Here is a 71123-nt window from a genome sequence, read left to right as displayed (position 1 = left end):
CAGATTAGAGAATTTCCTCTCTGCTAACAGCACAGGTGTATTTCATTTTGTTTTCAACAATGAATCCAGTTTTCTAACTTCATTAATATAACAGGGTTTTGAGCATAAAAAGTAGAGGAAGGTCTGGAATAACCAGAGAAGAAACCTTCCCTATCCCAGGCCTTACCTTTGCAGGTGCCAAGGGTGGGGTCGTATCCTAGCAGTCCCTCCTCCTGGAAAACCCGTTTTAAATTAATCCTGAGCCCTCCTTCGTTCTCCTCCTCCTCCTCTGCAGCCTTTCTACCTCCTCCTCCGCTGGTCCTCCTGCCTCTTTCCGTTCCGCTCTCTCTGTAAGGAGAGCTCTCTAGCGCTTTCTGGATCTTCTCCTCTCGCTCATCATTTGTCCAGTTAGCTTGAGCTGTGGGCCAATCAATGCCAAGAGCATGGAGGAAGCTGGCCACATCGCTGTCTTCGGGAAGAGTTGGGCAGAAGTAAACTTCAAATCTAAGGCGAGGAAGAACATTTAAATCATGAATTAATTAAATAAATATCAAGACAGTTAGAATATGGTTGCAAACACCCCTTTACTCCACTCACTTTTTATCTAATCCTATCTCATACTCACCCTTGTCTCCTGAGCAGCGCCCCCATGTGGTCAGCCTGCAGAACCGTTCTCAGCTGGCCCAGACTCAGAGTGTCCGGAGTGGGTGTGTTGGGTTTAGGGTGCAGCGCGGGACAGTTAAGCACCACGCATCCCTTCCTCTGATTCAAGGGCTTCAGATACTCGCTGATTCCCCCTGCAAGGACAGACCTGAAGGCTGCGACCCGGTCCACTCGCAGCCTCAGGCCCTCACCCATCACCTCCCCACCTGCCACAGGGAGAACCCCACTGCCACGGAGCGACAGGACTCGGGCCATCACAGCTGGGGGAACCTAATGGAGACACAAATAAAACATTTTTTGTAATCCCAATGTTTCTTTTCTTTAATTAGAAATGTTTTCTACATTAGTTTAACTGTCTTCATTGCACAAATACTGATGTCCTCCAAAACCAGAGTGAGCTAAGACTTAATATAGTGCATTTTGTTGCATGTTGCATTTGACTGAAAAAGAGAAACTCATTATTTTTTTTCTGAATTAATGTGATAAGTTTGTAAATATAAATTAAAAACTTTTTTTTTCTCTAAATTAACAATATTAAGTAACATAAACAAATTAATAAAAATGTTTAGTTTTGCTGAATTAACAGGATCGTTTTTATACAAAATAAATAAAAGATCCTGTTTTTCTGAATTAAGGAGACATTTTTATAAAATAATATATATAAGAAAGCCCTGTTTTACTGCATGAATGAGATTTTTTTAATAAAAAAATACATTAAAAAGCAGTGTTTTTGAGAATTAATGGGATAATTTTACAAAAAACTATACATATAAGGCCCTGTTTCTCTGATTAATGAGATTAATGAGAAAAAACTGTGACTTAGTGGCCAACACGCAGCTGTCCTTGAAAGGGCGACAAACTAATATTGATCTAATAAATCTAAATAACTAAGAGACAAGATAATTACAGGTATCTTGATCCCAAAAGGGAAAGTAAAAATGAATTAAACTCAACAAAGATACAAAGATAAGCTTCTTTAAAGGAAAGTAAATGAACATCCACTATGAAATCACAGCAGAATTATCTCATAAATTCATAAAAACAGAGCATTTTGATTGATGTTTGTAAAAAATTACCTTGTTAATTCAGGAAAACAGAAACATTTTGTTTATTCATTTGATTAAATTATGGCTTTAATTCAGACAAAAAGACCAGTTTCTTTTTTCTAAGTGACTGCAATATGCTTTTGTCTCCATTTTAATGACAATGTTAAATAAACAAGCCAATATTTTAGTACATACAAACAAAGAGCTAAGACTGCAGAATTGTACACTAATATCTACATTTTTTTTGCAGTGAAAAGCAGGAATCATTCTGGCTGCTGCAATAACAGTAGAATCAGTAAAGTCCTAGTTATTATATCATCACATTTATTGTATTTTCTGCTCATAAGAAACAGACTTAGGCAGAAAGTTTTTACAGAAATATAGAATAAAAACATAAAATTTACAAGTATTTGTAAATTTAATGTATTGTATTCAGTCATCTATTTTTGATACACCAAACCATACAGCTTTTTTTTTTTTTTTTTAGCATTCAGCAACAGGTGGGGAAGGGGCATAGTAATGCTTGTCTATGCCCCATATATTCAGAGGAAACAGGCTAGGGGCCTTGGCATAGGGGGTTTTTGCAGCACCTAAGTGGGAGTTTCAGAAACCTGCTTCTTGCTACTTGGCCCATGTCTGTTCCAACTACTCCAAAAGATTAAAAAAATAATATTACAGTTTCTTCTAAGGTAAAAATCTAAAATAATAAATAGTTGAAAGGGGTGAGGAAATAAAGGCTGCCTCATATGACCACAGTCTGTGCTCTGAAATGGAGGCTGCATTTCTGCACAGCCAGTTGACCCACATTAGATTTGCCACTCAGGGGTAAATAATCCCAGCTGCAGGCTGCCCATGTCTGCCTGAACACAATGGATGGACATCAACGGCTTCATATCGATATATTTAAATCAATACTGGAACTGTTCCAGTTTATGCTCTATCTGAAAGCATGGATAATTTTATGTCTACTTTTTAAAGGGAGATAGCTCCATCCTCTTGTCTAATTGGTTGACTTTTAAACAGAACACCTATAGAGGTCAGCATCGATTAATGAACAGAGGAACTATGTTCCTCAGCGGAGAAATAAATTGAGGAGTTTTGGCGTAGGAGCTATTTACGTGTTAATTAATGTGACGTCAGAGCGTGAAGTTAGGGTCCCGAATTTAGTTAGATTTTTTTTTCAGTCTGTCTGTGCAACAGGCGATTTATTGTAATGGGTACTATATTTTTATTAAATGACAATTAAAAATATTTTTATCCGAATGAGTGTAAGACGATTGACAAACCTGTCCGTCCGCATACAGCGTGTTGAGCATCGTGCTCGGCGACAAGAAGTCCCTGGTCCGTAGGTTTTTGGCGCTGCTCTCCTTGAACCAGAGCTTCTCCGGTTCGGGACACAAGCTCTCTCCCTTTCCATTGCTTGGGCCGTGGACGTGTTCGCGCTTCCCTCGCAGTGCAGAACTGAGGGCTCGCACTGTGGAGGTGATCCGCAGTGGCGAGAGCTCCTCGATGTCCTCCATCATCACCGCAGCGCTGACAGGTGAGCTGAGCTGGCTATCTACTCATTCAGTCTCCTTTAATAACCGTTTCGGAACCGCTGAAGTGTTTGCTGAGCCGGTGAAGCAGCAGCGAATATGTGAGCTGTTCTGGTCCGGTAGCTGCTGGTCGATGTCAGATACTGGCTGTGCAGGGGGGAACAACATTGGTTGTTTACTGTCAGCGGAACTCTATAAAAATTCTGTTTCTACCCGAGATACATATTTTGGTTGTACCGGTTTGGCGCCATCTAGTGGATTGAAGGACGTATTGCTAAGCTAGTGTATTTAATGTTTGACATAACATTGGATAAAAATAAATTGCTTGTGTTTATAATCTGTTTTAAGTGTTATAATACGCAACCATATAAATATTTGTAGATATTACTGTCTCTGCTGTTGCCAACGCTGATAATATTATGAAAAGATTCACCTCTTTCTCTTAATCTTAGTGATTTACAACACAACTAAAGAGTTAAATTGACTCGTAGTTTGTTTTGTATTTTATTTATCTCAGTGTTTTCACACACTTTCACTCCATATTCCCAATTTCTCACACTAAAAAATTACAGACATTAAAACTCAGCTCTGTTCCACTTATTTATGTATAAAGTACCACGGTGATCAAAATCTGTATCAGTGCCAGTAATCCAGTAATTATTAGCTAATTATTAGCTTATTAGTTCCATATTGTTTAATTTATTTGAACTGCATAGAATAATTCATAAACACAGTTGTGAAATTCTTAGTTTAAAGTATATTTAAGATACAAGTATTTTAGTAGGGCCCATTGTGCTTTACTTCAATTCTCTAAAAAAAACCACCAGAATGTAGATAATAATTGATATTGTGAGAAAAATTTTCCACATAACTACATATCACTTATTGTTACTCAGATACATTTGCTGTGCTATAAAAAAGTTCCAAAATTTGCCACTTTGTTTCAGTTAAACCTAGAGCTTTAAATAATAATCGTTTTGTATTGATACGTCGATCCAACAGGCGGAGTTCCGATGCATCGACACGATTATTGATTCATGGTTTCATTTTTTATCCATTTGCTCCTGGAACAACTTTGCTACTTCTGTTATTTGCTGTTGTTTCTAAAATAAAATGCATAACAATATTATAGCTTTAATTGATGTATTTAAAACTTTGAAACATTGTCTTGCCTGTAAGGTAAAAAAACTATGGAATTGTATCGTGGAGTATTCTTGAGTATCGAAAATAATTGAATCGTTCGGTGATACTGAATCGAATTGCCATGATGGTTGTGATTTACACCCCATGTTAAATCCTCTGAAAACCCCTAAACTATAGCTGCACCCATCCTCATCTAACCCTGACAGGGTTTCCTGTCCAAACTATTTCAAAATCTCACCCTAAGGTTTGGTGAAAAGTTGGCAGCCCTTATAAGGTCAGTTTTAAAAATCCGATTTCCCACTATCCTTAAAGCCCACATTAACTGCCATTACGTTATTAATTTGCTGTTAAAATATGAATGTAATGCTATAATCAATATGTTGTATAACTACTCAGTCCTGTAAACCAGGAATCAGATAACAAATGTTTTTAAAACTAGTAAAGTTTTAGAAGGGATTGGTTTGAGATTCTTGAATTTTGAATTGTAACCCAGCAATAACTCTGTAAGGTAAAAGCAGTATTCAAGTTAAACATAATTTTATCTTATCAAAGTAGAAAGTTATAATACAAGTTATAAAACTTCAATTTTTATAAAGGAGATGCAGTACCGTTAAACAGACAGATTTACTTAAAATCTTTAAGTGGTTATGATATTTTTCCGGTATTTATGGTAATTTAGACAATTATGAATGTCATCCAATAAAAACTAAATTAATTTTTCAGAAGGTTTAAAGGCACCGGTATAGAGGACAATCTTTTATTTCGGGATGTAAATAAAAGGGCTTTCATGAGGAGAAATGGGCTCATGCATGCTCTTACACACACATTTTTTTAAGTGGAGAGGGCGGGGCTTTTAAAAAATCCTTCACAATTCCTTTAATTACTTACCACTCAAAAAAAGAAGTGGTCATTGCGTGCTACTGAAATGTGGCATCATGTACTTTACAGTATACGCACACAGTAATTGTCCAGGACTTAATTCTTTAATTAGTGAATCAATACAGTCCAATATAAAGACTATCAGCCTGCTGCTGTGCTGATTTAAAGAAAGTTGTTTTAGTAGCAGTCTTTAGCATGTTTAGATTGTTACTTTTGATATCCTCTGTGGGGTTTAGGTTAGATGTGCTTCCTGGTTAAACCCCAGCGGGAGCAGGCGATAAGTTCTCCAGGATATTTGAATTTAGCATCTTTCTACAGGACAGAAAACAACTTTGATTCTGTGGCTGCACGAGAAGCACTTTAGAAAGCTGAGCAAAATCCACACTTATGTCTTCTTCTGTGAGAAAAGGCACTTCTTGTGAGGTCCGTTCGGGGTTGCGTGCCATAAGGAGTAAGGCAATTGTAGCCCATGATATTGATACGCCTGTATTGTTGCTTTTGAAAGCATGAATAATTAAATCCACCTCTATCATGAAAACAGCCTTTTTGTTTCACAATGCTTTCTTTGCTCCCATTTGTACAGCAGTTTCTCCTTCCACTTAACTTAATTTTGATTGGATAAAGTACAGTAGGAATATAAGCTTCTATCAATACCCTGCTCATTTTGCTGTGGGCTTGTAACATACTGTGAAAATCACACCAGTAAATTACTTTTAAAGTTTGTTAATAATATAAATCACAATTAATATGGTTAATTGCTTCAGCCCAAATTTTAACAGGATGTTTTCTTTTTTCTGTTTTACCAAAAATCTTTATAATAGAGTCACAAACTTTGGGGGGGGGAAGTATTCCATGGTAGTTCCTATGAATGCATCTCCCACAGTTTAGAAAAAATACATTAATAGGTTGTTGTTGTTTTTTAAAGCAAAGTTGCTCTAAATTTAATGTTAGCTGCATATAGAAAAGTATATCTAAAACAGAGCTGTGTTGCTTATAAGTTCATCAATATATTTGTTTAAAATGTGTCTCATGAAAGCTGCATCAGGGTTTAAGAGTTCCAACTCTTCAACTGAATTTAAACAATCATCAGATAAATAATGAATCATTCATCAAAATTTGCATGGAGAAAACTCAAGCTTTGCATTTTCGAATGGATTCATTTAAATAAAGCCGTAATGAAAATGCTTTGTTTCTCAAATCCGCTACTTTTAGATTTATACTGTGGTCGGTGTATATTTAGGTGATAATCCCTATTTAAACCGTGATTTTAAATAAACACTAAAATAATAAACATAAACACTAAAGGATATATTTAAAAAAAAAGTTTTCAATGAAAATAGATCCAAGTTTTATCTTAGAAATTCCTCTTCAGGCCTCCTGCAGTTATGGCTGCTGTTCAGCGTCTCTTCAAAAGCTCCAAGATGGCAGATCAGGATGAATAGAGGAATATGAAAAATTAATGAAATCAGCAGCCGCTGCTCTGGTGTCTGAAAAGAGCTGCTTTCAGAACGACAGAGCGTCACTTTGCTCCATCATGATCTGCTCCTTCTGCAAACAAACAGAACGCTACAGAAAACACTCTCTCAATAACAAGCTGTTAAAAATAACCCACTGCAAACCCGTCCTCCTCCATAGGTTTGAAGTTTCACAGAATTTAAACTTTTTATCCAAAGGTTATGAAATTGAATTCAGGATGAAAAATGAAGCAAACCTCTCAGTTGTTTTTGTGAAATACATTTATTACTGTTAAAGTCTGTATAATACTTACAGGTAGAGAAACTCCTCAGTGGTTTAGCATTTAATGTAAAGCTAAACATAGAAACTTTCACTGCTCTATTACAAACTCAAAGCATATAAGGAAAAAGCTTCATTCTGTAGAGGCGCTGGCCGTCTCCAAACGCTGAGGCAGGTGTCATTCTTGGCTGACACGAAATTCCCGGTTGCAATCAGGCTTACCAGCAATCCGGGAGAAAACGTGTCATTGAGGAACAACCCCATCGATGGACCATGAAACCATTTTATCTGCAAGCATCCCGGACTGCTTTTAGTTTCACTTTAATGGCTCGTCCCTTAAATGAAACGGAGCAGCTGATGGACTTCGTTTTCTCTGAATGTCTTGCTCTGTCAACAAGCACCTGGTTACACCTGATGTTTGGATATTGTTCAGTGTCCCACATTCTTTTTTTATTCACTATTAAACAATAACTATTTGCAATAAAGCATGTGACTTTACGCCCTCTTCCTCTTGCTGTAGAAGCGCTCCTCATAGATGTCTCAGCTCGGGGTGTATTGTGCTCTGTGGGATGGAAACGGACCCCATAACCAGCTGGGCCTCAGAATCACAGCTGCATTATGGGTTCCGTTACAATCCCACCCACAAAAAAATTAAAAAATAAGTTTTCAGGATGGACTCTGGTCAGCACAGCTAAAAAGACAAAACAGAGTTATAAACAGGAGGGAAAAAAAACATTTTCTTCTTTAAATGTGTAGAAACTGGTGTAAAAATAGGAACCGACTCTTCTGTCCACCCTGTGAAATAAAAGTTGTGGCAGTAAAGCTAAAGTAACTTCCGCTGACCGGTTTAATGCTGTTTCTCTGCAGATGTGACTCACAATGCACGTGATCTGGAAAGAGTCGTATCGTCTTATTACAGTAATTTGAGCTGAACTTCTTGCTGCATCATAAAGTTTTTTTACCTGCTGTAAAATTTGGTTTTTGAGAACTTTTTATTGGCACCTTGAAGTTGTTGGGTTTTTTTTGCTGAAACTTCATTTTCTGTGTATATTAGATTACAGAGCTGTCTTTTATTTCACAGAATCACTCAAATCACAATAATTCAACTTAAAATGAAAGATTTCAATAACATGTTAAAATTTAACCAGAGTGGATTCCTTTGGACTGAAGATTTAAATTCCTTCTTGTAAACCTGCTGCAATATGGTCTCATTTTCTTTCTGATAAAAAAAGGCAAATATCTTTGTCTTTTTTGCAAAAAAAGTTTCATATATCTTTCAGATTCTTGTGGTTTGGACAAGTTCCCATTTTTATTTCCAAGACACGACCTGCATTTTAGCCAAAAGATTAGATCGATCTAAAGAAAATACCAAAGCAGTGACTCCTCCTGGAAGTGTGCGTTCTGCACGCAAAGGAGCGGCTCCTCTGATACATCTGTCGCAGCCTGACAGGAGTCAAAGAATGAAAAACCATTTTTATCTCTCAGGTGAAAGAAAAAAAAAAAAACTGCATACTTAAAATCTGTCTGGAAATCCAGCAGGGAAGTTCTTGTTTTCTGTTTAATTTCATGCGACACAATGGAGTGCCGGCTTATCTCTTATGGTATTACTCTGCTGTTATTATGAGCTCTATCTTGAAAAACCTGTTGTGCATTATCTTTTCTAAGACAAATGAAAAAAAAAGAAAACAGGGGAAGAGGTTGGACAAGAGGTCAGTCTGACAAGGAAGAGCTGATTTGTTGATAAACGAGATTAGCTGAACAAAAACCCTTTAAGGTGGAGATTTAAACCCAAAAAATCTGTTTCAGTCTGACTTAAATAGGTTTAAGTTTCTAAAAGCTTTAATAGCTTAAAGGAAGTGAAAAACTAACAGAAAAAGACCTAAATATACACAACAGAACAACACTAAGATACTTTCAGTTTGACAACTGTGCAGCAAACCTAAAACATTTTCACTTAGTGGCTGTCAAACGATTATCCTAACCTGCGCTTAAAGCAAGAAGACTGAGCTAATGTTAGAAAAGTGAAGTAAGATTTGAGAAGATTGACCAATAGAATGAGAAAGAGAACAGACTTCATTAGACAACCAAGTGAATGAAATCAAAGTGAAAACACAAAGGCAGCAGCCTTATAGACAGACTTTATGTCCAAATAAGCAGTGGATGTGTGAAGAATAGAAAATGTTGATCAACTCACCATCGTCTGAGAACAGCAGGTCGTCCTCTGCTGTCCTGCCTGCCAACAGCTCTGTTAGTCCAAACTTCCTCTTTAAATACTCTAGAGATTCATTTCACTTTCACTTCTCCAGAGCCGATTAAACTCCTCCTTTCCTTCCTTTGTCCACTACCTCCCTGCCTCCTGTTTTTTTTTTTTTTGCCTGAGGGCAGTTTTTGTTCTGTTTTGTTTTTTTTAACATAATATCTATTTTTATTTTTGTTTTTTTATAAAGAAGCTTAATATAATGTGATTTATGTATTTTTTTTTTTTTTGCATGAAGGATGTACTGTTGCCTTTTATTTCTAGATAATAGTGTTAGAAATGAGCAAACAGTCATTCATGTTTTCATATAATTATGTGTTTTGAATTTGAACTGGTCCCGTTCCGATGCTGTACCTGACATGATGTTCAACCTGCTTAAACTTTTTCTTCTTGTCATGTCAAATCACAGACTTCACTGAACTGCACTTGGATTTTATACTGTAGATGACTTAAAAAAGTTACTGGATTATAAAAGGGAATGAAGACGGAGACGAAGAAGAGTGCGGCATGTATAGGTCCTTCTCAAAATATTAGCATATTGTGATAAAGTTCATTATTTTCCATAATATAATAATAAAACTGGAACATTCGTATATTTTAGATTCATTGCACACTAACTGAAATATTTCAGGTCTTTTATAATCTTATTAAGGATGATTTTGACATACAGTTCATGAAAACCCAGAATTCCTATCTCACAAAATTAGCATATCATGAAAAAGGTCTCTAAACGAGCTATGCACCTAAGTACTTCTACACTTGGATACCTCTAAATATAATCCAGTGCAAACAACTGTCTTCTAAATTTTTGATTGATTTATCATAGCTACCAATCCAGCCTCTTTCTTTGAAGGCCATGGATGTTTCATGGGGTTCATTGCAGAAAAAATGGCATTATGAAGCCCGAGGAATGCATCATTATTAACTTTTAACATATAACACCACCTTAAACTGTAAAGATGGCACAACTGAAAACCTACAGAGGTCTGGCCTTCCATTAGAAGCCCACAGTGCACATCAGGCCCCACACAGTCTGTGGTGAAACATAGTGGGGACGGTATCATGCTGTGGGAATGATTTCCTTTAAGGACAGAGAGGCTGGGTTAGGGTATAAGTTGGAATTAATAGTCCAGTCAAAACCCAGGTAGGTTCTGATGCTCTTCATCCATCCCAGATTCTAGACTGAGGCTTTAGGGATTAGAATCTCCAGAATTAATCCAAACGGCTTGCTCAGTAATCAGATTTGTTATGTAGTTAAATTTCGATTGTAAAAATCAGCTCAACTGTGACTGTCTGCTTCTTGCTGTTATTACACTTTTCTTTTTTTAGTTTAGCTTTTTTTTAACCTTAACGGTATCAAACTTTCCTTTAAAAATATGTTCAGTTCCTTTTTTTTAATCTTTGAGGCACAGTTATCTGGTTTTGGTTGTAAAAGGACGAATAGATAAGCTGATGTCCAATAAAGCGTCTGTTCTCCTCAGATTGACTCATATTAGAAACTAAGATTTGTAAATTCTGCAAAAAAGATGGTTTTGGTGTATTTAATTTAACTGCAAAGAAAAGTTATTTGGATAGAAAAATTAGTGAACACCTTTTATAATCTACAGTTTTTTAGATTTTCTTATAGATAGCAATAATAAATCCATTTAAAAGTGGTGGTGACGGTAAAGACAGGTGACTATCGTTACATCTGGCGTCCGGCTGTGGTAAACGGTTTTATTTCTCTGGGGAAACGCTCCCGTCTGCCCAGATAATCCTGAGAGGTCGGCTATTCTTCCTCCCTGTTAATTAGAAACGATTTGAGCGCCTAGTGATGGATGATGAGAGACAGGTGTGACCAACAGAGCATGACGGGACAACTCCCATCAGGTCCGTCTGGGTTTCAGCCTGGAAAGTCCGGAGGATTCCGAGGAGGACCTGATTCTCTCTGGAGACCTCAAGGAGGAAGATGAAGGTGAGATGGGAGGAGATGGGCTGTTTGCTCGCTCTTTGTTTCATTCATTAATGCTGTACTTTGGACTGAAAGCTTAGTTTAGCTCCAAAGAAACATGTTTTTAAACAAATAAGACTTTTATATTTCAAAGCACAACTATAAAAAAAAAAATGGATCCATCTAGATGTCATTCACTTTAGTTTTTTTTTATGAAAGACCAACACAAACTGGCAAATAATCAGGAAGTGAGCATAAAGGGAAGGGAAGAAAAGTTTCTCATTATTAATAAAAAAAAATCTGTTCTGGTTAGTTTTAAATCAGCCAACACCAAGCCATAGTTTTTGACACCACATTTTAGTGCATTAGAGCTTTCCACTTGTTCTGATTTTTTTTTAGTTCTGGTCTTAAAATGGGCCAGCGCAATAAAACACAGCTCTGGTTGAATAATCAGGGTTCCTTTACCCCAATCTGTAGCACCTAGCAGGTTTTCTTCTAGAAATATCCTGTATTTAGGTCCAGATATCCTACTTCTGACCAGCTTCACTGTCTCTGCTGGAGAAAGGCACCCCCACAGCGTAATGCTGCCACCACCATTCCACATGGTGAGGATTGCATATCCAGGATAGTTAGTGTTACCTTTCTGTGAGTAAACACAAACCAGCATGGCATAGTCCTGTTTTATCTGGACATGGTAAAAAACAAAATATATACACATAGTATAAAGGTAACTAAATACTAATAAATGCCAATATTTTTGCAGCAATGTGCATCTACCGTTGGTTCACTCCCTGTAGATTGTGTGGAATCAAAATCCCTCCAGGTTTCCTCTAATTTTTTTTTTTTTAAGGAAAACCTGAATCCAACACTTTTTAGATAGATTTAAGTATCATGTGTAAATTAATGCAATTTCTTATTTTAAATGCATAACAGCATCAATATTTAATACGTTTCTTCCCTACGTGGAATATCTTTAACCTCCCACCATTTTCAACAGTTGTGTGTTAAGTACCCAAAAAGTATAATTTCCTCCAAAGTAGGTTAAAAAGGCTACGAGGATGAGTAACGCATAACATCTGATTTATAATGTAATAAGACTAAAATATACATTTCTGTGCAAAGTTTGCTACTTTGAAAGACTTATAGTCAAGCTGAAGACTTTTCATAGATTTTTATGAAAATAAAGTACCTCCAGTGACAATATCCTGTTTACTGTATATTAACTTCACCTCCAACAGTCCAAGGAGACCCAGCAGGTAGATGGTAAGCTTAAAGATAATTTGAGCAACTATTTCGCTCTGGAATATGTTTTGTTTAAAACAAAAGCTTGTTTTTCATGCATTTAAATGTATTTCCAGTGTTTAGTGTAGCAATACATCATGAAGTAAAAGCATGGTGCAGCAAAACTAAAAAAAGTTACTCATAAATTTAACTTGCTATTCCTTGTCTGGTTTTTACCTTTTATCTAAGGAGTTTTAGTGTCTCTTCCCCCCAGCCTATCAGTTCCCTACCTGCCCCCCCCCAGCTTCACTTTCTGCCTCCCACTGCAAGCTACAGCAAGTCCTTCAGGGGATCCGAGGTAAAGTGATCCTCGCAGCCCTAACCTGCTGATAAACTGCCCTTTCACCCTTAGAAACGGCACAGGTTTATCATGTTCTTAGAAGCATTTTGCTTTGACACTATAGACTGACCAGTATATTATTTACTGTAAATGATGGAAAAACCTGTTTAGGCACAAAGTATTTTTAAAACACTCCAAACAATTGTGTAAAAACACAGGCCTTTAATTAGTTTCTTTTTTTGCTTTAAAATGGACAAACATGGAGACATTTTATTACAAGAGCGAACTTCCCTTATTCAACTCAATCATACATGCACTGATTGATAAATGCTCATTTCTCAACCTCCTCAGTTTCACACATACACACCTCCACCAAACTCTATGCATAGATAACACTGGAAGGAAGACGGGTGGATCTCTGGAAGATAACAGATTTTTTTTTAGTCTGATCTGAATCCGAAGTCCGCTCCATGGACAATAGGATCCTAAGCAGTTCTTGCGGGTTGTGTAGTGTCATCTGCTGCTCTGATCCGCCACCAAATGCTCCCCTTTTCTCAAAAGAGTCGTTTTTCGTAACTGTGGGAAAGACAAAAAGACGGAAAGAGAGATCACACGACCTGCTGGAGCTCCACAACAGAGGCACTAAGAGGAAGTCTAACTGGCGGCTTGTGTGATTGTGGTAAAGACATGAAACTAACAGATAATCAAGACAATGGAATATGAAACCAAGTAAATCCATGTTGAAAGCAGAGTGGAAAACACCAGTCTGGGTTCTGAGTTTATGTACCTGTGTAGACTGTGGACTCCACCCTCCATCTGAGCTGATGTGGTTCTCTTTTCAAATTTCAGATCTCCACAGTACATCAGCGCTCTGAAAGGACAAAAAGAAGCTGGTTTACAAGATGTTGGCGGTTCAACAGAAACTCCATGAACACCGAGCCTCCATCTTTGTCTCAGCTCGTCACCTTTCGTAACGCTGTATTTTAAGGTTGGGGTATCTGTACCTGAGCTGGGTGAGGCTTTTGGCCCCGATGTCTTGACAGGAGTGCTGAATACCAGCCAGCAGGTAGGGGACGAACTTGTGGATGGAGCCTTTATCCTGCACGGCTCCAGAGACGCCTTGAGCAACTTTAATCTTGTCACTTTCACTGTAAAGAAAGATGGAAAAATCAAGTTAGGCGAGTTCTGCTGGGTCAGAACTGTCCTACTATTGATATACCAGTGATGTTTATTCAAAACCTGCTTCGTTTGCCTCGTCTGCTGAGTGCTCAGACGTGCAGGGATCATTTAATTCTAGATTGTTTGTAGAATGATATTTTTTTTAACTTGCATGATATGAATAAAAAGAAATGATCTCTAAAATGAGACGTCCTCATCATCCTTCCTAGACTAACGGGCAGCACCAGCTGCTTCTTTAAAAACGTTACTTCATGTGACTCTGAGTTATTTTTCACACAGTTTAGTAAAGTTAAGATCTTAAAACTAAGTGTATAGACCTGTAATTGAAAGAGGATGTTCTTTATTTAACCATAACTGTATTGAGGTGAATTGTAAATCCTAGCAGAACTACTTTTTGCAGCAAACTCCAGTTTTTACACAAGGTTCCTGTGAATAAAGTTGCACCAACTTCATCCCTGTAATAATAAGTTGCTGGTTTGGACCAAATTCTATTAAAAAGGGCACTTTATAAAATGTGTGCCACTCTTGTAAAGCAGGCTCATCAGTCTTTGCCACAAGACTGACGTCTGACAGACCACTGAAAATGAAATGAGGAAGGGAGGGGGAAAAAAGTTTTTAAAGCAGGATACACTGAAAGTGGAACGGTTTTGGATATCTGGCTGGTATACCTGAAATATCGGGTTTGAGAGCCCAGGTTTTTGTCCATGGCGTCCAGGGAGCCCATGCCGCGGTATTTCTTTAGCCGGATCCCATCAGAAAAGAAATATTCACCAGGAGCTTCGCTGGTGGCAGCCAGCAATGACCCCATCATTACTGCAGACCAAAAGGAAAACTAAACGTATTAATATTTATTTTCAAACAGTTTCTGATGCCAGTTTATTTAAAACATTCAATGTTTCAACCATCCTGGTTGCATAATTTGGAATTTCGACTGATCTAAACTGAACTACATCTTCTAGATCTACTGCTTCATGTAAATTCCCATGCAAAGTAGAGCCGGATTGACTAGATGCCTCACCTGTTGAAGCTCCCAGAGCCAGAGCTTTGGCGATGTGCCCAACGGTCTGGATCCCACCATCGGCTATGACGGGTACGCCGAAACGCCTGGCGTACTCAGAGACTTTATAAACAGCCGTGGCCTGAGGTCTGCCGCATGCCAGTACTGAGAATACAGAGAAGGGCGCAGCAGGAGTCAATGACTGGTTTTAAAGCTGCAACTTTCACATTATCTGTTCATGTCTAGCAGCTTTTCCAGCTGTACCAAAGTAAAACCAGGAACTCATCCAAGATAACCTGATTTGTTTGGAGAGAATTCAAAATATGTCCAGAATTAAAAACTACAGGAAGTGATTAAAAAGTAAAGGAATGCATTCAGTGCAGGACAAACACGAGCTGGTGTCTTCCTTCGTGTTAGATGTCAGAATGAGGAAGTTAAACTTGCAACATCAGCACAGAAATATTGAACCATTTCCCAAATCAAATCTGCCAGCGTTTGGCTTGATGCAGAAAGCCCATAGAATCGAGAAATACTGGAAACTTCAGCCGGTTTATCAATATCAGAAAGAGGAACATGATTTTAGGGATATTAGCAGGTACAACATTACTCGGAGTTTCTAATCAAACTCTAGTTTGTTTAACAGAAGTAAGCAAAAAGCCTAAAAAATAATTAATAAATATTATATATGGTATAAGCATTCACATTATTGATCATCAAGAATTGCTGCTTAAATAGTTCTGTTTAGAAAAACATCAGGAATAAAATAACAGATTTAGAGACTCAGACATAAAACAAGAAGCAATGACTAAGTGACAAGTTTCCCTACAGAAAACCCAATGTGAGGACGATCAGTTACAAGAACCAGGGATTCCATTATAGCCGAGTTTAAAGGCCGCTGCATCCGCTCACCTTTTAGCTTCTACTACATCCACGAAAACACCAAACCAGAGGTCAGATGAAAACACTCTGGGTGGTTAATAGATTAATGAGGAGACAAGGAGCAAGCAACCCCCAAAACCCCAGCCATCAACACCTGCAACCAAGCCTACACCTACAGATGCAAAGCAGTCACCAGAGATGCACCAATCGGGGAATCTGGGGCCAATTTCCCACAGAACTGATTTCTCTTTACTTACTGGAAAATGTTGGTTTGTTTTTCTGGGTAAAAGTATTATATTGTAATAAATCTATCGCTCCTAAAACATCTTCTTTAAACAGCTGCCTTTATTCTGGACATCGAGGAATCTAATCTCTCAGATGGAGGTTTCCATGTCATGTTAAACTGTTATATATTATACAATAACCATAGAGGAGCCTTGAGGCGCTCAGGATCAATCACTTATGTTCTGCTTCAAACGCTGCGTGAAAGTATATTACACGATTTAAAAAGTTCACCAATATTAGGAAACAGTAAAATGACATTTACATCTCTAACTCCCTTTATCGTCAACTAATGAAATGATAAAAACTAGAATTAAAAAATACTGCCATTAACTGAATTTAAAATAAAAACTGGACCATGCACAAAAAAGAAAAAAATGAAAATATAGGTTTAAAAACTAATTCAAACTATCAGAGAGAATGTGCTTCATTTATCACTATGCATTAATATAGGTTTGCATTTTTCACTGTAGTGCGTTAAGCCGGGCATACACTGGACGATTATTTTTGCTTTTTTCAGCCCGATTCTCCAGTCGTGCGAGAATTTTTTGATCGGGCCAACTTTCAGCCTGATGGTGCGTCGTGTGGTGTACAGGGGGTAATGAGGGGCGATCAGCCTCTTACGACCCCTCCTGATCAGGAATCGTGAGGTCGAGAAAAAAAAAAAAATCAAACAGAGCGTCGAAACCACACGTGTGAACATACATCGTGAGCTGTGACCTTTTAAACCCTGCGGTTTCATCTTACAGTTTGAGATGTAGCTGCGTACAACGATTGAAAATATCGCACAGTGTATGCCCGACTTTACACCAGCAGACGACACGTACAGCAGTGTTTTGCTGCAGCAGTCCGTCCTTATCTGAGATTGTATTTCTATTTATTATCTATAGTTGATTTTGTATGCATCACATAAAAGATTGACACAGACCAAAATTGATAACTGGAAGTTGTGTTCATAGTTAGAAATAACTGGATTCCCTTTTAAAAATGTATTCCTATCACAACTGACATTAAAATAATAGTTTTTTACTTTGTCATTAGTTTTTTTTCTTAAAGCGTCTCACGTTTTAAACATATTCCCTAATAGCAAAAATAGATCATATAAAATCTTTCCATAGTTGAAGTCTGTTTTTTTTTTTTTTTAAGTTATTAGAAAGAAAAAGAAAAAACAGTTTTCCGTTCATCTAAAGCAGGTAAGGGGGAAATAGATCTTCCAATGTCCCTCTTCAGCCAATTGCTCAGTGCATCTCTAGATGTTACCCAATCGGTGCAGCAAGGCTGTGAGGTGCGAGGGGCACTTAATAGTGGAACCAACAAGGCCCAGCACAAGTCAGCAGGGGAAACTTACTGGAGTATCCCGTAATAGAGGTTGGGGTTTTGGGGCTGTGGAGCTTTATAGCTGGTGGTACACTGAGGGGAGCTGGACATGGACACAAATACCCACAATAGCACATGGATGATAGCAGGGATGGAAGGAGCAGAGAGATACAGAAGGACGGAGGAGGAGGAGGAGGTAGGAAGACGAGAAGATCACAGTCAAATCTCCCAAAAAGTATGATGAAAAACAAAAAACAGGTCGTGTTCAAAGAAATCTCAGCTAACGGTAAAGAAACAAGCACAAACAAAAAAATATCTTAATCTTTTCATCTATTTTTAAATGAATTAGAAATTAACTACAAAAGAACGTCGCCATTAAAAACTTTGGAAAAAATAACACCAGCTACCAGTTTAAAGACACGGTTTCCCTGCAATTCAGCATTATTTCAGAAGTAAACAAAGAGCAGATTATTTTCTACAGAACAAAATCCTGTTGGTGATCTTTTCTAAAGTCACTCAAGGTTTGGCACTGCAAGAGAATTTTCAAATCAAACTGATCTCCAAATGGCTGCAGCTTTTCTTCGGTTCAGCCCCTCTATGAACAGAAACAACTAGGACAACTGCTCCAGAAAAATTAAAAAGGTTAAACAAAAAATGCATTCAGCTTGGATGTAGGATCAATTCGTTTAATTATCCTCCTTTCCAGCAAACGGAACCATGAAAAAAACAGGAGAGCAGGTTTGTGTTTCCTGAGTTTGGTTGTCATTTCCTCACCTTCCTGTGTGATGCAGATGGAGCCGCTGCCCATCCCAACCCTCAGCGCATCCACGCCTGCATCTATCAGGTTCTTGGCCTGAGCTGCAGTCACCACTGCCACAGACAGGGGGCGACAAAGGACTGTTAGAACTCAAAACTTATTTGAACAATTTCGAGAACTTCAAGGTTTTTCACTAATAAGTTTTTGATGGTTTTCTTGTCAAATCTAACAGCATTTCAGAACATTAAATGGTAGAGATGAATGAAATTTGTTTTTTCAGTTTAAGCCACACTTGTTCATTTAAATTGTGTGTAGTTACCGTTGCCTCCAATAACTTGTAAGCTGGGATATCTCTCTTTAATGTATTTGATCATGTTGATCTGGAAGATGGAGTTGCCCTGAGACGAGTCCTGTTGAGGGAAATGCACATCATCACTGTAAGTTTATTGGAGATATCGGTATGTAAAGATGGCAGGATGAATTCATTTTAGGACACAAAAGGTAGGAAGGAAAAGTTTCTGGGACATAATAGGAGAATGGGGGAATGACAAGATATAAGGAAAAAGTAAAGAATTAACAGGCAATATAAAGCAGATAGGGTAAGATGAAGGGAGGACAGGTAGAGTAATGAGCTATGAATGAAGGTACAACACAAAATGACAAAAAGAAAAAGTCCATCAGGAAACCAGTATGTTATTTCTGTAAACAGTAAGTCATAGCGCTCACCAGTACGACCACATCCACCCCACTCTGAACCAGCAGGTCCAGTCTGTACTTGTCGTCGTTGTGAGTACCGATGGCGGCGCCACACAGCAGCTGTTTCCTAGAGTCTTTGGAGGCCAAAGGGAAGTCCCGATTTTTCTTCAAGTCTGTACGTGCGATGATGGCCACCAGGGAGCCCTCCTCATTGACTATGGGAAGTTTACCTAGAGGGGGAATCAGAGAGGACAAAAAAAACAAACATGCACAATGAGCTTGAATATTTCTAATTTGCCTAAAGTCAAATGAAGCAACTTGTGCAGAAAATTGTTTTCTTAATCACCTTTCTTGCTCCTCTGCAGGATTTCATTTGCTTCTTTCAGAGTCACTCCAGCAGGAGCAACCACTAGATCCTCTCGCTTGGTCATCACCTGTCACAGAGGGAACGACAGGTTATCCATCCTGTTTATTCAGGGTCATGCAGGTCGATATTCATTTAGTCTTGAACAATAGATATTTCTTCTGTTTCAGAAGATGTTTTTAGAGCTATATGGCTTAAAATGTTCATCAGGGTTTATACAGCTCTTAATAACTCTAATATAATGCTATATATATATATATATATATATATATATATATATATATATATATATATATGAAGATAAATAAATAAACACGGCCAAATCCTTCATTATCTTTTTCTGTGCCTCGAGCTTCTGTTCCAAACATATGGCTTTAGGATCAACCAGGAGTTCATCCCAAACATTCTGATATATTTGACTATTTTTTTTTTCTGAAGCATTTTTAATGCCATGATGATCACATTTAATGAATTTTAATGCCAATTAAGGCCTTAATTTAAAAAATAATAATTTAATGAAATAATAATTTTAATCCTCAAAATGACCCGCACAAACCCTATTCATCCTGGGTAATTTTGAGGATCAGTCATCACTCATGCATCAGCTATTCAGATCAAATGGGAGTCATTAACCAAAAACCTAGAGAGAAGATAGTAATGTTTTTGTGTCAGATCTATAAATGAAGGGATGTGTCAATCTGAAACAACAGATGCTGGTTTAAGAAAGTGGATGTCATGACTACAGATGTTTTCATTATTTGAATGTGGATTACGGTATTTTCACGACCATAAGGCGCACCGTACTAAAAGGCGCACTCTCAGTTATGTGTCCCATTTCTGTATTTAACACACACATAAGGCGCACCGGACTATAGGGCGCGTTTTTTATATACAGGTACATGTCCTCTACTACCTTTAAATACCTCTACTGCATATTTAAAAATACAGCGGGGGCAAAACTGAGTATGACTGTGCTTTATTCAGGTATTTATTACAAAGTATTAATCAAACCTGGCAGCTGGCCGTGAGACAGACACATCGCAGATGACACAGCGCTGTGATCACTCCTAAATTAACTTAAAATCCTGAAACCTGCCGACAGAATATGTTCGCTTTTATTACCGGTATCCTGGTGCCTGCAGTTTAAATTATTTAGATGAAAAACACCTGCCAGCCGCCGCGGTGAACGAAAGGATTTCTGCTGTCGGCGCACCGCTGGTATGTGGGGGTCTGAGCGCCTCCGACAGAAATAGATAATCTGGATGAACTGACTGCAATTATGAAGTTTTCAGGTGGACTTTCTCACTTAAAAACATATTAAAACTACTTTATTCTCACTGATCACAGCAAATATAGCTGCAAGATTTAGATTATTTAGATGAAAAAACACCTGCCAGCCGCCGCGGTGAAGAGGAGGAGACGCGCCCAGAAGCTGCTGTTGAATTAAGTTTTCAGGTAGAAAAATAGAGCGGGAGCAAAACTGAGTATGATTGTGCTTTATTCATGTAGGCTATTTATTACAAAGTATTAATCAAACCCATCGAAGTCATCATCCTCTGTTTCTGAATAAAACAGCTGCGCTAAATCAGACATGCCAATTTCCCCTTCTTCGCTGTCAGTCACTTTCCGTGCAGCGCGGCTCCTCAGAAATAATGCTGGCTTTTGCAAAAGCTTGAAGAACAGAGCCAGCAGACACGTTAGCCCAAGCATCTACAATCCATCCGCAAACGGTGGCGTAACTTGCCCAGGCGCTGCCTTCCACTTATCCTGAAACTGTGGTCTCTGTCGGTCATCCATCGTTCCCACGCCGCTCGCAGCCTTACTTTGAACGGGCGCTTCACACCGATGTTGGGCGGTTGAAGTTCCTTTGTCAGACCCCCCGGGATAACGGCGAGCACAGCGTTCATTGATTCACCTTTTTTTTTCACATCGGCTGTGAGATGGGCACGCAGCGATGGTGATGCGTGGAAAAAAACACCTGGTCTCCTCACATAGGCTACACCTCCCTCAGCCACGCTTTCATCATCTCCTCATCCATCCAGCCTTTTTCATTTAATATCATATGTCATCAGAGCGCTGTGTCTGTCTCGCTGTCAGCTCCCAGATCAGCTTCTCTGATTGGTTGATGCGGCGCGTCCAGCAGCAAAACTTCAATTTTTCCATCTCGAGCAGCAGCAGCGCGTTGGCGGTGCGTCAGATGCTTAAACGCTCCCCGACGTGCTGCACCTGCGGCTCAAAACGCGCTGCAGGACCTTTTGCTGCACCTATACGCGCGTCAACCATTGACTTTGCATGTAAACTCGCTGCTTCTGCTGCACCTGCTGGGTCCGGTTCACACCGATGTCGAGCGGTTGAACAGCGAGCACAGCGTTAATTTGTTTCCCCATGTTTTTCACATCAGCTGTGAGATGGGCACGCATGGAGTTACACATTAATGGTGATGAGTGGAAAAAAAACACCTGGTCTCCTTACATTCAGCCACTCTTTCATCATCTCCTCAATGAGGTGGTCTCAAAAGTCGCAGTTACAACACACATAAGGCGCACCGCACCATAGGGCGCACCGCACATTTTTAGGGGAAAAAAAAGACGTTTAAGTGCGCCTTATAGTCGTGAAAATACGGTAGTGTTAATTGCAACGCCTCACCTCATGGTCCCATTCCATTTTATTTATATATATATATATATATATATATATATATATATATATATATATTAATATATGTATATTATTTTTTTATATATATATATATATATATATATATATATTTTTTTTTTTTTTACACAATAGAAATCCAAACAATGCCTGTCTTTTTGTTTAAGCTCTCAGTTTCTACACATCTAGCTACAGAAATATTCCCCCTTCTATTAGCAATACCCAGAATAGCAAATGTCTGCTAGCTTCAGTTTTTGAGTCCCGCCACTGATTCTCTGGTGGATTCAGGTCTGCACTTTGACTAGGCCAATCTAACCAGTGTGATTCAATCCAACCCATTCCACTGCAGATTGTGGATGTATGTTTCCAGATGCTGTCCTGTTGATGAGTGAACTTATTTTTAATACTTTTTTTTTTGTTGTTGTTGTCAAGTAACCATTTCCAAATAAGGGGGGAAAAATAAAAAAATAAGAAAACAGGTTTGTCTAGAGCCAGATTAATTGTTTTGAGATTGTGAGCACTGATCTTAGAAAACACGCAAATTGAACAGTTGATCTGCTTTCAACTTAAAACACAGTTTCCTCCCATTTTCGGTTTATGCATGTTTCATCTATACATTTATGACTCACCTCACTTAGCGGCAAGTTGTGATCCTCCTCCTTTAGAAAATCAATGTCTCTGGAAGAGATGATCCCCACCAGCTTGCCGCCCATTTTGCCGTTGTCCGTGATGGGGATCCCACAGAAGCCATGGCGCGCCTTGGCCTGGAAGACGTCCCTCACCCGCTCGTTTGGACTCATAACCACAGGGTCTGTGATGAAGCCCTGCTCGTATCGCTGGAGGGGTTGTGGGAAAACAGGAATTGGGATGTGGAACAATTGGGGGCAACAAAGGGAATACAAATCAATCACTGACTACATTCTACAGCTGGGAGACGAGCAACAGAGGAAGACAGCACTAAAAGATCTACAGACGACATCGCTGCCCTCAGGAAGTAAAACAAACATGCAGAAACAGACAGTGAGATGATGAAAAAAGATCAAGATAATATATAAATATAAAGGCCACATCAAAAGAAGCTATACTGAAAGAAAACATGTTAATAATACAACTAAAGGAGAAAGAGAAATTTGGGAATACTGTGATCAGCACCTTGACTTTGCGAACTTCGTTAGCCTGGAACTCTGGAGTACAGTTGTGGTGGATGAAGCCGATGCCTCCTGTCAACTGAGACAAAGAAACACACACAAAGTGCTGATAAATACTAAGATTTGCTATCTATAAACAGATACTTGTTCTCTGGCTAATTTCCAATAAGGTTTTGGGATGGGCACATGCCTTATGAACATCAGGTCAACAGACAGAAAGCGTTTCTGTGAAACTCACCGCCATGGCAATAGCCATGTTGGCCTCTGTTACTGTGTCCATAGGGGAGGAGACAAAGGGGGTCTTCATGGTGATCTGTTTAGTGAGCGCTGATGTCAAATCCTGAAAAAGACACACAGACGTTAAAAACACCTCAGTCTTTGAATCTGTGCCAGATAACAGGTCTAAACTTAGCAGCTTCAGTTTAAGTGTCCTGTTACAGAGTCATGGCTCAGACACAAAAGGGAGAGAAGGGGATGTGATTCCGTTTTATGATGGAGCACACATGTAGGAAACTCAAATATATGTTTTTATGTTTTTTTAAACAAAGAATTTAAATCGATGTTAACAAAAAATGAAATTGTGTTATAGTTTGGATAAAAAAATAACAGTTTCCGAATTCCCTTAACCTTGAATGTGATCATATTTGTTTTTTGATTTCCATTCAAGATTTTAACAAAAAAATATTTGTACTGTCCCTACAACTATATAAAAAAAAAATTCCCCCATTAGTGCCTTCTGTTTTCGCATTTTTGTCCAACTATCATGCCTTAGAAAAAATAAAATCTAAAAAAATTTGATTTTAAAGTACTTATTTTCACTAAATGGAAAAATACAATCCAAACCCGGTCCTTTATGATCCAATAGTGATGGAGTCTTCATTGCTGGTAACAGCTGCCATTAAATAAGTGAAATAGATCACTGAGAGAGAATTCCTTCTAAAAAGGTAACCATCTGCACGAGTTGCCCATCTAAGGCCCTGCCATCTCATGTCAACCAAATTTAGGTGCAGACTTTGACTAGGCCACACCAAAACCATTATTTTTTACCATTCAGACGTGAGACCGTGAGATTGTGCTCCGGCATAAAGCAATTGCATTAAAAGTAGGGGTTTCAGGAATATTTTCCCATAAAACCAATGTTGGTATATCTGTCAACTAAAGCCTATCAGCCAGATTCTGAGGCAGTGAAGCGACTCCAGATAATCAGATTACCGTCATGTTTCAGGGCTCCGTCCTTAGTAATCATCTACTGCTACATCCATGTAAACAATGGAAAATAGAACAAAAAGCCTCATTAGTATATCTAAATGCAGTTTTCTGTTACATTTTTGTAAAAATATTCAAATCAAGTTACATTTCACATTTTTTCAATCTCATTTACATTTAAATTTAAGACGATACAGACAATATATGCATATTAGCCTTAACTCTCATAAAAAATGTAAAAAATAATTCCTTCTCTTTGAGGCCTTGTGTCAGCCATCTTTTCCTAATTTGACCAGGAGAGGGTCATTCCTTTTTACCAATAGGGCAACCAATGTTTCTGTTGTAGATTTAGCCGCTGAATTTATGCCGCTGATTTCTTTAATAAATGAATTCCTACAGCAAAATTGCACAGGTTGAAATTCTCTGTTACAAATTTAATGTCTAATAAAGGTCAGGTCCACATGTTTGCTGGACTCAATCCTCATTTTCTTGATTGTTATAGGGGTCTGAAAATGTGTGGCAAGTTAGTCCAATTAAAATTTAATCGTCTTTTTTTTCCTCTAATCTCCAAATTATTCTAATGTCAAATATTGCACCAATGGATTTACCGTATGATGAGAAGAGCTTGATAAAATATCAATTCCAGAGACAGTTTAAAAGTTATGTTTTTTCTGTCTTTACTCACCACTTGGTCAGCAGTAAAGTCAATGTAGCCCGGTAAAATCAGGAAGTCACTGAGGAAAAAAAAAATAGCTTGTCAACTTAATCCAACAAAATAACTTGGAAAAAGTGATCTAACAGCTCTAAGAGCTTCAACATGATGATGTTTTTGTTTATCTTGTAACAAAATCACCAAACAAAATAACAAATTGATGCACAGAATGTACCCAACACCAGTCCATCTGAGCTAAATGTATACTGCTGCGTCTCCTAAATGTCATTGCTGTAAAATGTGTACTTTCTCTCTTATCCAGGTATTTTGGAAATGCAAAAACTAAACATTTCTGGAGGTCAGTGCATAGTCTCACAATCAAACTTCTGCAAATTCAATTCAAAGTCTCACCTCTATTGTATCTTTGGTACAGATTCAGATAATACTCTAGACCCGATCTTCAATAAATGGATTTGTATAATTGCTTATGTAGCCAAAAAATATATACTGCTAAACTGAAATCAAGCTACAGCACCAAAACTTAATCTGCTTAAAACAGTAATGAATGACACAAGCAACTGGAGCACCACAGTTAAAAGGTAAAGATCATTTTGCTAGAACATTGGGACCCTTCTGTGTGATATCTCATCTTGACCTAACATGATTTGTAATCGTGTTTACCTGTCTTTTTTTATGACAACATTGATAACAATAATGCACTTAACTTATTTTATTGTACTTATATTTATTATTTTGTTTATCTAGTTTTTTTTTTTTTTGGTTGCATTAAATTTCTTTTCCTCCCAACTTGCATATACACCCTTAATATTTGCAATCAGGTATTTTTCCCTCTCAGATTACCCATATGTGTTCAGAATGTTGTGTTTGTGTAACAAAATGAAAATCCAATTAATAAATTGAAAAAATAGCTTCAACATGTACCCCCAACACCGGCTACTTTAACACGTTTGTGAAAGTTAACTTTAATCGGTTTCTGTACGTTTCATTTCGAAATCCACAAATTCTGAATTTTTTTGTGTGATTATTGTGAACCCTGTTGCTAAAAAAAAAAGAAGGAGGATAAATGATTATGAGATAGAAGATATTTTAGAAAACAGGACAGAAAATAAAGAATGGAAACACAGCATTCAACACTTTTTAAGATCTTGTCAATTCTATTATGGGTATTTCTGCTTTCAATGGCCTCCAAGTAGGGATGGGAATCAAAAACTGGTTCCTGTTCAGAACCGGTTCCGTGTGTTGCAATTCCATGGCACTGTTTGGCAGCTCGATTAATCATTCTCTTAATGATTCCAGGCAGCACCGGCAGTACGACTCATGTTTTTTACGCAAGTTATGCACACGGCATTCAGTAAGCAAGTATGACGTGACCAGGCGTAAGTCTAGAAAAGCAAAACAAAAAGCATTTAAAGCGATTGAAAGTTTGGCTTCATTTTAAGGAAGAGAAAGATGGCAACAAGGTGCCTTGCAATCATTAACATCCAACATGCAGAAACACCTGCGCATATAACATGGCATACATTTTAACGAATGCTGTGTTTTTGATGCTAACCCCTAACCCTAACCAGCATGGAACATGGCAACTCTGGTGGTAAGTAGCTAGTTTTACATCACTGGCTGTGCTTAATGTGGTTCCTAGTAAATCAGATGCCATTTCTGGGAATCAATTTCCTGCCTCTCTTTGGGGTTATTAAACATGCTACTAAGTTGCTCCGCAGTTCAGGGAGCGAGAGAAAGGTGACGCTCGTTTATTTAAATCAGGGGGATATTAGTTTATTTCCCAAAATTGTAGAGTAATGCATTTTCATTAAACCGATGCATTCTCCATTAGATTTAGATGACTGTGAGGAGACAGGTAGCTTGGCTGGGTTACCAGGCTGCAGCTCCTGTTCACTGCCTTCTGTTTTGGCCGAGGCAGGCAGAAATCGAATGTCCCAGCTGAAGGTAGACAAATGTCACCGTGCACTTATCAAGTTAATTGTTTCAACGAAACGATAAGGAATTGAATTGTTTCACAGAATCAATGAGAATTGGAATCGTGAAAATCTTATCAATTCCCAACCCTACCTCCAAAAGACATTTAGATCTTAGACTAAGCCAGTCTGATAGACATAACTAGACTAACTGCATTAAGTAAGTTAAATAATGACAGAAATGAGCACATTCATGTCTCAGAACAGTGCCAGAAAACCTACAAAGGCTTGTCAGACAAGGAATTGGGCTATAAACAGGTCTTGGGAGTGAGTGTCAGCTTTTTGTATGGCTGAAACATCAGATGGTGTCATTAGTAAAAACAACTTGTCAGATGTATAGGAGCAACATTTTTTTTTCAGTTAATTGCTTAGTCAACCAATAAGGAGTGAGATCTCCATGTTGTGCACTGTGTAAACACTTGAGAAAGTATGGTGAAAGAATTCACAGCTTCTGGCAAAGTTCTAGGTTACTAAATAATTAAATGTTAAGAGTATTCAGGATCCACCAAATCAGGCCTAGTTTCTTACTGGTTAAAACTGAAATAAACTCTGCTTTAATTTATTTCTAAACTTGTCCCTTGTTGTAAAAATATCCAAATAAAAAAAACCATTAAAACTTTATTAGGATGATCATAAAGCTTTATGAGGATTCTTTCTTATTGATGTTTATAAATAGAGGATCCCAATGGTTGGAACAAAGACTAGAGGAACACTTTAAAACTTTACTATTCACTATATACTTTCACTATTAGCTGAATATCTAAGGGTCATCTTTGTTATTCTGTGGTAGTAACACATGATAGATTGTTTAAAAAATATTGGATACGAGAACATCTACTGTATTTATTTCAAACTAAATATTTGATCCTATTTTAAAGAGAGTTTACTTGTAAGTGAGTCCGTCTCCACAGCTGAACAGCTGCTGTCCTGTCAACCCGTCCTCCGGGACATAACTGGTCTGCCCGCTGATCAGGTAGTCCGCCATGCTCCAAATGGACAGTCACAACCAAACTATGAAACCGTTTCAACAAAATAAAAGAAAAACTGAGGTCTGGAGGAGGACGCCGGGGAGGACACAACACAGACCCAGAACTTTCTGCTCTTTAATGACGCTGCTGCCTCCGTTAAGCTAACGGTCCAGGTTTGGTCCAGCCGCGCGGGCAGCTTTTTCTCTCTGGGTTTCTTTAATGCTCAAATAAAGCAGAGTTTGTACAGAGTGTCCTTCCCTGGCCTCCTTGTCTCCGCGGGCCTGCAGATCATGTTCAGTTAACACGTGCAGCGCCGCTTCTGACAACTTCCGACAGTGACGCCACGTCCGGTTCTTCTTATTTTCTTATGGCGATTGGCAGGCAACCTATTGATGCGCATTACCGCCATCTACTGGAATGGAGTGTGGATCGAGATGCTATATATAAATTCCACCACAAAACAAAAATAAATAAAATAATAGGTAAATACATCTTATATTCTTTATATCAATTTTGTTTTCTTAAGGTATTTCATTAAATGAAAAAAGAAACATTAAGAAATAGAAAGTTTGTCCAAAATATCTTGTATATTTAATTGCAATTTATTTTCTTGTAATCGACTAATTCCCTTCTCTCAACAGAATATTAAGAACAGACTAACAAAACATGTTTCCTCTTGAAAACAAAAATCCCAATTTGCTGTTGGATGTTTTCCCATTTTAAATAATGTACTATTTAACATTGTATGATCAAAACGTAATCTGGATATAATGGTTTCCTCTTTTCTATTTCTTCTTGTTCTCCTTATTGTACCAACTTTTCTTTAAACACTGTAAAGCCACCTTCCAGTTCTATCCATTCCTACTGCTTTTGCCATCTTCCCTTAACCTTTTGGTTAATAGATTTAATTTTTTTTCTTTACTAAATGGTATATCAATATAACTACATTTTGTAGCTTATTTTGCATATTTATCTCCCAACTAATTTCCTTTCACTCCTATATGTGACGTATCCATGTAAAAATAACTATTAAACCTATTGCCTGAATTCTATAGATTAAAAATTGAATGTCTAATAAAAGTTCTGGTCTACTAATAGAATGATTAATATTGAATATAATGATGAACTTGAATCAGAACATATATTTCTTACAGGACAAACTTCCTCAATCCATCCTAAGGCCAAAATTATTCCCATCATCTCTCCTGCATAAACTGATATTCCATCAGTAATTGTTTTACATTTTTAATACTGAATTCTGGAACAATGAATGACACCCTACTGTTGCTCCTTGAAATTTTGAAGCATTTGTATAAATTGGACATATCCATAGTGCTTATGGTCTAAATAGATTTATACAGAAATTAGATCTAACAGGTTTTTATTTTTTCCTTTCTTTAATAAAGTAAAATCAACAATATCAGCAATTATAGACGGAGGAACTGTTTGATATTTCCTCATGTCCAGTTGACCCATTCCTTTATTTTTTTTCTTTAAAAAAATGAAAATAATTAAAACCAATAGAATTAATAGTAAATCAGAGTTTAAAACTGTAGAAATAATATGGTTCTCCACCTGTAACTTTTTTTTTTTTAAATAAACCTATTCGCGAACAGACTTATGGAATTTCTATGGGTTCCATTTGTAAAGTTATAGCCAAAAAATGAAAAGCAATATTTTTAGTTAATTAGCGTGTTGTTAAAGGAAAATAAGGGGTTCCTCTTTACACTATATGATTCATACATTTATAAAAATCCAAGTTCCAAACTAAATATTTAAATTGTCAGTTGAAAAATTTGTCAACAAGCTAAATTTAGCTTAAAACTAAACATTTATTTTGCAAATTAAATATTTTTTACAAACTATTTTAACACAATATTGAATTTGCACACTAAATATTTTGCTCCAAACTTAATATTTAACAAACTTTATTTCAAAACGAAATATTTGACAAAGTATTTAATTTTTAAAAAATAAATATCTAGTTAAAATTATAAATCTCTGAATATTTAGTTTCGTCTACCCCACCTCTCACCCAATGACTGCAGAAGATAGGCACCAGCACCCCTCACAACCTCCCTCGGGATAAGCGTGTTAGAAAATGGATGGAAGGATAAATATTTTGTTTTAAACTTTGATTTTTATAAATGAATGAATGACAGTGAAAAAATAATCCCCTTATTTTTCTCTTACATTGTAAATAACCAAAAATCTTGCTCTTTTTGACTGTGTAACTTTACAAACAGCACCTCTTAAGTTACAGCTTCCATTTGAATTTCTATTAGAGATCCATGTTTGTTTAAATCCAATAAATATAAAACACCAAAATCACTTCTGATTCGGTTTCCTTACGGATTTCTGGGAATTCTTCAAAGAACAAATAAAAGTTCAGTTCATAAGCAGGCTTTCTTTGGCCTTCCCTTATTTCTGATTTGAAAGATATGAATATTTTATTAATCAACTTCTTCATACTATAAGCAGATGCAGTTTCAACTTAATTTACAGTAGGTAATATATCATTCAAGGGCTTATCCAATTGGTCAAATGCCAAAATAAGATGTACAGCAGTATCTTTGCTGAATGGCTGGATATAGATCTTGTGCTTCTAGACCTCACTGAAACAGTGGTCTAAACATCCGAGTAACACTTATTTAGTACCGCTGAGCTGAAAACCTGTGAAAATACTTCTTGGTCTATAATAGTACTTAACTAAATGAGGCCGAAGACTGATTTCATAACAAGGTGCCAGTATGATTATATGAGAGGTTTTTGTGGAGAGAGGAACTAAAGTTGCAATAAACACACAAGAGACTCAGTCCGGTTTTAAAAACTCTCAGTAACTCTATTTCTGTATTAATGTACAACCATTGAAAATTACAGCATTTTTTTATTATTTTTTTCTTTTTTCCATTTTTTTAAATGATCTAACTATCAACAGCCATTTTTCAGAGGTGAGCATCATGAGCTGAAGGAAAACAGAAAACGGAGCAAAAAAAAAGAAAAAAGAAACTCTGGGATGATAGTAAAGGAAGAAGAGAGCATGAGATGGGAGGGAAAACAAATGTTTTTTGTAATGAGGCGTTGGAGTGTGCACACCATCTGAATGTCGGTGGGAGGAGCTGTAGTACTTGATTATGACAAGAGATTAGATCGGTGGAGGTACCTTTAAGAAAGGAGGTTAGATCTTATTCCATCTTCTTTATTTGTGAACATATTTAGGTCATTATTTCAGTATCAGAATGATAATTCTGTATTATTAAGTCATTTGTTTCAGTCATGCTGCAACACAAAATAACAGTAAAAGTTGAAAGAAGAAAAAAAAAAAATGGTGTCATAATTGTAAAGTAGCTGCCTTTCAAATCCCAACATGTTCCTAATCTCTATTGGACTTAAATATCACTACTTTTAGATTTGGTTTGAGAACAGTCTATATTTAAAAAAAAGAAAACAACAAAAAGAAAAAAACAACCAAACAAAAAACTCAAATTGAGTGAGGCTAAATAATGTCTTTGGGAGCTCTTTTAGAATTTAAATCAGGACGTGGCAAAATCGCCATCTTTAAAATGTTTCAATCAAGGGATTAACAAAGGTGCAAGACCTAAAAAGAGGCTGTATATCCCAAAAATACAGATCCAGTGGTTGCATTGTTGCCTTAAAGAAAACAAAAGGTGATTACTCCACCACCTATTCCTCCGCGACACAACAGTACAGGCTGCTCCTTTTAAGCAATAATCCCACCATCACAGGAAAACTATTCAGGTAGATTCTGATCTCCAGCAGGCAACACGATCCCTGTAGTTGCTTGGTCATAGCGATTTTACTCTATTTATCGACACAAAACCTCACAAAATGACCCACAAGATCAGATCTGATGAGTTGAAACAAGTGTAACCACAACAGATGTTGTGTCAAATATATCAAACAGCTGGGAAAGAAAGGAGGGGGGGTCCATACATGACTGACATTCTGTGACCCTGCAGCATTCTGGGTGTAAGAGGAGAGAAAGACAGAGCAGAGGAAGCAAATGATAAGGTTGAGGGAAGCAGGGTAAGTATGACTGCAACAACAGATGATCCTGGTAGGAAGCAAAGGTAGGAAAAAAAAAAGGAGGGAGGATGCTGGTGCTTTGCAGTCGCGATTTGAGCTTCAGGTGTCGTGGAAATCCTTCAGCAGCGTGCGTCGCCTCTGCTCAGCAATGTGCATCTGATTCTCCAAATCCTGCAAAATAAATACAAGATGCTAAAAAAAACCACAGTCCTAAACCAATATAAAAGATGTATATGGAACAAAGTTATGGAACAAAGCACAGTCATACTGAGTATGACTGTGCTTTATTCATGTATTTATTACAAAGTATTAATCAAACCTGGGAGCTGGCTGTGAGACAGACACATCGCAGATGACAGTGCGCTGTGATCACTCCTAAATTAACTTAAAATCCTGAAACCTGCCGACGGAATATGTTCGCTTTTATTACCGGTATCCTGGTGCCTGCAGCTAAAATTATTTAGATGAAAAACACCTGCCAGCCGCCGAGGTGAACCTGGAGGCTGCCCAGCCTAGAGGCTGCTGTTGAAGGGATTTCTGCTGTCGGTGCACCGCTGGTATGTGGGGGTCTGAGCGCGTCCGACAGAAATAGATAATCTGGATGAACTGACTGCAATTATTAAGTTTTCAGGTGGCCTTTCTCACTTAAAAACATATTAAAACTACTTTATTCCCACTGATCACAGCAAATATAGCTGCAAGATTTAGATTATTTAGATGAAAAAACACCTGCCAGCCACCGCGGTGAAGAGGAGGAGACCCGCCCAGAGGCTGCTGTTGAATTAAGTTTTCAGGTAGAAAAATAGAGCGGGAGCAAAACTGAGTATGATTGTGCTTTATTCATGTATTTATTACAAAGTATTAATCAAACCCATCAAAGTCATCATCCTCTGTTTGTGAATTAAACAGCTGCGCTAAATCAGACATGCCAATTTCCCCTTCTTCGCTGTCAGTCACTTTCCGTGCAGCGCGGCTCCTCAGAAATAATGCTGGCTTTTGCAAAAGCTTGAAGAACAGAGCCAGCAGACACGTTAGTCCAAGCATCTACAATCCATCCGCAAACAGTGGCGTAACTTGCCCGGCGCTGCCTTCCACTTATCCTGGACCTGTGGTCTCTGTCGGTCATCCATCGCTCCCACGCCGCTCGCAGCCTTACTTTGAACGGCCGCTTCACACCGATGTCGAGCGGTTGAAGTTCCTTTGTCAGACCTCCCGGGATAACGGCGAGCACAGCATCCATTTGATTCACCTTTTTTTTCTCATCAGCTGTGAGATGGGCACGCAGCGATGGTGATGCGTGGAAAAAAACACCTGTTCTCCTCACATACACCTGCCTCAGCCACGCTTTTATCATCTCCTCATCCATCCAGCCTTTTTCATTTGCGTTAATATCATATGTCATCAGAGCGCTGTGTCTGTCTCGCTGTCAGCTCCCAGATCAGCTTCTCTGATTGGTTGATGCGGCGCGTCCAGCAGCAAAACTTCAATTTTTCCATCTCGAGCAGCAGCAGCGGGTTGGCGGTGCGTCAGATGCTTAAACGCTCCCGACGCAGCGCCTGCTGCTCAAAACGCGCTGCGGGACCTTTTGCTGCACCTATACGCGCGTCAACCGTTGACTTTACATGTAAACTCGCTGCTTCTGCTGCACCTGCTGGTTCCGGTTCACACCGATGTCGAGCGGTTGAACAGCGAGCACAGCGTTAATTTGTTTCCCCATGTTTTTCACATCAGCTGTGAGATGGGCACGCATGGAGTTACATATTAATGGTGATGAGTGGAAAAAAAACACCTGGTCTCCTTACATTCAGCCACTCTTTCATCATCTCCTCAATGAGGTGGTCTCAAAAGTCGCAGTTACAACACACATAGGGCGCACCGCACCAAAGGGCGCACCGCACATTTTTAGGGGGAAAAAAAAGACGTTTAAGTGCGCCTTATAGTCGTGAAAATACGGTACCTTCTCAAGTGATGAGGTTTGTTTACATAGATAATTTTACCGATAGTATTTATTAGTATCTATAGTAGTATTTAGTATCTATTGCTCAGTACCGTCTCAGTTCTTCTCTCTCAACTTGCCGTAGTTACTTTCGAGCGTAATGGGCGATCTCGCAATCGCTAGTTTGTTGGCTCTGGGCTGCCGTAGCGCAAAGATGTCTGCCTCCATGGCTGCGAGACCCGCTCCTATGTAATTATAAATAACGAATTCTAAGGCAACGCAAATATTAAGGTTAAGAGGCTGAGCTCGCAGATGATGATAAATAACATAGTTATGTATAATATATTACATTTCTGACTGTATATCCCTGTAATTATTACACACTGTAGCTTTAAAACACCAAACTATAAATTATGTGGAAATCCTTTATTCACTATAAAAAGACCGTGGTCACTCTTAGATATGGATATAACATTTAAATTCAAACACTCATCAATGGCAGATCAAATCATGTTTATTTTACACCCACGTCACATTAAAGGGTGTTGGTTTGATTAAGAGATCCCAATTCAGGACAATTAATATTTGCACAGAGGATCAGAAAACTGATGCAATCTACACCTGGATGTCTACCAGATTATAGATAGGATAATCCTATTATCTATGCCTCCCCTCTAAGAAGTTATTTTGCACTCTTACCCCTCTATCACTGGCGCTGAGCTCGCATTCTCCTCCTACCACTCCTCTCTCATAGCTGTCAGCCCGCTCCACCTTCCATGAAAGGTTTTCTATCTCTGCTTCCAGCTGGGCCTGCTGGTATTCAAACTGGAAGACAGAACAAGATGTCATTTAAACAGAAACGGTCTGTTTCCCACGAATAACAAGCTTTAATAATTTAGTATTTGAGAGTTGAAACTAAAACCAGCTTCAAGGAGGCCAGAGGTAGAAAAAATTGACAGTGATGGCAAGAAAGAAAAAAATTTAATAGCTTTAGTTTGAATGAATCCTTCAAGAATCTGGACGATTCGGGGAGCACTTCATTATTTTGTCTCTCACCAGTTTCTTGCGCGGTCCAGACTCCATGTAATAGGCATAAGGGTAGGTGTACTGCAGTGTGTAGCGACACTGGAAACAAAGGACAACTCACTTTAGTGACACTATATAGAACGAGGGGAAGTATTTTAGATTACAGTCTTTCAAAATGAGCCAACTCAGCTAAATCAGCTTTGTGCGATCAACTTTAGCACTTCAACTGGAAAACGAAAACAAATATAAGAGAAAGTTTCACAGCCCGATTACAACACCATCTCTCCTGCTAATCGATCAAAGCTACCATCTAACATGCATTTATTATTGCTAAATCACAAGTGGGGAGGATATAAAAGTAGAAAAGGACAAAGGAAAGAAGAATTATGCAATGTTTAGACTATAAGAGCACAGGTCAAGTCTGGAAATGGATCTGTACCTTAGCCAGTAGCTTTGCAGCATTATGCAGGTACTGCCAGTCGATCCAAGTTCCCAGATTGTTCATTACCCTCTCCTGGATTTTCTCCTGGATCCTCTGGTACGTCTGAGCCTCTAACTGCAGGGACTTGTTATGATTCTCCCACTTGTAGGTAAAAAAAATAAAACAAAGATGAATGAAATACATCAAAAACAAGACGACTCTCTCTAAACCAATGGGTAAAAACTGAACAGTAGATAAGGTCCTCAAGCTTTTCAACTTTATTCAATTAAGGGTTCAATTCTGGGCACGCTAACATGTTCATGTCTATCTTAAACTTTAAGATAAAAAGTAGAAGGAATGCTTGGGATGATTGCTATAAAATGCTTTACTGAAATTGCTTGAAAGATCAAATAGAAAGGAGTGCATCTAGAGCAGTTTGATCGTGTGTGATGGTAGATTATCCTTTTTCTCCAAGTGGCTGGTCTAAATTGCGACAAAATGCTCTAAGTAATAAAAATCGAGAGAATTTTACAGTTGGGTGCCAACTGGTCACCTCTAGCAATCCCCAGCTGTGACGTCAGTGTAGTCAAACCTTTTCTCACAGCAACTCTTGAATTGCTTGAATCAAAGATTCAAGTCAATTAGCCAACCATTATAAATACGTCTGCTGTCTCTTCTACTCCTTTAAAGAATAGAAAAGAAAGAAGGAAAGCACCTCACCCTCTCAAAATAGAAGAGGTATTTCTTGAGCGCCTCTCTGGCCTGAGCTTGTTGGCTCTGGTTGACTATATCAGGGTTTTCTTTGTATCGGCTGCACTCATAGTATTCACTGCCATGAGTCTTCCAGTCTCCAAGACACATCCAGCAGAAGTCTATGAGCAGAAAAAAAGCATTAATGGACTCTAGAATATACATCTATGATGCAATACAATTAATAGACAGACTTACCGTGTTTGCACTTGGAGCATTGCTGAAACAAAAGGAGGAGAAATTAATACACCAAAAAGCTGCAGCTGAACTTTAATTAAACCTTGTTCAGGACGGCTGTTAGCTTAGGACATGAGATGGAGTCAGAAACATATTTCGTAGTACTTTCTCTGATTTCACTCACCATGTGATTACACCCTCCATTCTTTTCGATGCAGATATTGCACTTTGGACACTGGGAAAAAATAAATAAATGGATTATTATCTCAAACCTTGTCGGATAATAACAGTGGTCGCATTATATAGAAATACATTGGCAATCTTTTCCAGTACACAGTATGCATCTGGTGCATGAAAATAAAAAGCAGTCAGAAAGTGGCTTCGTGTGCAGCGATCGTACATCTTTAGTGTGTGCGCTGATGTAGTTTGCAGTCTCTGAGTCATCGGCACATTTAGTCAGCCATTTACGAATTGTTGCGCAGTCTGTGGGCGCGTGGTACATCTGGCGGCATTTGAAGCTGGACGACAGAACAAAAAAAAGTTGCATTTTAGCTGAAATTTAGAAATGTCACAGAAAAACATAGATGGAGTTTTTTTAGATGTTAGTTCTTTTTTTTTTTTTTTTTTTTTTTTCTTATAAATTTTATGATTGACCAATTTGTACTGAAATCTTCCGTTAAAGCTCAGTATTTAAACAAGTCTCTGTGTTTCGTACCAGAAGACTTCACTGCAGCAGCTGCACTGCACTCTGCGCGCCCTGGGCTCCTGCACCTTGATGACAATGGGACAGTCTGCACCCGGACATAACTGCAATTGGAAGTGACTCTGTGGAACAAGAACATAAGGAATGCCATTTGAACATACTATCATACTGTGCTTAATATTTAGATCAATTGTTGATCTAATTGTTTGAAATCATTTGTTGATGGCATAAAATGGACAGTGAATTATCAAAGAGTGAGGGAACCAGTAATTCTAACATTTCAAATGAGAAGCCATCAGTTGTATAAATCTGTAGACAAACTGAGTGAAATGTTAATACCATCTATTGCTATTCCAATTTATTAAAGCATCAAGCAAGCAGATTTAGCAGACAGACAAACAGATAATCACCCACCTCGACATAGTCTCTGAAGAGGTAGCGTCTGTATTTATCCTTTAGCTCCTCTCCTGGCAGCAGTGGGAGGACAAAGTCTTCTGGCATCTGCAGCGAACAGTCCTGAGCCATACATGAGATACCTGTAAACACAAACATTTTTATTAAAAGACTCAAAACTCTCACAGACCACACAAGCAGCAGCGGTTTCCATATATTCCAACACACTGATACCAGTAGTTATTGTTCAGTGGACTGACACTGATGAGGCCAAAGGACCAATACCTGGCTAAACTAGCTTCCACAAAGGGTTCACCTTTAGAGGCCCTGTCCCACAGAGAGTCATTGTGTAGTTTAAAGCTAAATTTTTTAAATTAAGAAGATGGTAAGAAGTACAACTGTGTACATCCTCCTATGACTCCAAATACAGCTGTTCTGGGAGGATTTAGGGAAGCTGGTCAGGCTTCATGAGAAAACAGCTAAACTGATGGAAATCCTGAAATAAAACTTCCAAAGGGAAAAAAAAGGCTTTTTAAATAAAAGCTAGACTGCTTCTGATCAAAGCATATTATTGTCCTCACCTGACCAGACAGACTGATTAACACAGGGCTTAAAGCTACAGTGTGTAATTTTCAGCGACATCTAACGTCCAGACTGCAGACCGCAGCAACATGAACATCTCCCCCCCACCGCTTCTCCCCCCCAACAGTACGGCGAGTGTTACGGGACAGAATGTCTTCCACGACGTCCGCATCACCTACCTTCTCAAGTGAGGAGGTTTGTTTACATAGATAATTTTACAGATAGTATTCTCAGGCATAATATTGCCATCTATTGTTCAGTACCGTCTCAGTTCATATCTCTCAACTTGCCGTAGTTACTTTCGAGAGTAATGGGCGATCTCGCAATCGCTAGTTTGTTGGCTCTGCGCTGCCGTAGCGCAAAGATGTCAGCCTCCATGGCTGCGAGACCCGCTCCTATGTAATTATAAATAACGAATTCTAAGGCAACGCAAATATTAAGGTTAAGAGGCTGAGCTCGTAGATGATGATAAATAACATAGTTATGTATAATATTACATTTCTGACTGTATATCCCAGTAATTATTACACACTGTAGCTTTAAGTCAGCCTGGTAAGCCTCAAAACTCTGTCTACATCAGAGCGAACCAATCACAGCGTGGAAGGCGGCCCATAAAACAACAGAGCTTTCCTATAACCATAAAAGCAAAGACTGCAACAGAGAAATGTTTTAATAATGCCCCTTATTAAGTCCAAAAAAAGAGCTGTTTATCTCTTAAGTTTCACCAACTTGCTGCATAAAAAAATAAAAAATAAAATTTTGTGTCAAATCCGATTGGTTCTAAACTGTTTCTGCTGATTGTTGGTCTTCCCTGTGAAATAAGGCTCTACCCACCCCTTTTCAGACCGGTATGCTATCAATGGCACAAGTCATTATGGCTAGGCTAGGCTGGAATATAACAGAACAGAATATCCCTTTATTGTCCCAAAATGTGGAAATTCTGGTGTTTACGGCAGCAAAAAGATTATAGGAAAAAAAAGGTCACACAAATGTGGACCTTAGAAAAATTTATAAGAATAACATAATAGTGAAGAGTTAATACTGTACTGTAAAGTGTTTTAACAATACAAAACTGTGCACCTGGAGAATAAATAACCAATATCCAGCTATGGACATTTTTACAGTAATGGATATTTGAAAATAGCAGCAACATCAGAGATGTGCAAAATGACAGCAGCATGTTTGAACAGTAGCTTGAATAGAATAATAAAATCTGCTCCTAATTCCCAAGGAGAATCTTTTAAAAGACTTAAAAATTATCCGCAACAGATGCTTTCTAATTTGACTGACATCATTAGATGTTGGCTGTGGAAGGAAAAAACAATCTGATTTGTAGAGGTAACTGCAGGACAAGGTGGTTCTATAAACTATTAAGATTGGGCTGACAGTAGGGTTGTCAAAAGTATCGAACCTCAAAAAAGTATCGATACTGAAATGTTAAATCCGGATACAATACTCGTTTTTAAAAGTATCGATACAGTGCCGTCACCAGTGACACCTAAGCAGTCATTCATCTAAAGTGCAGAATAGAGGACAATGCACTTTCAGAACACTGTGTGATTGAATAATTCTGTGCACTTTTCAGTTTCAGACTTTTTTTTTGTAAGTGGTGGAGCTGCCGAGAATTATTTTTGTTTCTTAACTGGTTTGGCTAGTGTCATTGTTATGTGTGCAAAGCATAGCCAAGGAAGGAACACTTAATTTGAATTTTATAAGTTTTTTATCAAGCTTGCTCAATATTATGCACAGCATACAACCTTTATTGTGTTTATTTATTATATTTTATTTATTAATGAAAATATTTCTGTAGACTTTTGGAGTCTTTGTTTTTATCCTTGTGGTATCGAAAATGGTATCGAGTATCGAATATTTTCCTTAGTATCGGTATCGAGTTGAAAAGTTTAGTATCGTGACAACCCTAGCTGACAGATTAAAAAAAAAAAAAGAAAAAAAGCCATATTTTAAGAAATTCCCTGCTTCACACATCAATTTGCTACTTTTAGCCGTTTCATCACAATCTTCAAAACACTCATTAAAATTTCACATAATGTGACAAAATATAAAAGGAAGGTTCATGTTTATGAACACTACTTAGCCTGGTGTAAAGCAAAGATAATCAGCTCTAAGTTAAACTAAAAAAAAAGCACCAACTAGGTAAATCTGCACCAGGGGGCAGTGATTGGACATAGTGCTGTAGAGAAGCTGCAACTTAATGGTTTGTTATTTAGTAAACGTGATAAGCAACCCTGGAAGATCCCTGCTGTTTTGTTTGGTTTGAAAACAACCTGGTTTCTACCGTTAGCATGGACTGGGGTTAATGGTCATTTTAAATCTGTCCTTGTTGCAGCCAAAACAGACAATCGTCTGGCTTAGACCAATGTGTTACACTGAATTTATCAGGGAGGTCATACAAAAAAGAAGAATGTTCGATACAAATAGGCTTTAACTTCAGGAAAACAACAGTGTGTGTGCATTACTAAAGTGTACGCAGTTTACCACAGAGAACATTGCACAACTTTATACCCATCTATGTGCACGCCTACACACTCATTTGCTGACAAGCACTTTCACACGCTGATTTTCATCAGGCTGCTGCAACAGCACGCTTGCCTTGTAAAGTTAAATCCAGATGGTTCTCAACAAATCTCCACTAAAAGCTAAAATATTTTTATATATTTTACTTGACCACGTATGAAGAAACCTATATTAAAAAGAAAACTGCAGCAATGAATATGACGAGCAGAGCATTTGGACAGTGTCTGTATACTCTGAGGGACCTAACCTTTACCCCAAAACACAAACAGAATGACTCAGCCCAACAATACCAGCAGGATGACAGGAGAGATACGCTCTCACTCACCCACTCCCATGCCATCTTTGACGAGTACGGTGCAGTGCTGCTCCCAGCATGCTTTACAGAAGGAGTGCTGACAAGGCAGGGCCAGCAGGGAGTCCCTCCGTACGACCTGTAGACACACACCACACTGGAGGGACTGAGGGGCCTGAAACACAGAATAAAAGGTAAACACATGCAGTAATGGTAGTGGTCTTCTAATACTTATCTTAATATATGCCAATATTTCATAAAAGCTGATTAGGGTGGATTTCATCAATCTGTTCTGATCGGCCTTCCTGTTATCGGTTGTAAATGCTGCTCTCTCAACTACAGACAAGTTTTCCAATACCATAGAATCCATGTGCTTCTTTAAGTCCTTCATTGATTCTGAAAACCCTTTAAGCCGGGCATACACTGTGCGATATTTTCAATCGTTGCACGCAGCTACTGCTTAAACTATACGACAAAGCCACAGGGTTTAAAAGTACATAGGTCACGATGAATGTTCTCACACTGTGCAGCACGACACTCTGATGCGATCTTACGTTGGCCAATTGAATTTTAAACATGTTCTATCTTCTCTCGACCTTACAATTCCTGATCGGGAGGTGGTCATGAGAGGCCGATCGCCCTTCGCTACCTCTTGTAAACTACACAACACAGGACACACAATGAGGCTGAAACACGACCTGAACTCAAAAAACTCTCTCACGACTGGAGAATCGGCCCGAAAAGCGGGGGGGCGTCTGCGTAACCCAAATTTGCTGCACATCTAGGATTATATCAGCAGGTTTGTATACAACTCTTAGAAATGTATTACTGTCATTTTTGGATGATATGAGGAGGTATTTAGATGCTGGAAAGAACTTTCTTTCGTACTTCTACGTGTAGTGTGGTGTTGTAATCCTACAGCCTGTGCTCTACACTGCCCCCTAGAGCCTTACAGAATATAAGGTACATCGGGGAAAAGCAGCAACAAGTATAGATGCCATAAAAACAGTTTTAACTGCATGCCTAGTGTCTCATTTTCATGCAGAAAGTTGATGAGTCAAACAAAAACCAAGCTTAACTTCTACTAACCGTAATAATAATTATACATCTAGCACCTGAACAGAATAATCAGTATATTCTTTCCATAAATTATACACACAACTAGACAAAAAAAAAAAAGTGCAACAGCGAAAAAGAAAGAAGTCATACTCACAGTGGCTATTCTGCATGTGCTGCTGGGCTGGACCAGAGCGTCTGACAAAAGCTGAGAAGAATTGGACTTACAACTGTATCAAAAACAGACAGAGAAAGGATAAAAGTGAAAATCAAAGAGAAGAAATAATATAAATTAAACAGAACAGAACACTGCTCTCACAAACTAGTTTATGCTATTGCATAACTTTGAAAGACTAATGTGTGAAAAGCTGTGTCTGCACTACAAAGTTTCTTTCAGCTGGAAAAATATTCAATTTTTATCACTTCAAATGTCACAAATGCTAAAAACAGTGATCGCCATTAAATATAAATCATAATACAAAATAAAAGGCTTGAAAAGTCAAGTAATGAAATAAAATATAGCAACCAGGATAATGAGAAACAAATTATAAGAAGAAAATCTGAGTGACTCAGGATACATGACAGATAAATCACCAACAGAAGGAGGTATGAAAGAAAGACAATTCAGTCTGGAATGAGAAGTTAGTTAAAATAAATGAATAAAAGACATACGCGTCCAGTATTTGTGCAACCTGCCACTGGAAATGCACTAGGATCAGTTTTGCTACCGATGGTGAAACCTGCGAGAAAAACAAAAAAACAAATTATGGTTTTAATTAGGACGGAAACAATTAATTGGATTTATCAACTTTTTTTAGTAATCGATTAGTCGGCAACTGGAGTATAGAGATTGCAAAATATGCCTTCAGTTGACAAAGCAACACAAACTGAACAGTAATTATACCAAAATTATATAAAGAAAAAAAAAAAGTTTGTGTATATATATATATATATATATTTATTTACGGTATTGGGGATGGAACGATTTATGAAAACCGTCTGAACCGTTCGGTTCGACTGTCTCGGTTCGGTTCGCGTGTGTTGCGTTCTGTTCATGCGCTGCTCCTTTTTCTCATAGGCGAAGCGTTTACACTCCAGAGCAGAAGGTGGCGGTACTGCGACCAAAGCCAACCACCAGTAGTAAACAAGAAGAAGAAGAAGCAAAGCAGAAAAAAATCAGTTACTGTGGAGAATTATGTGGGTATGACGAGTGGGAAAGAACAGGAGTTGGAAGACGCGCCAGCAGCACTTTATAGTTCTGCTGTATGGGACCACTTTGCATTTAGAGTGACCTACGATGACGGCGGAAAGAAAGTTGTGGATAAAAGTGCAACAGTGTGCAAGCATTGTGCAACACGTTTTGTTTATGCTAACAGCAACATGACCAACATGTCATGCTAACCCCGAAATCCCACATACTCTGTCAGCGCTCCACCCCGCTGCGCTGCGCTCCAGACCGCCTGCACAAAGCAAAGCCTACAGCCTCCACTGTGGCTCCCGTCCGCTCCACGTTCCTTGGAGACCGTAGAGGGCATGCGCAAGATGATTAAATTCAAAGCAGCAAAACATGCGGAAATGAACCATGGTTTCCGTGGTTCATTAAAAATAATTACAATTCATAAATTTTTTTTTATTTTTTTGTATTAATTGCATAAATTTTTTATAATTTTTATAAATTTTTTAATTTTTCGGTGTAACAATAAACATATACCGAACCGGAAACCGTGAGACAAACTCCAGCATGCAACCTGTGTTTGTGTGAGAGAACAAAGCGCTGCAATGCAGAATGGAACATGAGTCAATAGATTCACCAACAGTAAACATGCTGTGTTTATGTTGTTACTGAGAGAAGCAGTCTTGGGGTTAGCCATTTTTAGGTATGAGAAAACCGATTCTAAATAAATTCAGAGAAAGAAAATAAAGGTGAGCAGCTGTCTAAAAACAAAACTACTTTCTAGCACATCTGGAGGATCGTCTAGGACTGGGTTTTTCAACCCTGGTCCTCAAGGCACACTGCTCTGCATGTCTTGGATGTTTCCAGACTGTCACACACCTGATATCAATTGATAGCAAATTAACAAATTCTTTTGGAACTCCAGTTATTTGAATCAGGTGTGTTGAAGCAGGTAAACATCTAAAACATGCAGGGTAGTGTGCCTTGAGGACCAGAGTTGGAAAACACTGGTCTAGGAGTCAGACTGCGATGGAACAAACCTTTAAACCCCTGTCACACCTTGCCGATTTAAGGCTGGTTTATGCTCAGAAACTAGGTCGTCTGCATTATGTGTCGTGGTGAACACAAATGTGCTCCCACCCCTTCTGCAGACACTACGGTGCACCTCTCCAAAATTGTAGGTGACCACAGACAGTGCCTCTGATTGGTCAAATCTACCTCCGCTCTACACTATTCATATTTCCTGTTTGGTACCTTACTGGCTTGTTTTGTTTGCATGACCGCCATTGTGGAAAACGACTGGTTAAGAATGACCAGCTAGAAGAGCGAGGTACGTGAGAACGTTGGGACCCTTTTTCCACCTGGATCCCCGCTCTATTTCGCCCTCATGTCCCTTCCTCGGTGCCTCGGCCGTATCTAGACCCACAGCTAGTTCATGATTCTCCCTCTTGCGATGTGGCATGGAATAACATAGCACAGACCACGCTCAATATTGGGCTTAAATCAAAAATATCTGCAACATGCTCACTGCGACAAACTGCTGCAGGAGTGTAACCAGCCCTTTAGCCAGCATGTGCCGGACGTACGGCTAATCTGGGAAAAACGCTGGGATACGTTGAATAAGTTATGGTTCATTTTTGTACAAGTTATGAACACGCTGCCACACGTCAACATAAGGCAACTACGTCAAGAAATTTTGAGCATCAAAAGTTCAAGATGACAGCTCGACGCCTTTCTAACTTACAGCTACTGTTTAATGGCGTATCGGCAGCATTTTAGTATAAAAGGAGGTTCACAGGAGAAAACCGTCTGTTCTCCTCCAGACGTCATCCCCATCATAGGGTGAGCGTGAAGGCGTGTGTGATGGATACTTCCTGCATTCACGCTCATGGCCAACAAACTTCCTAGCAGACATGATGCTGAATCTGCTGTGACTGCAAAACCTTTTTTTCTTTTCCTTCTCATTAATTTATTTATTCTTTTATTTATTTTTTTGCTGGGTGGTAAACAACAGCTAGATTAATACTGCGATCAAAGACACCTTTTAAAGCAGGCTGGGCTCCTCCAGGCTCATTGCTGCTCCCCTCAGCACACTGGCTTGTGACATTTCATGGGTATTATGCTGCTGTGCGTTATGCATAAGTTAGGCTGTCGTTATAAGTTTTGGACTCTTTATGAATACGCTATGCAAACGCCCAAAATTGAAAAAAATGCATAGAAAGCTCTTCGTACCCCAGCGTTTCAGGAGATTCTGGGACATCAGGCATACGCTGTCTAAATTGGCAAGGTTTCACATGGGCTTTAAATTGTTAACAGTCAGGTTGTAGAAAGTACAGCAGCATTGCTCTTTCATCCCATAAAGCTTTCAGTTTTGGTCTGTTGTGGAAAATACAGCTTTACAAATCTTTTAAGAACTTAAACTTGAAGGTTCTACATTTTCTAGGAAGTGCACATGGAGTCTGTTGTTTTAGTAACCCAGTAGACAGCTAAAGAGAGTTTTTAAATGTCAGCAGAGCGATTTAAGCTCTACCACAACAAATAATCGGTCCTTTCTGATCCAGCAGTGCAATAATTCGCAGATTTGATGGAGGGGGGGTCTTTAAGATTAACCCAGATTTGTTGAGAGGCCGGGTAATATGCTATACATTACTTTTTTTTTTTTTTTGCAGTAAAGCAAATTATTTAAACAGAAGTGGAGATAAAAGAAAAATTCAACAATTGTGAATGTTTGATATATTACAACTTATGCGACACTTTGAATCAGGATACGGCTTAATTGTTTAAAGGAGAAGTCCGGTCATATTCAGAATTAAAACTTCTGAAAGTACTTTAAAACTGAAATTATTAAATACTGTTCAATTAATGTTAAGCGTTTTTAATTAAGAGTAATTTTAATTTGAATGTGCTTTATCGGAGACATCCATGTTGGTCTACTGCCACTACTACCGATTTGTGACGTCACGGTGCGGTATCGGCTGTTGAGGAAGTCTTCAAAATTTTGGATTCATATTATTAGTTTTTTTCTCTGGCCAGAAGTTTGATGGCAAATCCCCCCTCATCAATTTAGCAATCCAACCCATCTGTGGTGGATCATGAATTGAAATTAATTGTTTAGTAGTTCCCATTGATTTTCCTTGTAAAGCGGGGAGAATAGTGCTCGGCTTACCCCATCGTGACATCACTGCTGGAAGATGTCAGGAGTGAGGTGTTACTATATTTGGGTAAAAATGGCCGATCCTGGACTCAGTTATCGCAACGAAAGTTATTGCTTTTATTCTTATACTAATTATCACTAAATTCATTAAATCACAGAAAAATTATTAGTTTTAGGTGTAAACAATGATCCATTGATCATTCCTTGCTGACCAGACTTCTCCTTTAAAGGCTCTGGAGATTTTGCAGAGGTTAGTTCCTGCTGTGTTAAGAGCCAGCAGGTGAGAATGCTACATTTCTACAGGTTGGTAAAATAAAAGAAGGTTGAGGCGTTGAATTATCCATCTTCCTGCCATCCCAGCAGCTAATGACCATTTATGTTAACATGAAAGACTAGATAAACGTAATTTAATTAGTGTTTTCTTTACAAAAACTTTTTATTTTTTAGAATTTCTGCACCATCTCTGAAAAAAAATATCTTTGGAGATTTTTTTTTTTACAATGATGTAGTTAACTGAGCCTGAACTCACCTTCAGAGCAGCAGCAACACTGTTCACTTCCTCTATCAACACATGCTGGCTCTCTTTGTACGTCAAACAGGTGAACTGGTACTCCTCCGGGTCGAAAGAATCAGCGCCCTGTTGCTCAACGTCATTTGCCACCCCATCATAATAGCCTGCGATATCTCCCTGATCATCTTCCTCTCCTCCGTCGTCATCCTCCTCTTCCTCAGAGTTAACCCCAAAGTCTTCCTCATTGCTGTCCGACGCCTGGCTGTTCATGTCCACAGACATTCAGTCGATTGTGCCAATCACCCAGACAGGTAGACAAGTCGCCTACCTGTCGGATTGAAGATGTCCAGTTATGGCTGGAATGGTAAGACCGAAACTACCCCCCCACCTTTTTTCTTCTTGCCTTCTTTCCACTTTGGTCACCGTGTGGAGAGAAGCTCCACCCCCCTCCTGTCTGACTGAGGCGCGATGGAGCGCACTCAGCAGCAGCGGAAGAAGCAGAAGAAGTCGCACTCTCCGTCACTCATTTGGAAAACAGCTTTCAGCACAATCTGAAGAGGGTGGAAAGGGAAAAAAGGTAGAGCAGGGGGTAAGAAGAGTAAATTTGAAAAGTGGAAAAGGTTGCATCCCTTCTTATTATGAGGCTTATTAACATACAAACATCTTACTAAACAATATCACATAAGACAATGATATATATTGCATATTTCATATTGCATATTAACACACCCACACTTAATACATTTTTTTAAACTGATAAAAAAAAATCAGAAGCTGGAGAAAAATGTGAAAATATTACTTTGAAAAGCTTCTATATGCAGAAGTAAAAAAAAATACTCTGCTTATTCTGAATCAGTATAATTCAAGAACAGCACTTAATTATCTTACACATACCTCATTAAAACATTCAGACTCTGATTAGGGCAGGTCATGAGTGCAGCAAGTCAACCCAGTCCCGAAACACCAAAATTAGATCCAGACAGTCACTTTACCGCTATCAAACTAAACACTACTCTAACTTCTTCTTTTTTGAAATTCTGTGTAAGGTGTGTGAGATATAAAGGGAGTCCTGAACTGCATGAAAAAACATGTCGTAAACCTGTTTTTGCTAAAATCCCAGGGGTCATTGAATGTCTGTCTCTGAGTCTCTCTCATATAAAATGCACAGCAGTTGGTCTTAATTATAACTATTACTTTAATTTGTAAATCTGAATTATTCGGAAAACAGTCCACTGACAATAAAAGTTTTATAGCTGTCAAATAACTAAACCCTCTTATTTAAGAGCCAAATGCTTGCATCAGTGCAGGTTTTACTAGTGAAAGGTTATTTACATAGTTTATAATTTAAATAATTTTTTCCTATAATCAGACCTGTAAGAGTTGTGCACCGCTGCTCTAAGACTTCTAACAGCCTGAAATAGATGATACGAAACAAAGCAGAGAGTCTTTAAAGTTTATTCAATTTATTTTTTCATTTCAATATGCACTAACAATAAAATACAACTAAATATTTATATCAAAACTTTTTTTTTTTGTCTTTTTACATAGCTGCGGCAAAGACTCTTCACAATCTTTTATCTTTGTTTCCCTGAGATTAATCATGTGTTTTTCAGTGGGAATAAACCATTGACCTCAGACATACATGTGAGCTTTTAAAGAGATTATTTAAATTTAGAAACACCAATGGCTTCACCAACATCAGATGCACTTGAGCTAGGAGCTTGGATGGACCCAATTTATCAGGAAGAGTACGCTTTTTTTTTAAACAACAAAACAAAAATAAAATACACTTTCTATCGACTATCAATTATTATTATTAATTATTTGAAGAATACTTGAGAGAACAGTAAAAGAAAGCTCAGGTGAAATATCTTAGTTCGTAATTTTATTGGTGTAACTACGGTGTAAAAAAAAAAAAAATTTACGAGGTCAATTGGCAACGAAGTTGAGATATGACTTTGCAAATATTAATCTGGCGAGGAAAGAAGTGGGAAAGCAGCCAGTGGGTCCCGGTGCCCGTCCAGCCAAGGACTAGTGTTCACATTCCGTCCGATCCGAGTTAAAAATAGTCAGCAAAGTGGGTGACACACATCCCGCTGGGCTAATGTAACACAGCGACTCAGAACAGGTTAGATAACAGCTTTTACTCAACTCTATTGGTGGGCTCGGAACGGAAACGTAAAGTGTAAAAACCGATTAAAACATTTAATTAATAAAAAAAGGATAGAGGTTGGTATTTTCAGTCCCATATCGGGTGTGAAGTTAAGAGCCCTGAGTGGCTGCCTGGCTGTTAGCAGGGTTAGCTTCAAGGTTAGCATGCTGTAGTTCTGTTCAGCAGTTTCAAGCTGTGCCAAAACCCCAAAACACGACGAGTTACACAAAAGAGGAAACATAACAGGAAGCGTGCGAAAGTTTACAATAATTTTAATTTAAGATGTTAGCTAAAAAAAAAAAAAAAATGGCAGAAGAAGTAGCAAGCTCTCATTCCCCTCACCCTCCGCCTCTCACCTACTCTACTCCGGGGACTGAGATGTAAACAAGGCCCGGTGCAGCTCCGGAGTAAACACATCCATTTAAACAGTCGCGGTGTTTGTTTCCAAAGCAAAAATCCAGGCGATAGTTACCTCTCAGAGCAGAGCTGGCTCGGCCTGCTGGGACAGCAGACAGCTGGTTTTGTGTGGGGAAATCCTATAGAGCGATTTTCACTCTTTAGCTTGGCTCCAAGGCGGAAGGAGGATGGTTGCAGAGGTGCTTATCAATTACGTCACTTCCGCCTTTGCTCCCCCCTGTAGGATCTCCTCATTTTATTCTAATCCAATAAAAACAAAGAAGCCTAAAGCCTAAACTTTAATTCCTAAAACTCGAGAAGAAATAAACATAGAGGATTTCAGTCCAGTAATAAGCAACAAATAAACAAATAAAAAGTGAGATAGAAACAGAAAAACAGACATATATTGCCATCTCTGAATTAGATTCATGATAACAAATCAGAGAGACACGTTAGATTAAAAATATTGATCAAAGTGTCTTTTTTAAAAATGTGTTATTAATTTAATAAATTAATTCCATAGTTATAATAAAAAAAATAATCCAAAAAATATTTGGAATATTATATAAGGCAAATTATACATAAATCTTTCAATAACTTTTTATAGCATTCCTTGTTTCTGTGATATAGTACATAATGTCTGATGTAAACAACAGATTTGTATATATTGGAGAAGGTTTTTTTTTTTTTTATCTCATTAACTCAAATTGGCATTTGGAGTCCCTGCCACTGACGTATTTTCAATGATGGCAATAAAACAAATAAATTCATTGTGAAATGAGTGCAAGAGAAAAAGATCTAAAAAAAAAAAAAAGGGAATAAGACTTTTTTTTTTTTTTATATATATATATTTATTTATATTATTTATTTACCAAATTGCTTGTATTAAAAGATATTAAAATGTAATGATTATTTAATGATGATTTCATGTTGGTTTACAAATGGAAGACTGAAGAAGGATTCTTGCTGCTACTTTAAGAGCACGCTCTGTGTTGCACATCTGACAGCCGTTTCATCAACAAAAACAAGTACATTATAAAACCCCAGAGCATGTGAGATGCTTTTGCGTGTACATTGATTGTGTTGCATACTGAGTGCCTACCGCCCTAATGTCATGCTATTAAGTATACTCATGCTCTACTAATGGCCCATAAATCACTCATCTGAAAGATCCAAATCAGGCCTACTGTACAATTCACAAATTCCATAGGTTGAAGTGAAACTGTGAACATTAATGCATCTCTCCAGTTAGATAAGATAACTCACTGGAGGCACTAGAGGAGTTAGTGCTACATTTTTCATGCATTATCATCTAATGTGCATCTTTGTTGCAAATGAGAATAAGAGGGTTGAGTGCCAGAGGTAAATGAAGAGGTAATTGGTCAAGAGTTGCTGAGGAGGTAGATTTAATGCACTTAACGCTGCAGCAGTTTACATTTTATTTTCAATAAATATATACAATTTTTCTGTTTATTTATTCAGTTATGGTTTTAATAGCACAAGTTTTCACAGAAAAGTTTAAAAAGGCAGGCTGTTGATTTGATGCCTTAGCTATCATTTGCCAGTGTTTTGTGTATAGCATATAGCACACAAAAAAACAGCCCTCTGTTCAAATTAGACAGACTTAGACAACTTTTATTGCCATTTTGCATATACAGAGTTTATACAAAGCGAAATTTCGTTTTGTTAAGCTCTCATTACATTTCCATTTCTTAAAGTGCAGCAGTGATCAAATGTAAACAGTATGTGAGGAAAAAAACAATGCAAAAAAACACATTGATATAGAAGTTCAGGGCACTAAATATATATGGTGCAATCATGCAGTGCTTTGGTTTGGTTTTATCATTTTAATTCAATCTGTGACATGATTTAGAGATTTTTCAACATTCAGCAGTCTAATGGCAGTGGGGAAGAAACTGTCTGAATTAAATCTGCTGGACCTGCATGGAATGCTTTGAAGCCTCTTCCCAGAGGGCAGCAGGGAGTGGGGGTGTGAGGGATCAATGATAATGCTAAGTGCCAGGGACACGCAGCGCTGTAATGAAATATCTTTTATAGAGGAAAGAGAAGCCCCGATGATCTTCTCTGCTGTTCTCACCACCCTTCTCACCTTCCTCCAGTCTGAGGCACTGCAGCCTGCACACGACACAGTGAGACAGCTGGTCAGAACGATCTCTATGGTGCTTCTGGAGAAGGTAGTAAGGATGGGTGGGGACAGGTGGGCTCTCCCCATCCTCTGCAGGAAGTACAGGCTCTCCTGTGCCCTTTTGACCAGTGAGTTGGTGTTCATAGTCCAGGTGAGGTTGTCTGGGATGTGCACCCCCAGGGATTTGGTGCTGCTGACCCCTTTTAGAAGCTGAGCTGTTGATGAGCAGTGGAGCGTGGTTAGGCCGGTTCTTCGTGAAATCCACGATGTAGTGGTCCCTATCCTGCTGGATTTGAGATCCTACGCCAGCCTTTGATGGGTTTTCTTCAAAGACCACCCTGCAGTTCCATCTGTTCTAAGTATTTTCTCCATCCCAAATAGGAAAAGCATTACACACAGCATAATGCTTCTATTCCAAAAAAGTAAAAAAAAAAAACATTGGACCATCCAGGAGGCTTTCTCAATTCAAAATGTCTGCAGTAGCGTTTAAGTTACAGGCTTATAGAGTAGCCAAAAGACAGGTACACTCCTTAGTAATGGGGAGTCGTTGAGGTTGATGTTGGCCTGCAGAACTCGATACTGATTCTAAAAAGGGAGTCGTTAGGGTTTCTGTTGGCCTGGCTGACCAGGCGAGATGTTTTGGTCCCCTGCATGGAGATGAAGATTGAGATGATATCGGGAAGGAATCAACTCTATTGCTGTGTTGTAGGATTTTGAGAGCTGGAGCCTGAGTCCACCCCCTCTGTTTAAGGTTGGTTTTTCTCTCTTAACGTAAATTGCTTCCTTCACACTGCTTTCAAACCATTTATCCTCCTTGTCTAAAATGTGAACATTCTGGTCCTCAAATGAATGTCCTCTGTCCTTAAGGTGCAGGTGGACAGCAGTCTTGTCCCTAGGAGGTCGCTCTTCTGTGCTGAGCCATGCGTCTTTGGAGAGGTTGTTTGGTTTCTCCAATATAAAGATCAAAGCTTTTCTCACTGCATTGAACTGCATAAACCACTCCACTTATATTAGGTCTGGGGGTTTTGTTTTTAAGATGCACTAGTCTCTGTCTAAAGGTCTTGTTTGGTTTGAAATGTACTGGGATTCTGTGTTTGGAGAAAATCTTTTTGAGTTTTTAGACTCCAGTAACATGGGATGGTGATGTCTTTGCGTTTAATCTTCTCATGGTTATGTTCTGCTGCGTGACTTTTAGATATATAGTGTTCTCCTGCTTAGACAGTTATCTTCTGTCATTCTCCAGCCTGCTGCAGTCTCTATTTCCTCTCAGTACTCTCCTTAATTTGCTTCATCCATCCTCCCATTAACTCTGACCACATTCCCTGTCCCTGCGCCACGTCGCAATGCAGGCAATATGATGTTTTACCACAAGGATGTGTTCAGTTAGATGTCCAATGCAGGAAGGCCAATAAAACATCTTAGACCCTGAAAACAGATAGTTGCAATAGATTCTCTTGAGAGGTATTACAGCTCAAGAGGCTGCATACTAATGTACACATCACATCTTCAAGATCTTAGTTTGCAAACTAAAAAAAAAGTGACTTTATTTTGCTTCGTCTTTAGATGCATGCACTACTTCCAGAGATGGGAAGTAACGAAGTACAAATACTTCGTTACTGTACTCAAGTAGATTTTTCTAATATTTTTACTTTACTTTACTTTACTACTTATTTTTATGGCGACTTTTTACTTCTACTCCTTACATTTTTACACAAATATCTGTACTTTCTACTCCTTACATTTTAAAAAATTGGCTCGTTACTTTAGTTTTGAATCATTTCAATGGAGTTACCGTTATTATTTTTCACGTCATCAATACCAAATTCAATCTAATTGGATGGGAATCTACGTTGCATTTGACGCACCACTACAAGATGAATCGACAGATTCGGCGGTATTCATTGGCGGCAAATCATTGCAGCTTGGTGGCGGTGGCGTTAGCATAGTAGCATGGACGACGAGATGATTGAAAATGAACACAACGGAGATCTAGTCCTATTGGCAGACATCCATTTAAAATGTAGGCAACGGCATGAAAAAAGTGGTTTCTACTTTTACTTTTATACTTGAAGTAAATTTACAAGCCTGTACTTTGTTACTTTTACTTGAGTAAAGAAGTTTAATCAGTACTTCCACTTTTACCAGAGTATTTTTTAACACAAGTATCTGTACTTTTACTCAAGTACGGAAAGTGAGTACTTTTGCCATCTCTGACTACTTCACACTGTTGCTTAAGCACATAGAATTCCTGTGGTTTTAACTCTATATAAAATGTTAGCGAAACAGAGTAGTGGGAAACAGTTTGGAAAACACAGTCGTTTTAAATCATAAAGTGCAGATTGAACGGTTCACATTTTTAAGTTGCATTATGAATTTATTTTTGATACATGAGTCAGATGTAAAGCTCACCAGAGAATACTGTCAGTTCTCTGTGCACCAATAGCCTTTCTTAATAATGAAGGAAAACCTGGGATCTACCTTCTAACTCCATGGTAACCTCATCAAGAAAGGTTTTAAATCAGTGAGAGAACAATAAACAAAGGGCTCCAATATACCTCTTCCACATGTATTCATGGAATGCGTATTCAGATAATTATATATATTCATTATTTGCCTATTTGTCTCTTTTCATCAGTAAATTACTCAGAAAATCTTGATTTCAACTTACTAATGCTTTTTTAGTTATTTATTAAAGTGATGCAACTAAAAATAAAGGATGGTTTAAGTTTTCTACACATTCAGTGAAAGATGGCTGCCTCTCAAGAGAATGAAAGTATGGGTAACCATAATCATCATCATGGTGTTTTTTGTATAAAAAAATGTTGCTTAGTTTTTATTTTTATGTAATAACTGATTATTAAAAGGTGGAACAGAGAAGAATGTCAACATGCATTTGTTTTTGTTTTTTCATTTTAATCATATTAAACATTTTTTTTTTACAAAAATATTTTTGATAGAAAATCGGAGTACTATTTCTATTACAGCTACAATCACCTGTGAACAAACAGAGCAAACATTAAAGTTGTGAGATAGTGATACAAGACATAGAGACATGTGAAAAGAAAATAAATCAGTATGGACATAAAAAAAAAATACCTTAATGAATGTAGCACCGAAGCAAGAAAAGCATCTTCAAAGGGAAACGAAACATTGAAATTTAGGCCTCATTGTGTGATTCGATCATCAACTTCTTTCCTGTCAAATAAAATCAGCTAACAGTCCTAAACCAACTCTACAGTTTCCTGTCTTCAGCTCAAATGGACGACTGTGACAATCAGCGGTTGAAAAAACACAGCTGGTCTTTAGATTCAGCTTAAATTTGAATTGACATGCTCTTCTTGAAGACTTTTCTTTTTTAATTTGAAATAATTTACAGTGAAACGATGCGGACATCCGACACATTCTAAATGCTTTCTGATTCAATTCAGTTCAGTTACTGTAATGTACATTCAGCATATTAATATACAAATAAGCCTTCTACCCATTTTGGGAAAATTGCATAAAAAGCTGAAATAAATGAATCATTTGCCATAGTTTTATAATTTTGTAAGTCCCATAGCTAAGCAGTCAATTCCCTCCTGTTTTACTCTGATATATATGATGGAGGCCTAGTTCTCTTCACTGGATAGGTGTGTATTGGTCAACATCAATCAAGAAACAGCTGCCAGAAAATATACGTTTGTTGAAACTTGTTGATATCTACCGAGCAGTTATTAAAAAGTTAAAACTGGATCTGTGAGAGACAAGGTCTGCAGAGGAACCAGGATTATCTGGTTTTTACAGGGGATGGTATGGTTTAGTGTAGAACAGCTTCCCCTAAGCATTACAATCCAGTAGACCTCTAATGCTTGCACTCATTGCATGGAGAGTTTTATGTTTTCTTTCCAACATTCCTATCAAATTCCAATCTTTTTTTTTTTTATGAGATCATTTCTGCTGGCTTTAAACACAAGATTACTGTAAAATGAACAGATAAGTACAAACAGCCTCACAGCTGAAAGCCACCTTCCTCTTTTCTTGCCTCCTCTTTCCGTTCAGTCTTTCTAAAAATCATTTTAAATTTGTGGCATCTGCTCCTGAGAAACTTTAGATTTTGTTGACGATCGTAAAAATGTTCAGTTTAGTGCTTTGTTGACGGCAAACTTGAATTCCAGTTTTGTTTCCTATATATGGAAAAACAGTTGGTTTCTATTATTAAACTTTCTCAAAGGGAAATAAATGTTTGTCTTGGCCCTTCTTCTCTCGCTTCGTCGTCCTCCTCTTTGGTTTTCCTGAACTTCCGTCCTCCTCTGCTTGTCTGTTTTGGGGCCAGGACAACGCCAGAGCCTCAGTGGCTGTTTTACCTCCAGAGGGTTCCACTTCAACGCCCTCCTCATCAGAGGAGAAGCCTTCGGCGTCCCCTTCAGCACCAAGGCTCCCCAGGCCCTGGTTCTTCTGGTTGTAGCGCCGCTTGAGCCTCTCTCTGATCAGGAGACCCTTCACTAGGAGGGTCCAACTGGCGATCGCTCTCTTTTCTTTTTTCTGGGAGGCAGAAGAAAGAAATTTCAAGTTAAAACATATTTTTGAGTGATTTAATATTTCTAATTCAACCTAAAAATACTGTCAGTTCTTTTTTATTAACATAAACGTAGGTAGTGAAAGTATAGTATTTATTCATATGGAAGAATGGATAGTTTTTTTTTGACTTTGTAGAATAAGGTGACAAGATTTCTTCATTCTAATAGCTGGACATTTCCAGCTCGTAGATGAAAATAAATACATGTAATGAAAATTAAAATAGGAAACAGAGTGATGCCTTTGTAGAGGGGTGTTCAGAATACTAATTAGAGCCAATGTTAGCTAACTTCACGTATGCTAGAGCTAGCTGAAGGACTGGAGTTCATTTGAACCTGTGTTTTCCACACTCAAAGGAAATAATTTCAGTTTCTTGATTTTATTTAATGCTTCTTTATAGGTTTGTTACAAAAACCAGATAAGCCATATATTTAGAACATGTGAAGCTAAAGGGCGAAGCACATTAAAGGAATATTGTGTCTTTTTCAGTTTTATATTGAGAGTGGAGTTTATGTGAGATGTAAAATATTATTGTTAAAAGCTAAGATGCTTAAATGTTAAAATACATTTTATTTATGCTGATTAAAAATGGTAAAAGCTATTAAAATAGTTAAAAACCATTTAATATAAATTTCTACTTTGATAGTAAAATGCAAAAGGGGAGATTGGATTTAAAGCACTAACTACAAAGTTCATATGGTTTAGATAGAAAAGCCAGATGTAAATAATTTTGTCATTTGACATAGTTCATAATGCTAAATGGAGTATGTTAAAAGTTGATTGTTTGGTTTAAAGGTTTATTACAGCCATTTCTTATGTAATGAAGCTAACGGTCCTCTACTGAAGTATGTTGTACATGAAATGTTTGGAACACACAAGAAGGATAAATCTTCCGGTTGAAGGTAAAGAAGCTCAACATGTGTGTTTCGTCTTTCTCATGCCACAGCACCACACGCTGAGGGAAGATCATCGCACACTTTACCCTCAGCCATCCGAGGTTGCAGGGTAACACCTTCATCCATTTTTATGTACCGTATTTATAAATATTTAAACAACAAAAATCAAGTGTAAAAACAAAATACAGCCAATAACTCCACCTAAAGTAACAAACTACCTGATGATATAAACTAAAGATATCCAATCAGTTCTAAAAACATTTTTAGGCGATCCTTATTGACACTACCAGATTAGCGCCTTACAAGGAGTTTTCAATCATTCTGTTTAATCTTATCTGCGTCTATTTCCTCATATCAGCTGCAGCCAATGGTCTGTCTTACATTTTGTTGATTAGGTTGGTTTATGTTACATTTCCGGTCCTCATCTTTAGTTCAACAAAACACATCAAAGCCCTTTTTATTGACCTCGGTATAAACAAAACATTTATAACAATTTTCCGCCCAATCCTAATCAAATGAAGCGATTAACACACTCACCATAACAATTCAGTTTCAATTTAGTTTATTTCTATAGCGCCAATTCACAACACGTCATCTCAAGGCACTTTACAATTCAACCAGATCATACAGTCAATTTGATTCAAAGTTTTCTATCTATGGAAAACCAGTTGATTGCATCGACTCATTGACTCGGATGCAATCCCTCGCACTAAGCATGCTTGTAGCGACAGTGGAGAGGAAAAACTCCCTTTTAACAGGAAGAAACCTCCAGCAGAACCAGGCTCAGTGTGAGCGGCCATCTGCCGAGGCCGACTGGGGTTCAAGGAGACAGAACCAGACATAGAAAAAGCGACTGTAAAAGGCGACCCCGTCCAGGAAACACACAGCCAGTCAGACGAGCTCCGAGCCAGCTCCCATGTCAGAGGATGAAGAGAGCACATCCAGCCAGTCACAGTCAGAGAAACAGGACTACACTCAAAAAACAGGCTGATCTCCAACATCTATAACACAGGGCAGCTGAGACCGATTGTGATAAAGAACTACCGCTTCTTCTTCGTCTGTTTTATAGGTTAACAGCTGCCACTCAGCTAGCTAACAGCTGTTTCTGTGCGCAGCATGCTCACACACTCTGAAGTCAGTCTAGGGCTGGGCGATAATTCAATAACGATATATATCGATCGATAGACATGTGGTGCAATAGAAAAAAAGAGGGTCGATAAAAGTTCGATAAAAAAGAAATGCAGTTTTCCTTCCTTCTCATTGTAGCCTAGCATGTAGGTTTATGCTAGTCACTGCTTCCTCCCAACCAATCACAATCGCGGACCCAGGCATGCCGTCACCAAGCGCCGCCCTCTCAAACCACAACACAGAGCACATGAAGATGTCGCAGCAAGGAGAGGCGGAGGAAATTGTTTCAAAGAAGGGTTTTTGTAGTTCGGCAGTCTGGCAGTATTTCGGTCATGGCAAGTCGGACCAAAAACAAACCACAGTCATCTGGAAAATGTGTCGGGAACCAGTGAAAACGAAGTCTGATAACACAACCAACTTTTTTTTTTTTTATCATCTCAGCCGCTCACACCCGCAGGAGTACGAGCTGTGTAGGCCCCGGCGCGGCTCTCCTCCGAGGAATCTTCGGGAAATATATATATATTTTCAGTTCTGGGCAGTTTCCCACGTTGTTCTAACAATTGAGATAAAAATGCTGAGGGGCCAGAAACTTCAAAGTAATAACTCAGGTTAAAGCAGGAAACGGGGGCGGCGGTGGGGGAGCATTTATTTATTTGTTATATTTATTTTGGTCACTTTTCTGGTCACTTTAGTTTATTCTTTGTCAGTATTTAATAACATAACTCAGGTCTCTTAAGTTATTTTTCTTTAAAACAATTCTGTTATGGTTAAAAAAGTTGGTTAAATAAAGATTTAATTTGAAGTCTGTGTTTGTGTTTTTTATTAAAATTAAATCATTTAGCTGCACATAAAATATGGTTTTAAATCTTTTCAATAATTATCGATATCGATCAATATGCATTTTTTTTTATCGATAAGCTTTTTTTCTATATCGCCCAGCCCTAAGTCAGCCTACAGGCAACATTTTCCACCTCATTCATAAAATGGTAAAATCGGGGACATTTCTGGGAACAGTCCCCGTTTTGGACCACCTGTCTCCAGAAATCGGGGACGTCTGGTCACTGTAACTCAGTGATAATGACAAACGGCAACACGATAATCACCTCTTTTTCTTTCTGTCTCTGGATCTCCTGCTCTTCCACCCAGGCGGCTCGGAGAACCTCCTCATCCTCTTCGCACACAATGTAACCATCAGTCCTAAAATGCACAGAAAACGTATTTAGTTAAAAAATGATCAAATACATGGCAAAGAAAACACAATAAACAAATCTTTACATCTACTTTATAACAAGTGAGAGGTGACATTAAAGCATCTGCTCCTTTTGAACCCTTACACAGCGTGGGAGTATCCTCCATGGTAGTCGAAGCCTGTGACAGCGGGGGCGGCATCCAGGTTCAACTTCCTGGCCACGCGGTGCAGGTTGGGTAGCCTGAGGTGAACGCAGCCCACTGGGATCATGCAGGCTTTAAAGAGGTATACGTTACCGTAATCATTACGAGGGACCTGAACAGGACAGACAGGAAACAAGAGAGGATTATGCTGATAGGTTGAATGCTTCACTCTAGTATTGACCTTTATAGAGTAGAAAATCAGACCCTTTTAAGAGTTAAACTGAGCAAACAAGTAGACATCTCTTGGCAGAATTTCTGGTATTTAGAATGCTTTTGAAAAAGTATAAATAATAATAGAAAAAAAGTTTTAATTGGACATGGTTAGGGGTCAGGAGAAGACATCTGTTATATAACAACTATGCTTGCTATTTCGTAACCATAAACTTTCCATAATTAAAGGTTTATCTCTGGTTCTTTATACAGTGTATTGGCCCCATATTAACAGCTTCAAGTTGCTATGAATGAGGCTTTTTTTTAGCTCTTAGATGGAAAAAAATTCCTGTTCTTCTGGGCCCATCTTTCATGAGATGACAGCAAATTTTCATGCACTATTTTCTCAAAACTTGTTTCATTTATTTCAACCAAATTCTCTGCATCTTTGTAGATCTCACACCTCCAGACCACCAGTCCTCCACTTCCGTGCCTCAGAATGGGAATGGTGTGCTTCTTATCATCTGCCCTGTTTCTTTATGGAGGATTCCTTTGGCAATTTTGGTTGAATAACTTTGTATAGATATGCTCTAAAGGACTCCTATTGTGTTTCTATGCCTTATGACACAATATTGGCTTTCTTCTGGCAGATTTTAATTGCAGTGTCTCTTTATTTTGTATCGTGCAAACTAGGACTGAAACAAATAATCGGATTAATCTTGATAAATCAATTATTGAAAATAATTAACCTTTAACTGGAGTATTGAGACCCTAAAACATGCTTTTAGCTGACAGAGAAACTCACTTAGAGCAGAAATTATACCAAGATTTAAAAGAATTAATTAATAAAAAAATGTATCTAAAATTTGTCCTGGTTTAATTTCGTAAAAAGTCTCCTTTAAGGAATCTTTGGCTATCTGACGATTAATCGAAAAAATAATCAACAGATGAATCGATTTGCAGATGTTTACCAGAACAATGCACCGACCTTCCCATCCACAGCTATGGGCGGCTGGTATTCTTCAGTCTGCCATTCTCCAAACAGAGGGAGGTCGTTCTCATCCTTCATCTCAGACATCATCCTGGCCTTTCTGGAACGGTTCGAGAAGCCCTTCACCATCTGATAAGGAGAGAATAATATAGTGAAGTGAAACTATCTGGATTATGGCATTGATTAGACATATTCAAAACACAAACGTAGGAGCATGTTTCATTTTCAGGGCTCCTCAAAGTTAGGGGTCACCTTATACGGCTCCTCTCCGAGTCGAACAGTTCTAGCTTCCTTCAGCCATGTTTCTCTGGAGTGGAGGGTGTGCACACAGTCTCTATCAAAGAAAAGAAAAAAATATCAATCAATTCATATATAAACTTTTGTCCCATTCCTTTAAACTTTACTCCTCATTGACCAACAATATTAGTAACACATTTCACTGACATGTAGGAACAAAATCATCTCATGACAATTTCAACATCTGTCTGATGAAGCTCAGAAGGTTACATCCAGTCATTAACACAAAAAACAAACAATTTGGACGAGTATTATTAATCTTTTTAGGTTATAAATTATTTTAAACCAAACTGATTCAATTGTTTTATAAACAACACTTAATTTTTACCATGACATAATTTCCATTGGTAAAATCTTTTAGCATTCTGACCCTATATTTTAACACTCTTCCTAGCAGAAATAATGGAGTCAATAACTTTGTTTTCTAGAAAGGACCCACCTTTTAGAAATATTTGTAGATGGCTATTCCAGAAGATAATGCTAGCCTGTTTCATCTACTATCAAAGCACATCCACATTTTAGTTTTATTGCGCTGCTTTATCCAAGTTGAAAACATCTAGCTGGTGATTTGATGTGAAGTTAAAATATGTAATATACCCATAACGATGGAAGCATGACAGCCCCACTGCATGATACTTCCACTGCCATGCTTAAGGTGCCTGATAAAACCTTTCTCCCCCGGAAAAGCATTCATGAGATAAGCTTCAAATTCAAAGCAAGACCTCAATCCATTGCAATAAAAAAACCACTAACTCTACTGTAGACAGGGATGTTTAAGGAGTTTCCAGGTTATGACAGTGTCAAGCATTGCTTCTTTCTGAGCTGTTTCTGCTGATCCTAATATGGAGCTAAAATAGTCTCAATATTCTCAAATAAACACAAGATTCATAGATTCAAAAAGATTCAAAAATATATTTCTAATGAAAAACACAAATTTCCATTTCCTGTCTAGTCTGTAAACCTCACTGTATTTATGTTTATTTTTTCTCACTTTATTTATTTTTTTATAGGAATTGATTTTCCATGGGCTGCTCAGTGGAACAGTGGGTAGCACTGCTGCCTTGCAGCAGAAAGATTCTGGGTTCAATTCCTGGCCTGGGGTCTTTCTGCATGGAGTTTGCATGTTCTCCCTGAGGATGTGTGGGTTCTCTCCGGGTACTCCGGCTTCCTCACACAGTCCAAAAACATGGCGACCTGTCCAGGGTGCACACTGCCTCTCGCCCATTGACTGCTGGAGATAGGCACCAGCACCCCTCACGACAGCACTCGGGATAAAGTGTGTCAGATAATGGATGGATGATTTGCCACCAATTAGATATCTCCCTAGCTTTAGCCAATGAAAAAAGTCAACTAACGTGAGTAATAATTTACCAGTAAGCCAGTCACATGCATATGTTTGCAGAGTGCTACATGCATGTATTGTCTCTTGGGTGTCAATTTCCTGGGTGTGTGACCAGGTGTGTATTGGGCCCACGCTTTCCATTGTTTGGTGAGTGTGGTAAGTTTGGAGGAAAACAGTTTTTTTATGTAGTATGTTCTGCTGTGGTGTTTATATAGAGGGCCACACTGAGGTTCCGATTGTAGCGTTGCCTAAGCATGCAGTTATTCTGTGTTGCAGGTAAGCTCAATGCATTTGTTTTAATCAGATTTTATTGAATGTTTTTTAATATTGTCGTTTTTTGTTGGATATGGCTACACCAGATCCTTAAGGTTTGATCTTGAGTGGTGGCTTTTGTTATGCAGGTATGCACTGTTTTTAACTTGCTTTGAGATCGGTTGGATTAAAGTTTTTTTTAGAAGCTTTTAGTAATCTTTTTGTTTTGTTTTACAGTTCCTTGCTTCCTGATGTCCTTTTATGTATGACTTTTTTTCTTGTTTGTCCTGCAATTTCTCTTTGGTCCCTACAAGGAATATACACTTCCCACGTCGCTATTAATGCATATCTGGAACCTGATCCTGTTTGGAGTGTGATCTTGGATTTAAATTGCATGTCATCATTCTGCAGAGAAGTGGTATTCAAATGCGGGACGAATGATATTGGATTGACAACAAATGGATGATGAAGTTAACGGGAGATCCCCTTCTGTTTGTAACAATAAACAGAGTTTATGCAGGAATGAGTAACTGTAATTTAATACTTTTTAAAGCTCTTACAAATAAGTTTAAAGCCATCAACAAGTACCTATATATATATATATATATATATATATATATATATATATATATATATATATATATATATATATATATATATATATATATTCTTTGTCATCTTTACCATCGACAGGCTGCAGCCATGTCCCGAATTCCTCGTTTTCAAGCTACTTTTGTTGAAATTTGCATTTTTCTGTCTGCCTCAAGCTTCTTTTCTGAAAGTTTTTGGAAGCAGTTATATCTGATATATCTCATGAAATTGTTTTTATGAACGTTTTTTTTAATAAAGCATTTTAAATGCCAAGATAATCACATTTAATACATTTCAATGCAAATTAAGGTATTAATAAAAAAAAAAAAAAGATAATTGAATGACTTAATGATTTTTAATGACCCATGAAAACCCTGATAAAAATCTATTTTTATTTTTTATTATTTTGCTATTTTCTGTTTGTGGTTTGTTTGTCTTTTTTAATTACATTTTCTCAAAATGTTTAAAACTAAAGCTTTCTTCAAATATATCCAACATATATAAATATGACTTAATAGACTTTCCTCTTTATCATTGTGGGAGATATTTGCTGATTTATTGAAGTGATCTGTGTAAATAAAAAAAAATCCCTATAAGGATATAAAGGTTAGTAACAATGGAGGGCGGAGCAGCGCCACCAAGTGGATAGAGATGAAACTGTTCCTTTCGAATCAATATTTAACTTAGAACCATAATCAAAATGCTAGTTCCTGTTTAAAAATGATCTCTTGTGATTTTTCGATGCAAATAAAGCAAAATAACAATAAAGAACATAGAACAGAAGCTGAAGCAACATTTTATTAAGGTCTAAACTGCTGAAGCCTTCATGAAATCTGGATTCTTTTAGGATTTTTTTATATTCATATCCCCTTTATGAGCAAGTACAGCTGTGCAGCAGATGGATGAGGACAGCGGCAGTACAGACCTGGAGTAAACTGGCTCTCCTCTGCAGTAACCCAGAACACTGGCTGTTGGAGGATAGAGGGCTTCATACTTCAGCAGGTGTCTCTTTAGGGCATACAGAGGGTGGTTCTTATACTCTGCTATGGAGATTGGCAGGGGTTTGTTCAGCAGCTTCTTCTGGAGCTGAGAGGGAAGGCAAAAGGATAAAAAAAAACAAATGCTTATAAACATGCAATATATATATATAAAAAAAAGGTAATTATTACATTATTTATTAATAACATTTCAGAACCTGAAACCCAAAGATCTATTTGGGTGGAATCATATCATCATACCTCCTTCTCCTCCTTCTTGTCCCTCTCATCCTCTGGTCCCATGAACGGCTCCAGCGTTTCCTCCCACCATTCGTCGTCCACCCGCCTTTTCCGGGACGTCGTCATCCAGGTGGGGTCGTACTTCCTTCCCAGGTCTTTTAAACGGCCGTCCCCGTCCACCGCCACCACGTAGGTCAGTGGCGCGGTGGCATTTTGGGAGCAGAGCTGAGGCGCACCGACTCCGTGTTCCACATCCACACAAACCCATGAAGATGTCTTGTCCAGGTAAACCTCTAACCACTCATCTGCTCCCGGTCCTTCTTTCTTCTGCCCGCTCCGTCTTTTTCTTCTGTCGCTCTTCGCGCCATCGTCTTCATTTTCCTCTTCCCCGTCCTCCAGCTCACTGTCCTCCTCTTTCACCTGCCGTTTCCCACCGCTGCTATTTCTCTTTGGGGTTTTTGTTTTCTTAGTGGCGCTCTTTCCATTGCCTGTTTTTCTTTTAGCAGGTCTAAACGTTGTTTCAAAATCTTCGCTGTCATCCTCGCTGGTTTCCTGAAATTCCTCAGCATCACTGATCTCCTCTTCCTCACCCCCCTCGCTGTTGCTCTCCTCTTTGTAGCTGACCTTTGAAGCAATGCTGCGGCGTTTTGAATTTTTCGGTCTCTGCCCTCCAGATAACACAGGCCTCTCCTCTTCCTCCTGCTTCATTTCTGTCCTCTTTGCTTTCTTGCCTCCGCTGCTTCCTTTGACCTTCCCACCTCCAGCCGGTCTCTTGGTTCCAGGGGAGACCTTCGTCTCAGGAGAGTTTGTCTTGGAGCTTTCCTGGCTTGTCTGGCATCTTTCAGGGGCACTATTCGACGCTCTAGTCCCTTTGGACTGGAAAATAAAGATAGTTACAGTCAATGCATAATTTCCACCGTTCAAGGGCTTCTCTTTACTGATTTAGTCATTGAGTCAACGAGTCTATGCAATCAACTGGTTTTCCTTAGATAGAAAAACTTTGAATCAATTTGACTGTATGACTGGATAATATGCTGAATTATAAAGTGCCTTGAGATGACATGTGTTGTGAATTGGCGCTATATACATAAATTAAATTGAAATTAAATTGAAATTGTCTAATGTTTTCAGTCAAGCCAATTTTAATATAAAAATACAGAATTTAGTCAGCGAATTATGTTGCCAGCTTTGTAGAATTATGAATTACGAAATAAAGAAAAGTAAAAGTTTAAAAAAATGCTACACATCATGACATAATCTTGTGAAATTGAAAAACGGATCAGAACCGAAGTGACAGCTAATCTTTAGGGTTTAAGGACTTCAGTGAGAAGCTAACATGGAACAGTGGAAAACCTTTATAGTTGGATGGTCTACCTAAATTACTCATAGTGTGAATAAACAATATGTTGAGTAGATCGCATATGGGAACACAGAGCGACATCTAAAGCTCTACAGGCCTCTGAGTTAGAGGCTGGGTTCACACGGAAATGAAGGAGACATCACCCAGAAATCTTATATTTTTTTTCCTGTTTAAATGTTTGTTGTTGTCAGGCCATCGCAGAGCATGATTCTGCTCCTATTCCTTCATTGATGTCAGGATGCTAACATTACCTAACCTGCTATCCTCACTTCAAGCTCTATCTAACAACCAGGGACTCGCCTGGAGACAGTCTGGAACCTTTTATCTATTGCATAAGAGACCTGAAGGCTATCGTTAATGAAACATTGCAAACCGCTAATGCTGCTAACGCTACAATCACATTGGACACATATGTTAAATTCCTGTGTGTACCTTCACGAGAAATAAAAAAAGGGTATTAAATGGTGTCAGAATGAGCTTTATTTGTATATTAAAAAAAACAAACTGATTAAACATGAATTTAAAGACAATTTCTGAAGGACGGTATAAGTAGATACCAGGTTATATCTCCTGTGCCAGTCAGTTTTGGATGGTGGAAGGAAAACTTATGAAGAACCTTCCTGCTGTAAGGATACGGTACTAACATATATAGCATGACCTAGTCGAAGTTATGGCTTAAATCTAAAGGATGGTCAGGCTTATCCTTAAGAAGGTCATAAATGCTGGAGGACCTTCCACTGCAAAGAAATTCAGCAAAGAAGAGAGAACTACAACTACTCAACAGGGAAAACTCATCACCACAAATGCTTTAGCGGATTCCTACAAGTTTGGCACACTTGGATCTAGATTTAGAGTTGTACTACTGTACTACTGAAAATACGCAACTCTGGGCTGCAGGGATCTTTATTACAGTGGCCCTTAAGCACCCATCAATGAATCTATGCCTTTAAAAATGTCAAGGATACTACATTTTCTGCAGAAATAGTGGAAAAGTCCTTATATTAATCATAAAAAAAACTCATAAACAACCCAGTGGATCATTGAAGTTTCAGTTAATCTTAGCTCAACAATGAACTTACTTCATAATCAAAGATGAGTAAAAGTTATTTGTCTAACTTCTTTTGATGCATCCGATTCTGAATTGCATTTAAAAGTCCTTCATACACAGATATAAATGAATATATGGACAGATTGTGTCTAAGAACTAATGCAGTATCAGCTATTAAAATACCAGCCAAGGGACATGGGGAGGTGCAGGTGATGGTATTCAGTGCTGCTCTTCTGGCTTCCATTAGCAGCTAGTAGTGCTGCAAGGCTTAATGTAAGCTAGTAAATAAAACAGCAGCCGTGAATGGAGATTCAGCTTCACCACAGCTGAATACGTCCATGCTAACATTTCTGCTCATGAAAAATATGATCTTATTTTTTCCTGTTACATGTGAAAATCTGCTGGTAAACCTTAGCTTCCATAAGAGCGCCTCATCCCTCCATAGAACTGTATTATTTTTCTCTAACATGCTACAAAGACAAAGCCTTAAACTAAAGTAGATAATACAGGTTAAAATGCATCACACAAAGATTTATTTCTGCTTTTAGAAAAAAAAACAAAAAACAAAACAATATTTGAACTTAAAGCATATGTTCTATACTTTCCAGATTTTTTTCTCAGAAGTAGCTTAAACTGTTTAGAGGAACATGCAGCACAGCATACCTGGTAGTGGCTGATCAATCTGTTTGGATGAAAACAAAGCCCCTATTTGCTTGAACATAAAAAAACCTCTAAAACAGCGTAGTGAAAACAGGTCTGTTGTTTTCTCTCCTGCTTTGAATTAACGAGTAACAGTTCCCAGCCTTTGACTTTATTAATAATTATCTCCAGCAGCTCATCTTAAAGCTCACATTTATTTCCTTTGAATAAGCATAATGATTTTTCTGCATTCCTTGATCTTTTATTATTTATTTATCAGTTCAGTGTAAAAGTAGTGTAAAGATTTTTTGTACCTTTGCAGGTGGAGGCTTGAAAGGAACTGGGTGCAAAGAGAGAACCAGTCGGCAGAAGAGCTGCAGAGACCTTAGGAACAGCAGGAAAAGCTGCAGGAAAAACAAAACACATGCAGATGTGATTACTTTTCTAATTTATTATTCCTTCCTTTGCTTGAGGTGAAATGCTTCCTCCAGAGAGGGATTTAAAAAAGACCAACATGAGTCATCTCCTGGTGGTCTCTGGCTGAGAGGCTTCCCAGTCGCCTCTCCAGTAGGGCCTGAGGGTCTGGACACTCCTCTGTGGGAAGACTGGGGTTGAGGGTGAATGTCGCTCTAAACCTAAAAGGGAAAAGACGGCAGAAGATGAATTTTTCCTTCTAATGACGTCCCTGTCCATGTCCGTCAACATATTGGGAACATTCGCAAACCATTTGAGGAGCCCAGAGAGGTAGTTGTGGTCGATACGTTCTTTGGCCACTTTACAGAAATGTGGGGGCAGCAGAGAGAGCGCCACAGCCAGCAGGTCCGGCTCGCTGCACAGCCTGTTGCGGAACATCCCGTTGGCTAAAAGGCACAGGAGGTGGACCTGAAACACCAACCAGAGGTCGGTGAAGGTCAGCAAACACTGATCCAACCAAAGAAGAAAAGATGGAGATCTTGTTTTCACCTTGTGTGTGTCTATCAGCAGGTCCTTCTTATACCTCTTCATCATTCGTCTGAGGTACGTCTCAAACTCTGCCTTCCTCTTCTTCCTAGTAGAAACACAGAGAGAAAAAGCTGGACTCCAAGCTCATAAAATGGAAATATTTTCACTCTTCCTGAGCATATTTACTCACTGCTTCCTGACTTCTGCGGTTTCAATCTCGATCTCTACGGGCTGAGAAGGCAGGATGGGCTCTGGTGGTTCAACTGGACCCAGCGGCTCATCCAGCTCTGATCCACACACAGAAAACACACCTGACATTGGTTCTACCGAAGACATCGGCTGACACTAGAAATCTGATTTCACACACTTGCCTTCCACTTCCTCCCAATCATCTTCATCCTCGCTATCATCATCATCCTCTTCCTGTTTTTCTTCTTCCTCTGGCTTCTTGATGCTCTCCTTAACCTTAGCTACAGGTGGTGCAGTGGTGTCCATGTCAAAGTCATCTTCACTGTTAACCTCCTCCTTGAGCGGAGACTGGAAGTACTTACTGGTTTTGCCATCAGCGCTGGCATCGGTGGTGGAAGATGACTTTTTCCCGGCTGAACGTTTTGAGGACAAACGTGATTTAGGTTTAACTTTCCTCTCAAGCTTCTCCTCTTTTTCTGCAGATTCGCTTTCTAAACCAAGAACAAACCTTTTATGAGGATTTTTTTTAAGTCAAACATTCTTGCAATTATAGTTCAAATCTGTGCCATTCAATCTTTAGATATTTTGGGGGGGAATTGAAAGAAAGGATGAAAATAGTCCTGACAAACCTTAAAATAATAGAGCGGGTGAACATCTGGCTATTTTTGTAGGTGTTAAACCTTAAGAGCCAATTTTCTGTGAATTTTAATAATGGAGGATAAAAAGAGTAAAACACTGATGTTTCCCATTGATGCAAAGTGCTGCATTCTGTTTTGATGAAGTGCAGCACAGATGTGCATGTAGGCCAGCAGATCCACTCCACTAACCATGCTCACCAATCTGCCATGCACCTGCACTGAACTGTCTGCTTCATCCAACAGCAGGAAAGTAAACAAACGTGCAAAATCAAGCAGCACATTAAGCTAAATTTCACAGAAATCTGTAGGTTATTGTCAACCTTTAAGGAGATTTTAATTATTTATGAAAACAATCACAGCAACATAAGAGGTTTCTATATTGTTTTAAATGATTTTTATATTTACTCCTTTAATAAATAATGTAAATGTTCATCCTAAAGTAATTTAAAAAGCAAATCTAACCCGTATTTATCTCATCTTCTGCTGAAACATTGCAGACAGAAACCATACCAGCGGATAGCATGAAGATAATATAATAATAAAGTCCCATCTAGATCTGCATCCCTGACCTGGATCTTTCTGCTTGCTTCTCGTCTTTGATCCTCTGCTTTCAGCACTTAGCAGCTGCTTTGGCTTCTTTGTATTCGCCTTCGTCTCTGCACACTGTCTCCGCTTGGCCATGCTGTCTGGAGGCTTTTCTCAGTCCAAATCACTTCCTGGATTCTTATGGGGGCACCTGGTCCAGCAGCTGAGGCTAGCTTCTCCACATGGTCTTATGTAACGCTGAACAAGCAGACAGTTACTCAACATTTCATTGAGGAGTTTTCATAACATCAGAACTCAACCCTGGTTCTTGTTTTGGGGGCTGGGTTTTGACATCACTTCCGCTGTCGTCATTTTTTTTCCCGCGTCTTAAAATAAATGTAAAGAAAAAAAAAATAAAACACACCGCTCCTCTTCTAAAATACAGTTATTCCATGTAAACAGATCTAAATAAACCCTTGCATTTTTGCTTATATCTATATTACGCGTTTTTAAATAGTTTCGTTGTTACAGCTGTAATACTTCATTTAACCACTAGGAGGCCCCGTTGATCCTTGTTTGAAACAAGATAGTCGAGAATTGTGTATGGCAAGCTATTGTTGTATATAATCACAACATTCTCTCAATAATATATTTTTTTCTATGAAAAGAGTAACCAAAACTCAAAATTAAATACTGATCATAATAATCGAAATAAGCACATGTTAAAATCTAATTTGTCATAAAAATATTATTAAAAAAAATGTTGTATTCACAGTATTCCTTATCTCACCATTTTATCCACACACTTGCACTGAACGATCTGCTTAATCCAGAACCATTACAGTAAACAAAATGTGCCAAATCAAGCAACATAATAAGCTAAATTAAATAGAAATCTGAATTTATTTTTGTCAACCTTTAAGATGAAGTGCTTATTTGGTTGCTATTATTTATATTAATATGAGTTCCTCATTTGACCTTCATTTTGTCCCTTTCAATTCTTTATTGTTCACTCTTGGCCCCTCCCTCAGAGAATGCTGTAGAACATATTGAGATTTAAAAAAAAAAGCTTTGCGGTATTTCCATAATCACTGATATTATATCTTCATAAGGCTTGATAAACAAGCTCAAATATAACAAATAAGATGACATGTGACGCATGAAGCAAGTGATTCTGTCAAAGTTTTTGGTTTTTCTGTTTTGTACCGACAATTTCTATCTGGCGGCCCCCCTGCCTCTTAACCCATTGCTACCCAAATGCAGATAATACATTTATTTCAGGTCATAATCAACATTTCACACACCAAAAAATTATTTTCTCCTTTTCCGGAATAAAAATTTCAATTGTCTTAAAGATGAATTCTCTTGGAACAAAATATGTCATTATTCCGATTGATGTGTTTGAGGCTTCCAGTTTAATTTATGCAAAAGTGTGTTCTTCTCACATTAAATTTGGATCGTCTACTTTTGAAACTTTTCAAACAGAAATCACATTTTAGACATATCTTTAATAATGTTTGCATGTCATGATTTCCATCTCATTAGTTTAGTATTAGAAAAGCTTTCCTGAAAATTCATACAGCATACATGTATCTTGTATTTTTATACATGTAAAATGTTCAATGTTGCATCAATTATTAAAGCTGACAGGTTTGTTTGATTAGTTAATTTAATTAGCTATTATATAAATAGATTGTGTC

General features: G+C 38.3%; 4 protein-coding genes across 6 annotated transcripts in view; all 4 read right to left on the bottom strand.

Moving 5' to 3' along the window:
- dalrd3 (DALR anticodon binding domain containing 3) overlaps nucleotides 1-3432 on the bottom strand; it is a 13831-nt gene extending 10399 nt beyond the window's left edge. The window contains exons 1-3 of the mRNA XM_038293850.1: nucleotides 2975-3432; nucleotides 605-912; nucleotides 167-483 (exon numbers count right to left, since the gene is read on the bottom strand). Of these exons, the coding sequence (XP_038149778.1) occupies nucleotides 167-483; nucleotides 605-912; nucleotides 2975-3211 (862 nt within the window). The 5' untranslated portion in view covers nucleotides 3212-3432. The remainder of the gene's footprint in view (nucleotides 1-166; nucleotides 484-604; nucleotides 913-2974) is intronic.
- Nucleotides 3433-12929: 9497 nt separating this feature from the next.
- impdh2 (IMP (inosine 5'-monophosphate) dehydrogenase 2) lies at nucleotides 12930-28160 on the bottom strand. 2 transcript variants are annotated; one of them, XM_038293853.1, is made up of 15 exons: nucleotides 27741-28160; nucleotides 24893-24941; nucleotides 23240-23341; nucleotides 23006-23080; nucleotides 22483-22689; nucleotides 19181-19268; nucleotides 18865-19064; nucleotides 18458-18548; nucleotides 18156-18251; nucleotides 17413-17484; nucleotides 14925-15068; nucleotides 14575-14719; nucleotides 13732-13875; nucleotides 13515-13598; nucleotides 12930-13303 (listed from the first exon to the last, which is right to left on the bottom strand). In XM_038293853.1, the coding sequence occupies exons 1-15, from the start codon at nucleotides 27836-27838 to the stop codon at nucleotides 13282-13284; spliced, it is 1617 nt and encodes a 538-aa protein (XP_038149781.1). In that variant the 5' UTR covers nucleotides 27839-28160; the 3' UTR covers nucleotides 12930-13281. The 2 variants fall into 2 exon arrangements, with proteins under 2 accessions (XP_038149781.1, XP_038149782.1); XM_038293854.1 differs by lacking the exon at nucleotides 17413-17484 and having other exon boundaries at nucleotides 27741-27838.
- A 2477-nt stretch (nucleotides 28161-30637) lies between these two features.
- arih2 (ariadne homolog 2 (Drosophila)) lies at nucleotides 30638-49338 on the bottom strand. Its single transcript, XM_038293849.1, has 15 exons — nucleotides 49203-49338; nucleotides 46597-47129; nucleotides 42412-42479; nucleotides 41897-41969; nucleotides 40717-40858; nucleotides 37296-37417; nucleotides 36894-37003; nucleotides 36579-36696; nucleotides 36363-36413; nucleotides 36200-36221; nucleotides 35972-36123; nucleotides 35270-35413; nucleotides 34861-34929; nucleotides 34504-34629; nucleotides 30638-32039 (listed from the first exon to the last, which is right to left on the bottom strand). Exons 2-15 carry the CDS (start codon nucleotides 46858-46860, stop codon nucleotides 31968-31970), a joined length of 1533 nt encoding a protein of 510 aa, XP_038149777.1. The 5' UTR covers nucleotides 46861-47129; nucleotides 49203-49338; the 3' UTR covers nucleotides 30638-31967.
- Nucleotides 49339-55146: 5808 nt separating this feature from the next.
- xpc (xeroderma pigmentosum, complementation group C) lies at nucleotides 55147-69769 on the bottom strand. Of its 2 annotated transcripts, XM_038293856.1 has the most exons (15): nucleotides 69468-69769; nucleotides 68623-68751; nucleotides 68443-68541; nucleotides 68262-68358; nucleotides 68093-68177; nucleotides 67854-68011; nucleotides 67644-67764; nucleotides 67444-67533; nucleotides 64104-64958; nucleotides 63791-63951; nucleotides 60636-60717; nucleotides 60381-60512; nucleotides 59185-59354; nucleotides 58954-59047; nucleotides 55467-55793 (listed from the first exon to the last, which is right to left on the bottom strand). In XM_038293856.1, exons 1-15 carry the CDS (start codon nucleotides 69577-69579, stop codon nucleotides 55467-55469), a joined length of 2712 nt encoding a protein of 903 aa, XP_038149784.1. In that variant the 5' UTR covers nucleotides 69580-69769. The 2 variants fall into 2 exon arrangements, with proteins under 2 accessions (XP_038149783.1, XP_038149784.1); XM_038293855.1 differs by having other exon boundaries at nucleotides 55147-55793; nucleotides 68443-68751.
- Nucleotides 69770-71123: the final 1354 nt, after the last annotated feature.

The sequence above is a fragment of the Cyprinodon tularosa genome, unplaced genomic scaffold, assembly GCF_016077235.1.
Source record: "Cyprinodon tularosa strain WSP-4 unplaced genomic scaffold, ASM1607723v1 ctg330, whole genome shotgun sequence".
Lineage (NCBI taxonomy): Eukaryota > Metazoa > Chordata > Actinopteri > Cyprinodontiformes > Cyprinodontidae > Cyprinodon > Cyprinodon tularosa.
This window is presented reverse-complemented; position numbering and strand designations above follow the sequence as displayed.

Excerpts from the sequence above, each read along its gene's own strand:
- impdh2 (XM_038293853.1), bottom strand. The coding sequence starts at position 27,838 with ATGGCGGACTACCTGATCAGCGGGCAGACCAGTTATGTCCCGGAGGAC. Across the intron at positions 15,069-17,412 it reads CTCTATTACGGGATACTCCA|TACTGGCATGCGGCAGACCT; the intron begins GTAAGTTTCCCC and ends CTGTATTCTCAG. Across the intron at positions 13,304-13,514 it reads GGAGTCCACAGTCTACACAG|TTACGAAAAACGACTCTTTT; the intron begins GTACATAAACTC and ends TCTTTCCCACAG.
- arih2 (XM_038293849.1), bottom strand. The coding sequence starts at position 46,860 with ATGTCTGTGGACATGAACAGCCAGGCGTCGGACAGCAATGAGGAAGAC. Across the intron at positions 40,859-41,896 it reads GCACATGCAGAATAGCCACT|GCCCCTCAGTCCCTCCAGTG; the intron begins GTGAGTATGACT and ends TCTGTGTTTCAG. Across the intron at positions 34,930-35,269 it reads CTGCAAAGCTACTGGCTAAG|TGTCGCTACACACTGCAGTA; the intron begins GTACAGATCCAT and ends CTTTGTTTCCAG.
- xpc (XM_038293855.1), bottom strand. The coding sequence starts at position 69,579 with ATGGCCAAGCGGAGACAGTGTGCAGAGACGAAGGCGAATACAAAGAAG. Across the intron at positions 68,178-68,261 it reads ACCGCAGAAGTCAGGAAGCA|GAAGAAGAGGAAGGCAGAGT; the intron begins GTGAGTAAATAT and ends TGTTTCTACTAG. Across the intron at positions 60,718-63,790 it reads GGAGAGCCAGTTTACTCCAG|AGACTGTGTGCACACCCTCC; the intron begins GTCTGTACTGCC and ends TTTCTTTGATAG.